We start from the raw sequence: 72,089 nt of genomic DNA on the forward strand, positions 1-72,089 counted from the left end.
TAATTCGTATAGTGAGTTCGTAAGAGAGTATTATACGATGGATCACGACGTAACCCTCATTGATTTGACCTATTTGCTTATTGTTGCTGAATCAGCGATGATTTGGCGCACTGGTCAAGAAAACTTGATTGGTCGATCAAACTCACGTACTTCATTGGACACTGGCTATATTGGAAGTCCAGAAAAGGCTGAGATTTTCCCTTGCTATGTACCAAAGGAGTCCATTTGCTTTCACTGCCAAGAGAAGGGGCATTGGAGACGAAGTTGTCCTGTTTACCTGAGAGATCTAAGAGATAGGAGAGCCATGACGTATGGCTATGTTTCAGGTAAAATCCATTAACTAACTCTATAAGTTCCTATTTTTGGTTCTTAATACATGTTGTGATAAGATTACATTTTGATGTATTGCAGGATCGGAGAAAAGAAAGGAAAATTAAGGAAAAAGCGTGTTGAATCTGATCACAAAGAAATGGATTTCGATCGCATGGATTCAAAGATCAGATTTTTGAGCTGCTACTTTAGAGTTAGGGTAGATTGCTAAGAAATATGTAATAGCGTAGTTTTCAGTTGAATTGCTATGTAAGGACAAATTTTTCTGTAATAAAATAATTTTTATTTTGTCTTATTTATTTATCCTTACGATGGCATGTATGAAAAAATGATGTTTTTTGAATGTTTCTATTCTTAGAAATGATGGATTTGATTCTTAATTAGGTTATTTGTGGAAATGTCGAGAATTTACCAAATAGGGAGAGTTTCTCATCTCCCAAGTCTCAATTGGACAAAAACTTGGAATCATGCAACTTGCATTGTGTGATGAATGAAAAACCTTTATATTTGGAAATTAGACTAATTCTTTGACAAAGTGTCAATTAAAGGACTAGGAGATCGAGTACACTAGGTCGTACGTTGATCAAGTCTACCACAAGAGTGACAAAGATATTCATCATGATTTACTAAAGTTTAGTAAATATGGTTATACTTATAAGATTTAGTATAATTATGTGTTGATTGAAAGAGTTTCAATCTATAGAAAAACGAATAAGAAGAATCTAGTAGGCAGAAAGATAAAACTTTCTCTATTATAAGAAGAAGGGAGAGTAACTTTTATTGTGTTTTATGATAGGTCTTAATGATTAAGAACCATGTCTCAATTGATCCTTTAAGTGAGGATCACCTAATAATATATAGGTTGGACGAATTCTATGGGAAGCCCATAAGAAATTCGTCCAAGGGATATCATTAAAGACGTCCATGGGCTGCTTAGGGCTTAAGCAATCAGATTAGCATTTCCTAAGTGCAAAACCCTAATAGCCCTAGTATATAAGGAACCCTTGGGTACCAAAAATGTGGCTAACACTTGGATTAGGTTGCCAGCCGTTTTTGGTGCCTCCTCTCTCTTCCCTTCTTCATCTTGTTGCTTAGTGGCGTTTGTGACTCCATTAGAGGTGCAACACTTGAGGCACTAAGCTTTCTGAAGCCAAGAAATTGATTGTTATTGCTATATAACAATCAAAGGTTAGATCTAAAACCTATTTTATGTTAATATGATTAATTGTATGCTCGATCAAGGGTTTATAGCTTTGGATATTCAATTGCATGTTTATTAGACAAACTAGATCCAAAATCTATTAGGGTTTGCATGTACACCATAGGAATGATGTATTACTCGAAACCCATTGAGAAAGGCCCTAGGCTGAATAAAGTGAGCAACCTTATGTCATTGAAGACCTAAAGGTGTCCAGATCTAGAACCATATCCTTGTGACAAGTCTAGATCTGAAGATGACACCCCTTTAGCACCAAAAGTGACCATTTACATCCAAGAAAAGATATCTAAGCAACTAAAGGTCAAGATAATGACTTTATACCTCAATATGGTCACCAATACAAGGTAGATCTTGGATCTACTACTTCCCTCTTTGCTCCTTTTTCTTCAGTCTCCAAAATCTTCACAATCACATCAAAAATCACTCTTAGAAGCTCTCTTTCTCTCTCAAGAAGGTGCAAGGCTCAAGCTAGGGTTTCTCTGGCTGAAGGAACGATGGAAGAGGCTGAAAATGAGCCTAAGTTGTTTAAATATGGTACAAACTATAGGGTTTTGAATTTTATTATGAGGCATCGAATATATCTTATTTGTGTGTAATATCGAAGTTAGTTTGTAATATTATTACAATGGATGGATACACTTAGAGGTTAAGACTTTGATTATGATACTATACTCATTTCTCTTATCCTCTTTATATTCACTGATAAGTATTACAACGAGCCAACCAGATTTTATTTAGATATTGTATTTAAATTTGTTCTTACTCTGATTTCGTTTCTATACTCGATTCAATTGTCACTAAAATTGGTATCAGATCAGGAATCATACTGTTTTGATATGATTTTCATCTGTTTCAAAAGCTTTTTGAATCTCGTCCTAGATTCAAAAGTTTCCGCACTTTTGATTATGGAAATCTCTGTAGATCTTCAGTTTTGATTTGATTCCGCATCTCAATTGACTAATCGAGTGTTTGTTATTCATTTTCTGGTTGATTCATCTTTTTATCTTCGAATTTCTCAAGATTTTCTCTGAATTTGTCCATACATCCATGGCGAACTTCAATATGAATACCATGACTTCTTACTCTCATCTGCTAGGATTTTCAACTAAGATTCCTATTCTAATTCCGGAATATTACGATCAATGGGCAGATCGTATGGAGGATTACTTAAATGGAATTAATAAAGAACTATGGAAGTGAATTACTGATGATGTTCATCCTCCTCCTTCTGTTCAGAGTTTTGGTACTTTTGCAACTAATCCAAGTGTTGTTGATCAAACTACAAGGCTGCTAAAAAACAAGAAAAGATATATGAGAGAACTCCATGGTGCCCTTCCTCCTATTGTATACAATTATGTTTGAAGCTGCAGAACCTCAAAAGAAATCTGGAACACATTGAAAGAAAAATATCAAGGCAGCGAGAAGACTAGAATCAATTCAATCAAGCAATGCCTGATTGAATTAAGAGAATTCAATCAAAAAGATGGATAATTGATTGAATTGTTCTATTACCTTCTGAATGAGCTTACCTATAAGTGCAATAGGTATGGCATCACTAGGTCGACTATGGAGTTGAATCACTAGGTCGACTATGGAGTTGAATCTTACTTACATAATGGGGATTTGAAAGGAGTAGAGGAATGTGAGTTTGATGCTAAAGACACAACAGAGCTTTGATTTCTATTCTCTAAATGATCTTTACAATGTGCTAAAATCTCACAAAGATGAAGTGAATGAAATAGCTAAAGAGTCAAGGATCAATCTGGTGGTCCATTAGCACTGGTGTTGAAGGTATCAGGAAGAGAAGCTGAGAAGAAAGTTACTTTGAAGAAAAGTTCTGATGATGAAGGTCTTATCGTCAACTCTGATAATGAGCCTGTAGCTTTTTACTCAAACAATAGAATAAATAAGTTTTATAAAAAGCCTTTCAATGTGAAGTCGGAAACTAAGGAAGTAAAAGGAAGCTACACTGGGAAGGTGAATGAAGAAAAGAAGTTTGAGATGAAAGAAGTGAAGGGAGAGGAGGTGAAGCAAGAGAAAAAGCTTAAGGGGGATTCATGAGTTGAATGTCACAATTTCTATGACGCTAATCATATGGTGATTGACTTTATGTTGTGCAAGAAAGAAGAAAAGAAGAATAGGGTTAAGGACGAAGCATATTATTCAGAAAGATTGGAAGAAGTAAGGGTTAAGACAAAGGGATTGTCACTAATAGCGAGAGGAGAAGATGAAGATGACGGAAATAACAAAATATGGTCTTCGGGCTTGGATGATGAAGAAATGAGAAATCCGACGCATGGATCCATGTTTGCGAGGTATGAGGAGGAAGAATAAGAGAAAATCATTGGTTGCTATTTTGTTTCGAAATCAGGGGACAATGCACCAATGACATCGAAGGTACCTTCTCTACTTCAATCTTTTAATATTCCTTCAGGTGCTTATAATTATGTGTTAACTGAGTTTGATGTTGCTATTAGTTATGTCAATAATATGGTTATCTCTACTAGCAATGATGCTAAAAAAAACTCTAGTACTCAATTACTAGAAACACAAAGGATGTTGGTGGCGAAGAAAGCTAAGATAGATCATCTAGAATTACAAATAAGAAGCATCATGTGTGATAGGGATAGTCTAAGTAGTGATAATAATTTTTTTTGAAACAAAGAAACATTTATTGTAACTCAGCTAAAAGATTATATGGTAAATTGACTGAATTGCATCATTCATCAGATATAAGTAAAGAAAAACATAGGAAGCTTCTACCATTTTTATCTTTTGAAAAAGAGAAAGTAGATGCAACTTGTTATAACTGTGAGATGACAATTTCTGAGTTTGATAAGGTTCCTGATAATAGATATCCATATGGAATTATGAAAATTGATGAATATCTTAATAAAGATGATCTTGTTGATATTGTTAATTAGACCCAAACCAAAAATAAACAAATAAAGATTTTGAGAAGTACTGAGAATTTGACTTCTAATTCCCAAAATAATTTTGCTGATATCGAAGATGACAATATTATTGAAATTGAAGAAGAGGAAGTTGTTGATTGTTCTCAGTTATCTATCATTAATGTCAAATCATTAGCTTAGGGTAAAGAAATATGTCATGATTCGAATGTTAAAGTTGACAAAGACCAACCCTCTACTTCAAAAGTTTTTGATCCTGACCATGTGACTATCGAAGATAGTCAAACTAATAGTGATGATGATGAAGATACATCAATTACTCCTTGTGTTTCGAAAGAAACAAACATTCCTCGAATTGTAGAAGATCAGGTTTATGAAGAGATTGAGAAATTCTACAAAATCATGAAAAAAAAGTTTCTCATTATCTTGAACCAAATTCTGTGGTTTAGCTAACCTTCAAGTGCACTAATGATCTCTTTCCAAACCAAGTTTTTGTCACAAAGGGAAATGGAGAAAGTGTTAAGCCTGAAATAAACAAAATTATTGAAGAAGACAATAAGAAAGCTTCCAAAGCAGGATTTTTCTCAAAACAGAGTACAATTGAGAACAATCTCACCAAAATTTCATATACTTTTCAAAGACAAAAGCCAAGTCGAACCTGGGTTGTTAAAATAGAAAAGCAAAAGTCTAAAAACAAACAACTGTAAAAGTTTATGAAAAACCAATTGAAAAAGTTCAAATTTTAAAAGAAAATGTTCAAAAGATTTCTCAAGAAAATGGAATTTCGATGAACAAAGCTCGAAATAAGGCATATTGGAAAAAGTATGTGTCTAAGAGGAAACAACAAAGTCTTTCATCCAAAAATGCCGAAAAGAAAACGTCTGAATTTCTTAAGCCAAAGTCTCAAAATCAATCTTTTGTTGACAAGAAATAGACTTCCAAACCAATAAGTGTACAAAAAGATTTTTGTAAAACAAAAGCACATGTTAAAACTTCTTATCATGATAGTTATGTGAAACATCAATAAATAAAGAATTTTGTTCAAAACTCACAAAATCAAAGGTTTCCACAACATAATTATCCATGAAATGGCTTTCAATCAAATGAGAAAAAGAATTATCATCGAGTTCCACATCAAAATCAATTTTCGAAACCACAAAAAGTTTTTCCAAAACATAAAATTGGGTATCAAAATCGGTTTCAAAATCGTTACAAACCTCCTATTTCAACAAGAATAACAACAAGTAACTATCAAAAGTTGAATGTCAAAGGGAGAAGAAATGAACCTTTCAAGTCAGATCAACAACATTTTCCAAATCCACATTCGAAACAAACAGTTAAAGCTTCATTTGTTAAGGGAAAAACGAATGTTAAGAATATCATTCATTGGTTGGAAGGAAAAGGAAAACACTTCCAATCTTTGAAATTCTCTCATGAACAGATTAAGGATGCATGTGAGAAATATCTAAATGAGTCATCAAATGGAAGTTCTTCATCAAAAGATTCAAATCCTTCTGTTAAAAAATGGAGAGAAATTTCGAAATAAAAAGTCAGCGAGACTCAACCTAAGAAGAATGAGGAGAAAGTTAATGTTGAATTTAAACATTTGAATGATTACATTTCTATACCCTTAAATAATGAAGTGGACTTAATTGATACTGCCAACTCAAAAGTTTGTAACTGGATAATAGGATCTTCATTTCATCAAGCATTTTTTTCTAATCACCAAGGACCTAAACAACCTTGGGTACCTAAATTCTTTAACTGATTACAGGTTTTGAGTGACGAGAAATATGATGATAAATGGTATATCGATAGTGGTTGATCTCATCACATGACTAGGAAGAAGGAAAACCTGAGAGATTATCGAAGTCTTGAAAATGCTGGTGTTGTGAAGTTTGGAAATAATAACAAGTGTAAAGTCAAAGGCTATGGAAAGGTGTGCAATGGAAAGTTTACAGTCAATAGAGTTGCTTATATCGAAGGTCTTCAACACAATTTGATCAGTGTTTTGCAACTTGTTGTGGGCACTGGCAATCAAGTTGTTTTTGAGGAATAAGGAAGTGTCATATCGTACAAAGAAACAAAAGAAGTTCTTCTTAAATTAAAGTGAAAAGGCAATATTTTTACACTTGACATCAAACCCATTGTTGGTGTTCCTTCACTTTGTCTACTTTCGAAATCTTTCTCTGATATCAACTGGTTGTGGCATCGAGATTGTCTCATTAGAACTTTAAGAATCTGAATAAATTGGTGGTAAAAGATCTTGTTTGATGTTACCCAGTTTTAAAATTTGACAATGATACTTTATGTGCAGCTTGAGAAAAAAGGAAAACAACATAGACAAGGACATCCAATTGTGATTGATTCGAAGATCATCGAACCTTTGGAACTTATTCATATTAACCTTTCTGGTCCTTCGAAAGTTGAAACACTCAACAAAAAGAGGTACATTTGGTTATAGTTAATGATTTTTCTAGGTTTACTTGGGTATATTTTCTTCGTTTAAAATCAGAAATAGCTCAAGTGATGATCAATTTCATCAAACACAACGAGTTAAGCCTAAAGATAAAGGTTTGCAAGATCAAGAGTGATAATGGATCAGAAATCAAGAACAAGATTCTTGATTCGTTTTTGGATGATAAAGGAATTTCGCACAATTTCTCATCTCCTTATACACCTCAACAAAACGGTGTTGTCGAAAGGAGAAATCGTTCACTTTGTGAAGCAGCAAGAACGATGTTGACTTATACGAATCTTCCTCAGTATCTTTAGGCTAAAGCTATTTCTACTGCTTGTTTTATGAAAAATTGGTCATTCATTCATAGACGGTTGATATCACCCCATATGAAATCATTAACAACAGGAAACCTAATTTTTCCATGTTTTTGGTTGAGGATGTTTCATTATGAATGTTAAGGAAAATCTTTCAAAATTTTAGTCTAAGGTTGATAAAGGAATATTCTTAGGCTATTCTCATAATTCTGGCATACAGGGTGCTCAACAAGAGAACTAGGAAAATTGAAGAAACCTTTAATCTTACATTCAATGATCACTATGTCAAAAGTGCCAAAAAATGTTTTGAACAAAAACCAATCATTAACGAATCAAATGATGAATCTGAAAGTATTAATTCGTTAGATTTTGATTATTATTTAATTTTTGGTACTCCTGATAGGTCTATTGATGCGGACGTTAATGCTAATGATAATCTAATTCCTGAAGCATCGAAACACTCTAAGGATTCGATAGTGATACAACCAATTGTTGATTTATACTCAACAACCAATTCTCCTATACGTGTTGATAGTGTAATAGTTCAACCCAATGCTCGAGTGGAGGGGGAGCACTTGAGTTCTACTAATGAAGTCGAGGGGGAGCAACATTTTGACAATGTGCAAAATCAAGAAATTGAAAATGTTGAGGGGGAGCATCATACAAATAATCCAATTGTCGAGGGGGAGCAAAATGGATCAATAACAATTTCTTCAAATGATGTTTTTCATGATTTGGTTTACAATTTGTCGAATGTAGGAGATGACTTGGAGAATGAAGAATAATTCGAAGATGTACCTTTAGACTTTGATCAGGCATATCCTCCAATGGACAAATGGACTCGGAGTCATCCAAAGGAACAAGTTCTGGGTGATCCTCATGATGACATGTTAACAAGAGCTCAACTTTGTGCAAAGAATGAGGTACTTAATGTTCTCCAGGAATTTTGCATTTTCAATGTTTTTATTTTAAAAATTGAACGTAAAACGGTCAAGGCTGCTATGGAACATCCTTATTGGGTTGTTTCTATTCAATCTGAGCTTGCTGAATTCAAAAGTAACAAGGTCTGGAGATTAGTTACCAGACCAAAAGATTTTTCAATTGTAGGCTTAAAATGGATCTTTAAAAATAAAACAAATAAAGATGGTAATATTGTTCGAAACAAAGATAGGCTTGTAGTTAAATGTTATTCGCAACGAAAAGGGATAGACTATGTGGAAAACTTCGCTCTTGTTGAACGACTCGAGGCAGTTCGAATATTTTTAGCCTATGCAGCACACAAGGATTTTGATGTCTAATAGATGGATGTCAAGTGTGTGTTTCTCAATGGTAAACTCGAAGAGACGATGTACGGTGAACAACCCCCAGGTTTTATAAATGAAGAATTCCCTGATCATTTTTATATTTTAGATAAAGCTGTTTATGGGTTAAAACAAGCACCAAGATCCTTGTACAAAACACTTACCAATTTCTTAAAGAAATCAGAATTTAAACAAGGATCGGTTGATCCCACTCTATATCAATAGAAAGTTGGGAATCATCTTATGCTTGTTCAAATTTATGTTGATGATATTATGTATGGTTCTACTTGTGACAACTAGAAACATTTTATGCAAACCAAGTCTAAGGGGTCTTATGTATAAGTGTATCCATAATGTATATCTATGTAACTTTGATTCAATAATGTTATTTGAAAGCCAACAGGGCACCATTGTATGATTAAAGATAATATACACTTGAAAATTCATGTTGAAATCAACCTTGAAAGATCAATGCGTACCAAACAAGAATCAGATGGTTTTAACACAAAAACATGTATCTATGCCATGAACTTGAATTCTCAATTTTTAAGGCCACCATCTTTGTGATTTCTATTACTCAAAACCGAAAACACCATGTCTAGAAAACACTAAGACCGGAATCAACACCATGCAATCCCACTAAGGCCGAAAATACAAACTAAGGATCCACTAAAGCCGAAAACACCATGGGAAAGGCTTAGGACCGAAATCAATTAGTTAAATTCAAGCCTAGGACCGAAATCACATGTGATTTCAGTCATACTAGGGTGTTTTAAAGGGTTTGTGGTTAAAGATAAGGAAGCAAGAAAATTTGACTTTAGGATTTGATATCTTAACCATTTCCAATAAAATAGTAGTATCCCACGTATTATCCACCAAATATCCATGCTTTAACCTCTAGTTAACCAAGTAAACATCCTGTTATCTCCTTTCTTTTATTAAGGACAAAATCATTCCCTCACATACCATAAATCCCATTTCACTTACTGTAAAACTCCATTTCCTCTCAAGAGGTCAAGTTACAAGCTTTAAAGGGGCTTATTTCTTCAAGCATTTTTCCTTGGTTTTGGTAAGTAAATTCAAGACTTCTTAGCATCCTTTACATTCTTATGTTTAGCTCATTCCATTTACACACTTTAATGTTGACACTTTTAAAAACTGCTTATATTCTCAGGAAACCAGTGAACATGTATTACCAAAACATTCTGAGGACGAGCGTCACTACATCATGATTTCTACTTTTAAATTATTTGTTACTTTACTTTTGAGAAAACAAAGTCTATAAGAAATGTAAACTTGTATTCTCAATGTATGAATGTTTGTGATGCTCTGATTCACTCATATTCAATTGTTATGATACTATACATGAAGTCACTCCATCCGCCCCAAACGTTTCTGTCGTTTTGGTTTGGGGGCGTGATAGATTGGTATCAGAGCATTGTTTATAGTGATCTAGTATATCAAACCATACAAGATATACAACTATAAATACAATGGGGATAAAACACTCTGACTAAAAGTATACTTTAAATATATAAGTATTTTATAAATGTGTACATACATACATGCACATTAGAAATAGTGTTATAATAAGAAGTAATTTGAAAAGTTGGACATCGGGATTAAACCTAGGCAGTTATGTAATCACATTTAGGATAAATATAGTCTGATCAACTATTTATTCTAGATATGACCAACATGGGGTTAGGAGTGGTCGTGGTGGACAACAAATCTAAAGTTACCAACCCTATATATATATATATATATATATATATATATATATATATATATATATATACACACACACACACACACACACCAAGAAGCTATAGAATCAAACATAAATAATTAAAATACTATATGAGTACTTTAGGGATACACACACTTAGACTTCTCATGCATTTCTCACATTCTTGCGCATACATCATGGTAGGATTCCATACACCAGGAGACGCCTATTTCCCTAACCATGGAAATGGAGGAAGGATTGAGGAGGATCCCGAGGAGATTGTGGAGGAGGGGTCGAAGGAAGAAGAGTTTGAAAAGGATTCGGAGGAAGAGGAAGAAGAAGAACCAGAAAAAGATTCTGATCCAAAATCGGAGGTTATCAACCCTCCTTATGTTTCCAGGGCTCCCGCAAACCGACATGGCTACCAGGGACCTACGCCCCACTAGGTGGAAAATCTGGAGAGATGGAGCCGACACCAGCACTAACGCCCTCCATTCGGCATGGAGTGAGGTTCTAATAACCTCAATCACTAGGGACCAACCGATAGGGCCCTCCCAGTCATGATTCAGCGAATCACGGACCTCAAAGATCATACTTAGGTGACGGCGAACCGAGTTATCGAGTTGGGGGTTGTTACGGATGTCATAGACACATGGACTCGAGACCTGGAGAGAGACTACTATCCCATGGATAGAACCATCAAGGACCTTACCACCGCCCGATCGGAGGTAAGGGAATATCAGGAAAGGCATTCGGCTCTCGAGGAGAGAATATTCGCACCCGAGCATCAGCTAGCAGAGCTACAGGGCGCCTCGAGTTCATCACAGGGCCATATGGAAATACCCCTCATGAGTAGGATTCAACTTACTCACAATTTGTTACGAACTAGGTTTATAGGTATGCATTGGTGCTACCCTTTTTCCTATATGTAGGACTGACTCTACGTCTAAGTGATTACACTATTTGGAGGGTCGTTATGCTGCCAAACTTTTAACTTTTGATGTACTATAGACCTCCTTAGAGGTCAAAGTTCCCCAAATTTATGTACCAGTACCTTATTTTCGATGAAACATATATATATATATATATATATATATATATATATATATATATATATCATCTTATGGGATGTTGTTATCTGATATGTCTTTTCTTTTCATTCTTATTTGGTATAGTAAGGTTTCAATTATAAAGTACAAGCAACCCTCAACTAGATTTAATATAAGAAAAGTGTTGCATTACTGTAATATCTGAACCATAACTAATATTAGAAACTTATCGTCATTCCACGTTGTGGCAGAAAATGCCACCCCGAAGATATAATAGGCGCAAGAACAATACATCGGCACCACCACCTCCATAAGTGGACTCTGCCATGTTTCAAGCGGCTATAACAGCCACGGTGAATACTGATATGGCACAAATAAGCAACAGCGGCGCAAACGGAAATGGTAACTGAAGTGGGAATGGGACAAGCAACTCCAACTAGGGGGATAACCAAGGGCACCCAACGGAATGCATATATAAAGACTTTACAAACTGCAAGCCCAAGCCCTTCAATGGAAGCGGGGGGTGTTATTTCTTTAACACAGTGGTTTGATAAAACGGAATCAATATTTGAAATATGTGCCTGCCCAGAGGAGAGCAAAGTAAAATTTGCAGCCTGTACTTTTTATGATAGGGCCCTTTCGTGGTGGAATGGGCATATCAAATCCCTAACACTCCCAGTGGTGAACTCAATGAGTTGGGAGGATCTCAAAATTTTGATGCTCGTAGAGTACTGCCTAAGGGGCGAGGTACAGAAGCTAGAACATGAACTTTGGATCTCACTATGAACGACTCTGACATCGAAGCTTACACCGCCAAATTCAATGACCTAGCAATCCTGTGCCCTGGAATGATCACTCCGGAGAGCAAGAAAGTAGAATGTTTCATATGACGGCTATCTCCCCATATTCAAGGGAATGTAATTGCTGCCAACCCAACAACTTTCGACAGTGCCAAGCGCCTTGCCCAAAGGCTCATTGATCATGGAGTTCGACAAGGCATAATGACTCCCATTCCCCAGCAGGCGAAAGAAGATGATAACAATAGGATGTTTGGGAACAAGAAGAAGGGCCAACCAACTCAGGAACCCTCCAAGAAGCAACATATCGTGGCATTTCATGCGGGTATCGCCCCTGCCGTACTATCACCCACCAAGAAATATATCGGTAACCTCCCAAAGTGCGACAAGTGTACATTTCACTACCACGGAGCCTGCCGAGAGTTGCAGTATACAAACTGTAACAAAAAGGGGCACACTGCCCAATACTGTAGAGCATCTTCATAATAGGCTGCCCAACCCACTAATGTTGGGGTGAGCCAAACATGCTATGGTTGTGGGGAAACGGGCCACTACAAGAGGAACTGTGCAAAGGCCAGCAACAAAAATACTAGGGTAACGGGAAGGGTCCTAATGATAGGACATGAGGAGGCGATGAAAGATCCAACAGTGGTCACCGGTACGTTCCTCCTCAATAACATTTATGCATTCATACTATTTGATACCGATCCAGAGAGAAGCTTTGTGAGTCATAAGTTTAAACATCTACTCAAATAAAACCCTCAAACTCTAAACGAAACATTCACTGTGGAAATAGCCAATGGAAAAACCGAAACAACAAATGATGTATTCATAGGATGCATACTAACTTTAAATAACCACTCCTTCCAAATCAACTTAATGCCAGTTACCATAAGGATTTTTGATGTTATCATTGACATGGATTGGCTAAGTCCTCACCCTGTCAACATTATATGTTACGAGAAGGCCGTTTGCCTTCACCTACCAAACAAAAGAAACTTGGTCATATACGGTGACAAACCTGGCACGAACCTCCACGTCATCTCATGTATCAAGGCACAAAAGTGTTTACATAAGAAGAACCAAGCCTTCTTAGCCCACGTCGTCAACAAGAAGAAAGGAGAAATGAACATTAATGATATCCAAGAGGTATGTAACCTCCCCGACGTATTTCCCGAAGACCTCCCAGGAGTGCCCCCCGAACGACAAGTTTGAATTCATAATCGACTTGATACTCGGAGCCACACCAATTTCCAAGCTGCCATATAGACTAACTCGTGCGGAGATGCAAGAAATTTCCAGTTAACTGAGCGAATTACTGGACAAGGGGTTCATAAGGCCAAGCTTCTCACCCTGGGGAGCTCTGGACTTATTCATAAAGAAGAAGGACGGATCGTTCCGCATGTGCATCGATTACCGCGAACTAAACAAGCTCACTATTAAAAACCGATATCCCCTTCCCCGGACCGACGACCTATTTGACCAACTATAAGGATCAAGTTACTTTTCCAAGATAGATCTAAGATCTAGGTACCACCAACTATGGGTTTGGGAAGAAGATATCCCCAAGACCGCCTTCCGAACTCGCAATGGTCACTATGAATTCGTAGTAATGCCCTTTGGTCTAACAAAGTCACCTGCGACATTATGGACCTAATGAACTGGGTGTGTCAACCTTACTTAGAAAAATTTGTGATTGTATTCATCGATGACATACTCATCTACTCACGGATTAAGGAAGAACACAGTCAATACCTGCAACAGGTTTTGGAGACATTAAGGGCGGAGAAGTTGTATGCAAAGTTCTCCAAATGCGAATACTCGATCCAAAAGGTGGAATTTCTAGGTTATGTGGTTAGCAAGGAAGGGATACACGTGGGCCCTTCCAAAATCAAGGCAATTGAAGGTTGGGCAACACCAAGAACCCCACCGGATATCAGGAAATTCTTAAGCCTCGTTGGTTACTACTGGATGTTCATACAGAATCTCTCCAAGATCGCTAAACCGCTCACCACCCTAACTCAGATAGGTGTCACCTTCACCTGGGAAGGGAAATAAGAGGATGCTTTATAAACCTTCAAACAAGCTCTATGCACTTCCCCGGTCTTGTCCCTCCCATAGGGGACGGAAGACTTTGTGGTCTATTGTGACGCATCCAATCAAGGATTAGGCTGCGTACTCATGCAGCGAGTCAAGGTCATAGCCTATGCGTCAATGTCACACCCCCAAACCAAGGATGGCGGAAACGTTCGGGGGTGGAGGACTTCATGTATAGCATCATAACCACAATTTCAATAGTAATTCAAGCAAACACAACCAACATATATATAATTGAAAAGTTACATCACTTGTATGAATTACATGTTTCAAAAATCAATTACAATATGTTGTCAAAATATGAAAAGTTTGACGCCTCAACGTCCCATCCTCAAAAGCACTTGGTAACCCGATTAATGTTTTCCTGTGAATACAAGTTGTTTGAAAAGTGTCAACCCAAGGGTTGGTGAGTTCATAAGCTTTTATTAATAATCTTATTAGAAGTCTTTCACATGTAAATGTCGCGTTGTTTCAGAAAAATCCGATATTTTCCTTGAAATCCGAAGAATGTAGCCTTACAACCAAAGACTAGAATGTATGAGAAGTCATCGTTTCTTAGTAGAAATGTTGTGAGTTTAAAATGAAATGGAAAGTAAATTTATTCTATCAACCTAAAACCTACTTTGGTTTTTATGCAACCCCGTAAACTTTATGAATTGTTGTCTCCCTAAGTGAGTCGCTATAATCATACTGTGACTATGTGAACCTGCCACAACGTTTCTCAGGCGTCGCGAAAATGAAATGACATTTGTCACCCGTAGACCTGCAGGTCCAACTGTAGCTAGCAGCAAGGTGTGGGGTGTCAATCCCAATATAGATCTATATACAAGTATCACGTTCTCCCTCAAGGAGATTCTGATTATAACTACCAGGAATTATATCCCGCACTCGGACGTACGGGGAGATAGAGAGATAGAGATCGAAAAAAATAGAGAAACTCACAATATAGGATAACAAGTTTACGATAATATTGTGTGTGAATATAAATATTTCTTGTATGAATGTACCTTTCTTGTACGAGTGCGTAGAGTGATGTATCATAAACTATACCTATTATAGTTTATCTAAAATGTATGTACTATGTATGAACCCTTTTTATGGAAATGTAACTAGTGTTGTGAATTTATCAAAACATAGATTAACTTTCGTGAAATGTGTGCGAATAGAAATCTTTCTTGTATGAATGTACCCTTCTTGTACGAGTGCGTAGAGTGATATATCATAAACTATACCTGTTATAGTTTATCTAAAATGTTTGTAATATGTATGAATTCTTTTATGAAAATATATTAGTATTGTGAATTTATCAAACTATACCTCTTATAGTCTAATAATACGTGTTCCAAAATGAATGAATAATATTTAATATTTAATATGAATGTCTTAATTCCAGTTCATAATGATAAACTAACATGGAAACACATTCAAATATTAGAACTTATGATTATACACTTTGCTCAACATAATACAAAGTGTTATGATATTTACATGCTGTTGGCTAACTTTAGCCATTCTGCCCTGTATTTGGAAAAATCATAGAAAAATCATACGAAGTCGAAAACTAGATCCGTAAATTTTGAGAGTTCACAAAATGTGTCTAGTTTGCTCATAAATTTGATCTCAATTTATAATGACCTCTAACTTGGGTGAAAAAGTCCAAAATCACAGACTGGTCCGGATTGTTGTTTGAAATGATAGGCAGTTTTGTAAAAATCACCATAAATTGTAGAAAAATCGTATGGAGATGTGCAAGTAGCCATTTTAAAGCTACAAACTCGAACTATTTGCACCTTGTACAGTTTTGAAAACAAAAATTTTTAAGATGCCCAAAACAGTCCGTGAATGGAGTTGAACTTTTCTGATGAAGGCTGTTAGAAAAATCTAGTTATATTCTTAGTGTTTTAACTTGTATTCCCCCCCTGAAAACTTGAGAAATCATGAAAATGTAGGGGTATGAACTCACCTTGAGTGATTTCAGTAGATGATTGTTGAAGAATGGAAGTGTTTAATTCAAGAACACTTGGAGATGCCTTGAAGGTTTTCGAGAATCTAACATCATAGTTAGGGAGTTTGTGTAAGCAACCAAAGATTTGAGTAGAATGAAGCGAAATAATAATAGGGAGGATGAATTTTTACTTACTAAGTGTGGAAGAACACTTCAATCCAGCCTTGGATCTCGAAAATTTGTGTAGAAGAGTTTGAGAGAAAAAGTGATGTTTGTTACTTAGTGGGATGAGAGAAATGAGAGAAAATGAGGAGTGTGGTTGATTGTTCCAGCTCAAAAACGTGGGAGTGAGTGAAATTTGAGTGTAAGGGAACATTGAAGTGACATAGGTAAGGTGGGGAGGTATGGCTGGTCATAGAGTGGGTGTGGGGTGGTTGCTTGTGACTGCGGATCAATGACACTGCTTTGAATGCGAAGTTGGATTTAGCTTTGCTATAAGTTTCAATCGATTTTGAAATTGAGTATTGTTCGCATTTGTATGAGTGTAGTCGATGAATCGATAAAGCAAGAACATATGAGTTTTGATTCGCAATTGGATTGATGATTGAGGGATGATTCGTGAAGAAAAAACGCGAAGTCAAGGACTATGAAACTGTTGTTTGCAAGAATTTAAAAACTCGATTGTGGAGTTGTTGATGCTCATTTTGCGAAAGTAAAACGATCGAGTGTTCGCATCTATGAATCAATTTGAAGTCAATTGGGTTAATATTCGCATATGGGTTCAACATATGAATTTTTGATTTCGCAAGTTTAGAGTTCATGAACTAAACTGTGTTCGCATTTTTGGAATGAAAATTTTGTGAATCGCATTTGATTTATTTGGTTAAAATGCGAAGGTGATTAATGCGAAGGGATGCGAAAGGTGTAAAAATGAAAATGCGAAGTATTTCACAGTAGAATGCGAATTGGGGAAGAAAACAGAAGATTTCAATTATTGTCCCTGGAGTTTCGCATTTTTGGAATGAAAATTTTGTGAATCGCATTTGATTTATTTGGTTAAAATGCGAAGGTGATTAATGCGAAGGGATGCGAAAGGTGTAAAAATGAAAATGCGAAGTATTTCACAGTAGAATGCGAATTGGGGAAGAAAACAGAAGATTTCAATTATTGTCCCTGGAGTTTCGCATTTTTGGAATGAAAATTTTGTGAATCGCATTTGATTTATTTGGTTAAAATGCGAAGGTGATTAATGCGAAGGGATGCGAAAGGTGTAAAAATGAAAATGCGAAGTATTTCACAGTAGAATGCGAATTGGGGAAGAAAACAGAAGATTTCAATTATTGTCCCTGGAGTTTCGCATTTTTGGAATGAAAATTTTGTGAATCGCATTTGATTTATTTGGTTAAAATGCGAAGGCTTAGGAAATTTTTTTAACACAAACTTTTCTCCTGTGATGTTTTCCCATTATCATAACAAGTTATACAATACGAACATAACACTTACCCTAATACACAAGGTTTAATAGAGTTGACCGGCTTGACTTGATGACTTGACTTGACTCAAGATTGACGATTGTCACATCTTCCCCCCGTTAGAGGGAATTTCGTCCCGAAATTTAAATTCGGCTGGGACTTCAAGGGTTTGGGAAAAGATGTGGATATTTTTTTTTCATTTGATCTTCACGTTCCCAGGTAAACTCAGGCCCTCGTTTCGCGTTCCAACGAACCTTCACTATGGGAATGCGACTTTGTTTTGTTCTCTTGATCTCTCGATCCATGATCTCGACGGGTTCCTCCACAAAGTGGAGATTCTCATTAACTTCGATTTCTTCGAGTGGTATTACGAGTGTCTCGTCAGACAGACACTTCTTTAAGTTGGACACGTGGAAGATAGGGTGCACATTACTAAGTTCTTGCGGTAGTCGGAGTTTGTACGCCACAGGACCAATCCTAGCAAGGATTTCGAACGGACCAACGTACCTTGGGTTTAGTTTCCCCCGTTTACCGAAACGTATCACCCCTTTCCAGGGGGAAACTTTTAGTAGTACCCGGTCTCCGACCTGGAATTCTAAAGGTTTGCGTCGCTTATCCGCGTAACTCTTTTGTCGATCACGAGATGCTTTTAGTCTTTCCCGAATTTGAATGATCTTTTCTGTGGTTTCCCTTATGATTTCCGGCCCCGTAAGGGTGCTATCAGGGACTTGACCTCTGGCTAGCTGAGTATCTCCAACTTCGGCCCAACACAGCGGTGACCTACACTTGCGGCCGTAGAGAGCTTCGAATGGAGCGACTCCAATGCTAGTGTGATAACTGTTATTATAAGAGAATTCGATAAGCGGTAGATGGGTATCCCATGCCTTACCAAAATCTATCACACAGGCTCTCAGCATGTCTTCCAACGTCTGGATGGTTCTCTCGCTTTGTCCGTCCGTTTGTGGATGGTAGGCCGTACTCATGTCTAACCTGGTTCCCAGTGACTTTTGCAGGGACTGCCAGAAACGCGAGGTGAATCTACTATCTCGATCTGAGATAATGGATGTTGGTACACCATGTAGTCGTACAATCTCCTTAATGTACGTCCTGGTCAACTTTTCCATCTTGTCTGTTTCCTTTATTGGCAGGAAGTGCGCGGACTTGGTCAATCTGTCCACAACCACCCATATGGTATCCATCCCACCTGATGTCTTAGGCAGTTTGGTTACGAAGTCCATGGTTATTCGCTCCCACTTCCACTCGGGTATATCTGGTTGCTGAAGTAGTCCTGATGGCTTCTGATATTCCACCTTGACCTTGGCGCAAGTGAGGCACTTGCTCACATAAGTAGCAATTTCAGCCTTCATGTCTGGCCACCAGTATAACCTTTTGAGGTCTAGATACATCTTATCTGACCCCGGATGAATGGAGTATCGAGTCTTGTGGGCCTCATCCATTACAACGTCTCGGTATCCACCGAACTTCGGTGTCCAGATTCGATTCATGAGATAACGAGCTCCATCCCCTCTGACTTCCAAGTTCTTATCCATCCCCCTTAGTGCTTCGCTTGCCACGTTTCCTGGTTTCAAGGCTTCAAATTGGGCGTCCTTGATCTGAGTGGCCAGTTGGGAGTGGATGGTCATGGCTAGGGATTTTACTCGGCGACCCGAGTATTCTTTCCTGCTTAAGGCATCGGCTACTACATTAGCCTTGCCTGGGTGGTAGCGAATTTCACATTCGTAGTCATTCAGTAATTCCACCCATCTTCTTTGGCGCATGTTTAGTTCTTTCTGATTGAGGATGTGTTGAAGACTTTTGTGATCAGTGAAGATGGTGCACTTGGTGCCGTAGAGGTAGTGCCTCCAAATCTTCAGGGCGAACACCACAGCTCCCAATTCAAGGTCGTGGGTTGTGTAATTAACTTCATGTGTTTTCAGTTGTCTTGATGCATAAGCGATGACTTTTCCCCTTTGCATGAGCACACAGCCGAGGCCTTGATTTGAAGCATCGCAATACACCACAAAATCATCAGTTCCTTCTGGAAGAGACAAGACTGGTGCGCTGCATAGGGCTTGCTTTAGTGTCTGGAAGGCGGCTTCATGTTTATCTTCCCATTCGAACACCACCCCTTTCTGAGTCAAGGTGGTGAGAGGCTTAGCGATTTTGGAGAAGTTTTGTATGAATCTTCGATAGTAGCCTGCGAGTCCTAAAAACTGTCGGATTTCTGTCGGCGTTGTAGGTGTTGACCAATCTTCGATTGCTTTGATCTTCGAGGGGTCCACGTGTATTCCTTCTTTGCTTACTACGTGGCCAAGGAATCCTACTTCTCGGAGCCAAAATTCACACTTTGCGAATTTAGCGTAAAGCTTTTCGGTCCTTAAAACCTCCAGAACTAGTCGTAGGTGATGACTGTGCTCTTCTTCGCTCCTCGAATAGACCAGGATATCGTCGATGAATACGATGACGAATTTATCCAAGAAGGGTCGACACACTCGATTCATCAAATCCATGAACACCGCGGGCGCGTTAGTTAACCCGAATGGCATCACTACAAACTCATAGTGCCCATAGCGAGTTCTGAATGCCGTCTTGGGGATATCCTCTTCTTGAACTCGCAGTTGATGATAGCCCGACCTCAGGTCGATTTTTGAAAAGTAGCTGGCTCCTTGGAGCTGGTCGAAGAGGTCATCGATTCGGGGTAGGGGATAACGGTTCTTGATAGTGAGTTTGTTTAGTTCTCGATAGTCTATGCACATGCGAAAAGACCCATCCTTCTTCTTTACAAATAAGACTGGTGCTCCCCAGGGCGAGAAGCTTGGCCTGATGAATCCTTTGCTCAATAGTTCATTCAACTGGCTGGATAGTTCTTGCATCTCTGCCGGTGCTAAGCGATATGGAGCCCTGGCGACGGGGGTAGCTCCTGGGATTAAGTCGATCCGAAATTCGACTTGTCTTGCGAGTGGTACACCAGGCAGATCGTCTGGGAAAACATCAGGGAAGTTGCATACTTCTGGAATTTCTTTGATGTCCTTCACCTCCTGTTTCTTATCTACGATGTGGGCTAAGAAAACATGGTATTGCTTTCGGAGGTACTTTTGGGTTTTAACACAAGAGATGATTTGTAGGTTCGCACTAGGTTTATTGCCATAAACGGTGAGAACGTTGCCATTCGGCAGATTGAGGCGGACGGCCCTTTCGTAACATAGAATGTCGGCACGATGAAGGCTTAACCAATCCATACCAATGATTATATCGAAGCTTTTTATGGTGACCGGCATAAGGTCGATTTTGAACAAATGGTTGTCTAGAGTGAGAGTACACCCTATGTAAATATCATTAGCGCGCTCAACCTTTCCATTTGCCATTTCTACGATGTAAGAATCTTCTAGTGGTTGAGAATTTTGCTTAAGTATATGTTTGAATTGGTGACTTATGAAACTTCTTTCTGCCCCACTATCGAAAAGTACGCATGCATAAGAGTTATTGAGGAGGAACGTACCAGTAACCACAGAGGGATCCTTGACTGCTTCTCCCTGCCCTAAAGTTAGGACTCTCCCTACACCCCCAGCATTAGGGGCTCGTGCCTTGGGGCAGTTCCTCCTGAAGTGTCCCGTTTCACCACACCCATAGCAGGCTTGGCTTGCTCCAGTGTTGGCGGTCGTAGCGACTTGTGTGGCGGGTTGGGTAGTCGCTCTACAGAATCGTGCAGTGTGCCCCTTTTTGTTACAGTTATTGCAGTGTAACTCACGACAAGCACCGTTATGGTGGTAGTTACACTTGTTGCACTTGGGAAGAGTTCCTGTATACTGTTTCGGTGGCGCTGGAGCGGCAGCAGTAGTGGCGGCGCGAACAGCAACAATTGGTTGCTTTTTGGCGGGGTCCTGAATTGGTTGTTTCCTTTTATTTCCCCAGAACTTCCTCTTGTTGTTCCCTCCTTTTGTTCGGTCGGTGGTGGTTATCACGGTACCACGGCTAGCCCTGTGATCTATGAGTTGTTGTGCCAATTCCTTGGCACTCTCAAAGGTAGTGGGTTTCGAGGCCAAGACACTATCTTGAATCTGGGATGATAGGCCCCAGAGATATCGTTCCACCTTCTTCTCTTCTGGAGTGACCATTGTTGGACAGAGGAGTGCTAGGTCGTTGAAGCGGGCAGTATAAGTTTCAAGATCAGTGCCTGTCATCCTGAGGTTCCAAAGTTCTTCTTCAAGCTTTTGTATTTCGCCCCTCGGGCAGTATTCCTTTAACATTAGGGCTTTCAAATCCTCCCAGCTGATTGCGTTAGCTACTGCAGGAGTAAGTGACTTAACTCGGCCATTCCACCAAGTAAGTGCTTTTCCAGTGAAAGTGAATGCCGCATACTTGACCTTGCTCGCTTCGGGACAAGCGCAGATTTCAAAAACTGCCTCGGTCCTTTCGAACCATTGCACCAGTGTGATGACGCCCCCGCTTCCATTGAAAGGATCGGGTTTGCCATTTGTGAAGTCTTTGTAAGTGCACTCCCTCGTACGCCCCGCGCTGTCCCCATGAATGGAATTGGTAGCTCCGGATCCAGAACCGCCGGAACCATGGGTTCCCATTTGCGACATTGCTGCCGCCACGGCTGCCGTCACTGCAGCCTGGAACATTGCAGGATCAAACTGCGGAGGTGGTGGTGGAGGCGGCACTGGGTTGTTGGAAGGCCTTGGTCTTTTCCTTGGTGGCATGGTTCTGTCATAAAAAAAATGACTAGTCGGTAAGACTTCAATAGTGATAACGAGTCGAGTGTTACTGGTTTCATCCCTCTTGTATTTTATCATAACTTTATTATTCGTAATTGTTTGTGTGATCAGGTTATGATGTATAGTGTCCAACATTCAATAAATAAAATACATGCCAAATTTCATTGATAACTTTTAGTACATAACGCTTAAAGAGAAAAGTTTGACCTCATAAGGGTCTACATTACATCGTTACAAAAGGTAGTTTTTGGCATTACAAAACCCCTTTGAATAGTGTGATCACATAGTCGCAGGGTCGACCTACATACAAGGAGTAGCACCAACGCGTACTCATAAAATTCTACTACCTAGACGGGAGAATAGCAACGAGCTCTAATCACTGCGACCCTTCTTTGACGGAGGCTGCGATGATGTCGATGCGCCCTGCAGTTCCGCCAATTTGCGTTCGGCTGTAACCATTCTCTCTTCGAGTGCCATGTATCTTTCCCGATACTCTCTTGTTTCTGCTTGAGCCGCGAGAAGGTCTCTAATGAGTTGGTCTCGGTGGTGGGAGTCTCGTTCCAGGTTTCTGGTGCGACCCGTAGTAGACTGTACAATGGCACTTAACTCCCGGACCTGATCTGTCGTTGTCCTACCACGATCATCCATTCTTGCCATTCGTTGTATCGTGACGGGGAGAGCCCTATCAGCCGGTCCACCATGAGTGAGATCATAGTAACCTCGTTGGTAGCCATATGGTGACCGTTGGCGTTGTTGTCGGCTCCATCTTTCGATCATTGTTACCCAAGGGGGTTCGGGTCCATTGTAACCAAAACGGTGCGCGGGTACCCTCGCGATGTAGGGAGGGTTGAATACTTCTGGTGGTTCCTCCGCTTCGTTCCCAACCATGACTACCTCATCACCTTCCTCTTCTTCCTCTTCTTCCTCTTCTTCCTCTTCTTCTTGGTTGTCTTCCTCTTCTTCTTCTTGTTCGTCTTCCTCCTCGGGCCCTTCCTCGGGATCCTCTTCGGGATCTTCCTCGGGATCCTCTTCGGGATCTTCCTCGGGTTCCTCTTCGGGATTCTCCTCGGGCTCATCTTCAATCCATCCCGCGTTTCCCTGATTGGGAAAGTAGGGGTCCCCGGGTATGTGAAATCCTGCCATGTCGTCTGCACGAGAAACGGGGTTAAGAAGTATGTATAGGAAAATAATAATTTGGCGCTATAGAAACGTACAAATACTCCTATAGTATTTTTAAATGTTTATATTTGGTTCTTAGCGTGTTCTTTATGGAGTGTTATTAGGTTTTCAGATTTGTCGCTCATTACGACTATTCCTTAATGTGCGTAAGTCACTTCTTGGACGGATATAGTTGATCAGGCTATATCCTTCCCAGAACTGATTACACATGCTAAGGCGTATTAATAATGTTCGACTCCTCCTCTTTCAATTTATGTTCTCCTAAGTTATGACACCATGCTATTATAGAATGCATGCAAGTATACTTTAAAACAAGAAATTATTTGTTTTCAAAAGTACAACTCTTTAATTCACTTTAAGAATCAGAGACTTTTAGTCCCAAATGTGTTTATAGTTTGTATATCTTATGTGGTTGATATACTGAATTCACTATAAACCGTGCTCTGATACCAATCTGTCACACCCCCAAACCAAGGATGGCGGAAACGTTCGGGGGTGGAGGACTTCATGTATAGCATCATAACCACAATTTCAATAGTAATTCAAGCAAACACAACCAACATATATATAATTGAAAAGTTACATCACTTGTATGAATTACATGTTTCAAAAATCAATTACAATATGTTGTCAAAATATGAAAAGTTTGACGCCTCAACGTCCCATCCTCAAAAGCACTTGGTAACCCGATTAATGTTTTCCTGTGAATACAAGTTGTTTGAAAAGTGTCAACCCAAGGGTTGGTGAGTTCATAAGCTTTTATTAATAATCTTATTAGAAGTCTTTCACATGTAAATGTCGCGTTGTTTCAGAAAAATCCGATATTTTCCTTGAAATCCGAAGAATGTAGCCTTACAACCAAAGACTAGAATGTATGAGAAGTCATCGTTTCTTAGTAGAAATGTTGTGAGTTTAAAATGAAATGGAAAGTAAATTTATTCTATCAACCTAAAACCTACTTTGGTTTTTATGCAACCCCGTAAACTTTATGAATTGTTGTCTCCCTAAGTGAGTCGCTATAATCATACTGTGACTATGTGAACCTGCCACAACGTTTCTCAGGCGTCGCGAAAATGAAATGACATTTGTCACCCGTAGACCTGCAGGTCCAACTGTAGCTAGCAGCAAGGTGTGGGGTGTCAATCCCAATATAGATCTATATACAAGTATCACGTTCTCCCTCAAGGAGATTCTGATTATAACTACCAGGAATTATATCCCGCACTCGGACGTACGGGGAGATAGAGAGATAGAGATCGAAAAAAATAGAGAAACTCACAATATAGGATAACAAGTTTACGATAATATTGTGTGTGAATATAAATATTTCTTGTATGAATGTACCTTTCTTGTACGAGTGCGTAGAGTGATGTATCATAAACTATACCTATTATAGTTTATCTAAAATGTATGTACTATGTATGAACCCTTTTTATGGAAATGTAACTAGTGTTGTGAATTTATCAAAACATAGATTAACTTTCGTGAAATGTGTGCGAATAGAAATCTTTCTTGTATGAATGTACCCTTCTTGTACGAGTGCGTAGAGTGATATATCATAAACTATACCTGTTATAGTTTATCTAAAATGTTTGTAATATGTATGAATTCTTTTATGAAAATATATTAGTATTGTGAATTTATCAAACTATACCTCTTATAGTCTAATAATACGTGTTCCAAAATGAATGAATAATATTTAATATTTAATATGAATGTCTTAATTCCAGTTCATAATGATAAACTAACATGGAAACACATTCAAATATTAGAACTTATGATTATACACTTTGCTCAACATAATACAAAGTGTTATGATATTTACATGCTGTTGGCTAACTTTAGCCATTCTGCCCTGTATTTGGAAAAATCATAGAAAAATCATACGAAGTCGAAAACTAGATCCGTAAATTTTGAGAGTTCACAAAATGTGTCTAGTTTGCTCATAAATTTGATCTCAATTTATAATGACCTCTAACTTGGGTGAAAAAGTCCAAAATCACAGACTGGTCCGGATTGTTGTTTGAAATGATAGGCAGTTTTGTAAAAATCACCATAAATTGTAGAAAAATCGTATGGAGATGTGCAAGTAGCCATTTTAAAGCTACAAACTCGAACTATTTGCACCTTGTACAGTTTTGAAAACAAAAATTTTTAAGATGCCCAAAACAGTCCGTGAATGGAGTTGAACTTTTCTGATGAAGGCTGTTAGAAAAATCTAGTTATATTCTTAGTGTTTTAACTTGTATTCCCCCCCTGAAAACTTGAGAAATCATGAAAATGTAGGGGTATGAACTCACCTTGAGTGATTTCAGTAGATGATTGTTGAAGAATGGAAGTGTTTAATTCAAGAACACTTGGAGATGCCTTGAAGGTTTTCGAGAATCTAACATCATAGTTAGGGAGTTTGTGTAAGCAACCAAAGATTTGAGTAGAATGAAGCGAAATAATAATAGGGAGGATGAATTTTTACTTACTAAGTGTGGAAGAACACTTCAATCCAGCCTTGGATCTCGAAAATTTGTGTAGAAGAGTTTGAGAGAAAAAGTGATGTTTGTTACTTAGTGGGATGAGAGAAATGAGAGAAAATGAGGAGTGTGGTTGATTGTTCCAGCTCAAAAACGTGGGAGTGAGTGAAATTTGAGTGTAAGGGAACATTGAAGTGACATAGGTAAGGTGGGGAGGTATGGCTGGTCATAGAGTGGGTGTGGGGTGGTTGCTTGTGACTGCGGATCAATGACACTGCTTTGAATGCGAAGTTGGATTTAGCTTTGCTATAAGTTTCAATCGATTTTGAAATTGAGTATTGTTCGCATTTGTATGAGTGTAGTCGATGAATCGATAAAGCAAGAACATATGAGTTTTGATTCGCAATTGGATTGATGATTGAGGGATGATTCGTGAAGAAAAAACGCGAAGTCAAGGACTATGAAACTGTTGTTTGCAAGAATTTAAAAACTCGATTGTGGAGTTGTTGATGCTCATTTTGCGAAAGTAAAACGATCGAGTGTTCGCATCTATGAATCAATTTGAAGTCAATTGGGTTAATATTCGCATATGGGTTCAACATATGAATTTTTGATTTCGCAAGTTTAGAGTTCATGAACTAAACTGTGTTCGCATTTTTGGAATGAAAATTTTGTGAATCGCATTTGATTTATTTGGTTAAAATGCGAAGGTGATTAATGCGAAGGGATGCGAAAGGTGTAAAAATGAAAATGCGAAGTATTTCACAGTAGAATGCGAATTGGGGAAGAAAACAGAAGATTTCAATTATTGTCCCTGGAGTTTCGCATTTTTGGAATGAAAATTTTGTGAATCGCATTTGATTTATTTGGTTAAAATGCGAAGGTGATTAATGCGAAGGGATGCGAAAGGTGTAAAAATGAAAATGCGAAGTATTTCACAGTAGAATGCGAATTGGGGAAGAAAACAGAAGATTTCAATTATTGTCCCTGGAGTTTCGCATTTTTGGAATGAAAATTTTGTGAATCGCATTTGATTTATTTGGTTAAAATGCGAAGGTGATTAATGCGAAGGGATGCGAAAGGTGTAAAAATGAAAATGCGAAGTATTTCACAGTAGAATGCGAATTGGGGAAGAAAACAGAAGATTTCAATTATTGTCCCTGGAGTTTCGCATTTTTGGAATGAAAATTTTGTGAATCGCATTTGATTTATTTGGTTAAAATGCGAAGGCTTAGGAAATTTTTTTAACACAAACTTTTCTCCTGTGATGTTTTCCCATTATCATAACAAGTTATACAATACGAACATAACACTTACCCTAATACACAAGGTTTAATAGAGTTGACCGGCTTGACTTGATGACTTGACTTGACTCAAGATTGACGATTGTCACAGTCAAGGCAACTAAAGACTCATGAGGTGAAATACAACACACACGACCTCAAGCTAGGAGTGGTAATGTTTGCTCTAAAGATCTGGATGCATTACCTGTACGATACAAAGTGCACCATTTTCACAGATCACAAAAATCCTCTAGCACATCCTAAACCAGAATAAGCTCAACATGAGGTATCGGTGATGGGTAGAGCTACTGAATGACTACGAATGCGAGATTCGATACCATCCGAGAAAAGCCAACGTAGTAGTAGATGCCCTGAGCCGAAAGGAATACTCGAGACGCTGAGTAAAGTCACTAACCATGAACATCCACTCCACCTATCTTCTCAGATCAAAGAGGCTCAACTGGAAGCCTTGAAAACCGAAAACATCATAAACAAGGCCTTACGAGGGATGGATAAGAACCTTACAGTCAAAGACGAAGGATCCAACTACCTCATGGATCGAATTTGGACACCAAAGTTTGGTGGTTACAGAGATGTTGTCATGAATGAACCACACAAGATAAGGTACTTCGTCCATCTAGATTTCGACAAAATGTATCTGGATCTCAAGAAACTTTATTGGTGGCCGAACATGAAAGTCGAAATCACTACCTACGTGGGCATGGGCCTGACTTGTGCCAACGTCAAGGTAGAATACCAGAAGCCCTCAGGTCTACTACAACAACCAGACATACCTGAGTGGATGTGGGAGAGGACAACCATGGATTTTATAACCAATTTGCCCAAGACAGCAGGTGGACTTGACACCGTCTGGCTGATCAATGATAGGTTAACAAAATCCGCCCACTTCCTGCCAATCAAGGAGACTAACAAGATGGAGTAGCTGACCATGACATACATAAAGGAAATCATATGACTTCATTGTGTTCCAATATCTATTATCTCTGACAGAGATAGTAGATTCAACTCACGGTTTTGGCAGTTGTTGCAAAAGTCCCTGGGAACCAAACTTGATATGAGTACAGCCTATCATCCCGAGACTGATAGTAAAAGAGAGGACCATACAGACACTAGAAGACATGCTAAGACCTTGGGTGATGGACTTTGGCAAAGCATGGGATACCCACATTCCACTCTTCAAATTCTCATACAACAATAACTATATCACTTGCATTAAGGTCGCACAATTTGAAGCCCTATATGGACGTAAATGCAGATCACCTCTGTGTTGGGATTAGGTGGGCGACACACAGCTAGAAAGAGGACAAGTACCTAACAACACTCTCACCAGTCCCGAGATCATCAGGGAGACCACTGAAAAGATCGTCCAAATTCGAGAAAGACTAAAGGCATCCAGGGACCGACAAAAGAGCTACATGGATAAACGACAAAAACCCTTGGAATTCCAAGTTGGTGCCCTTGTGATGTTAAAGGTCACGTGTATGCCTTCTCCGCTTACACGTGACCTAAGAAAGCTACTTTTTCGAATCCAGAATTCGCACTTGGAGAATTTAGCGTATAGCTTTTCATTCCTTAGAGCTTCCATCACTAATATCAAGTGTTGTCTGTGATCTTCCTTGCTTCTCGAATAGACAAGTATATCATCGATGAATACAATTACAAACTTGTCTAGGAAAGGACGACACACCTAATTCATCAGGTCCATAAATATCGCTGGTCCGTTGGTTAGACCGAAGGGCATTCCTACGAACTCGTAGTGACCATATCAAGTCTGAAATGCTGTCTTAGGAACACCAGTCTTGTGGAGTTGCAACTGATGGTACCCTGATCTTAGGTCTATTTTAGAGAAGTAGTTGGCTCCTTGAAGTTGGCCGAATAGGTCGTCGGTCTGAGGAAGAGGATAACGGTTTTTGATAGTGAGTTTTTTCAATTCGCGATATTCAATGCACATTCGAAAAGATCCATCCTTCTTTTTCACGAATAAGACCGGGGCTCCCCAGGGTGAAGAAATTGGTCTGATGAATCCTTTGTTGAGGAGTTCATTGAGTTGGCTGGATAACTCTTGCATTTCTGCTGGTGCTAGGCGGTAAGGGGATTTAGCTACAAGGGTAGCTCAAGGAATTAAGTCGACGCGAAATTCAACTTGGAGCTCGGGAGGGATTCCCGGGAGCTCTACGGGAAAGACATTGGGAAAGTTGTAGACTTCAAAGATGCTCTCGAGGTCCTTAACTTCCTGCTTCTCATTAACAACATAGTCTAGGAATGCATGACACTCCTTTCGTAGGAATTTTTGGGCTTTGATGCACAAGATGATACGGAGGTTTGACCTGAGCTTATCACCATAAATCGTGAGGGTTTCACCAGAGGGAAGATTGAGACGTATAGCTTTTTTGTAACAAAGGATATCAGCACGATTGGGGCTTAACCAATCCATGTCGATGATGACATCAAAGCTTTTTATGGAAACTTGCATAAGGTCGATGGGAAAGGAATGATCGTTTAGGATAAGGGTATAGCTTACGAATATATCATTAGTGCTCTCTTTCTCACCGTTAGCCATCTTAAAGGTAAATGTTTCGATTAAAGGTTGGGGTTTATGTTTGAGGAGATGCTTAAATGCATGACTAAAAAAACTTCTCTCCGCACTAGAATCGAAAAGAATACATGCATAAGAGTTATCGAGGGGGAACGTACCCATAACGACGGTAGGGTCAGCGACTACCTCTTCTTGCCCCAAAGTCAGTACTCTCCCCGTGTTGCCAGTTGTTGCTGCCTTAGGGCAGTTTCTCCTGTAATGACCGACCTCCCCACAACCATAACAGGCTTAACCAACACCTGCTTTAGAGGCCTGATTGGTTGGTTGGACTGGAGTTTTGCAGAAAGGAGCTATGTGTCCCTTTTTTCCACACCTGTTATAGAGCATTTCATGACATGGTCCAGGGTTATGATGATAGTTGCACTTGATGCACCAATGGAGGGTACCAGTATATTCGCTGGTAGGTGATTGAGTTGGGGGAACAACACCAAGAGTAGTATTAGCATGAACTGCCACCGTATGTTGTTTCTTGGAGAGCTCCTGCGAAGACTGAACCTTTCGCTATTTCCAGAACTTTCTTTTCTCACCACTCCCTTTTATGGTTCAGGAGCAGCTTTCACTTTATCAAGATCAAATCCATGATCTATGAGAGTCTGCACCAGGCACTTGGCGCTATCAAAAGTGATTGGCCTGGCAGTCAAGATATTTCCTTGAGTTTGGGGCGTCAATCCCCAAATGTATCTCTCTATCTTCTTGCTTTCCCGGGTGACCATTCCCGGGAAAAGAAGTGCTAGGTCTTCAAACCTAGAAGTGTAGGCAGCAATGTCGGAACCCTTCATCTTCAAGTTCCATAGCTCGTGCTCCAGTTTTTGTATCTCTCCCCGTGAGCAATACTCAGTAGGCATGAGCTCCTTCAAGCTCTCCCAACCCATAGCATTCGCTACTGGCAGGGTTAGGGATTTGACCCGACTATTCCACTAGGTTAATGCTCTGTTTGTGAAGGTGCAGGTAACGAACTTCACCTTAGTCACTTCCAAGCATGCGAAGATCTTGAAGATTGATTTGATCTTCTCGATCCATCGAGTTAGGGCAATGATGCCTCCATTGTCATCAAAGGTGGGTTTTGTGTTCATAAAGTCCTTGTAAGAACACTCCTTCAGATGTCCCTGACCACCTTCCAGATTGAGGGGATGGGCACCACTTCCTAACCCGCTAGAGCCACAAGAATTTATCTGTGACATCGCGGCAACCACAACAGCAGTAACAGCTTCCTGAAACATGGCAAGATCGAAATGAGGAGGTGGTGGAGCTGGATCGGTTGGAGGGTTGTTGTTCTTTCTGTTGGATCTTTTCTTTGGAGGCATGTCTTTCTATAGTAGAAAGAAGAAGATGGTAAGTCCGTTAGACTTTCGAATCAAGAGATATAAAACAATGTATATCTCTATCTGATAGGTAAACTGTGCTACTAAGCGATAAATAAGGAAAAGTTACCAATACAAGTAAACTATCGCTAAGAAAGAATGAGTAGCAACACTTGGAATGAATCTTTAAAATGTATTTGGCTCTGACTAAAATACTCCGATAGTATTTTAAGTTATCTGTTTTGTTGTATCAATATCTTGTGGTAGGAATACTTGGTAAGTTTTAGGCCTGTTGCAACACCACAGTCACTCCCAAGCACATGCTGGTCATGTCTCGAATGAATATAGTTGATCAGGCTATATTGACCCTAGACATGATTACATAACTGGCCAGGTTTAACCGCAGCGTCCAACATCCAAATACTTTTGTTCTGTTCTACTTATGATATTGTTTCTGGTATGTAGGTATACTTGTATACTTCTTGTAAAATACGTATATTTTGAAAGCATACTTTAAGTTCATAGCACTTCAGCCCCTTAGTGTTTATAGTTGTATACAATGTAAGGTTCGGTATACTTAGTTCACTATAAAAAATAGCTCTGATTCCAATCTGTCAAACCCCAAACCGTCAGAACAAACGGCGGAAACGTCCAGGGGCGGGTGACGTCATGCGTAGTATCACAACAATCGTATCATAGTAATCAAAGTAAATGCAACCATTACATTACAATATGAATATTTACATATGTTTGAAAACATAGTTTTGTATACACCAAAAGTAGCAAAAGATAAAGACGAGACTCCAAAATGCTCCGTTTTCTCCAAAAGCTGGAAAGGTACTTGTCTATCGTTATCTTGAGAATACAAGCGGTTTTGAAAACGTATCAGCATAAAGCTGGTGAATTCATAAGCATGTTTTTGTATTGGAAACTAGTCACTGAATTTGTACAAATGATTTCTTTTCATTATAAATAAATATCGTTTGTATCTAAACCCTGGTTACCACCAATAAGTAAAGTACGTTCTGTTGAAAACCCTGGCTACCGCCATTAAGTATGGTACGTTCTATTCGAAAACCCTGGCTACCACCAGTATGTAGAGTAATTTTATTTCTTAGAATAAAACCAAACGTTGTGTCCCTGGAATACCCTCCAGTGTAGTAAGTAGGTAGTCTTATTAATAAAAATAAAACTATTGAAGAAGGAAAATCCCGTAAACAAAGGTTAGTTGATACTATTGTGAGTTCGTATAACCATGCTAATATGACTGATGACCACCATAACGTTTCTTCAGGCGTCAGATGTTACAAAATTTGTCACCCCATGCATGTCTGCCTAACTGTAGCTAACAGTTCAGGTGTAGGATTGTCGGTCCCGAATAGATCTATTCACAAATCTCACGCTCTCCCTCCAGGAGACCCTGTTTATACTAAAAGTAGAGGATTTACTAGTACCCCGAAGGGCACTATGAAGAAGGTCTCATGATCCTGTATTAACTAGTTTACGTGTTGATCTGTTGTTCTCGTTTTCGAAATCGTTTGTATACGGTGTACAGTATAAATAATTATACGCAAAATAATTATTTAGTAAGATACTCTTGTTATCTGAATGTAACACGGATAAACTAAATCTGCCATAGTTTATGTGTTTGAATCTGTAAAACTGGTAATGAATTCCCCAAACTATACCTATTATAGTTTGAGTGGCATGTTATGTTCATGTACTGTTCTCAAAACTATGCAATTATGTTTAGAAAATGTCCCTTATGCTCTGCATATTACAAAAGGGATAAATTATCTAAAAGTTTGATGTAAACCGTTGTAATTGCATTAGTTTTTAAGTTGTGAAAACATTTATGTTTGGATTGTATTCCCCCTGAAGACGTTATAAAACTCTCGCTCTCTCTCTCTCTCTCACACACACACACACACAAACATGCCCTTCTACAAACTAAAGCAACAGATTTGATTGCAAATTGATGATATCTTTGATTCCAAATCACGGACCCACCACAACAAGCATAAACACAAGCTCCCCTTGTTGTTTCTAAGTTACAAAACTCATTCTTTTCCTAAGAATTTGTTTTTTAACCTTTCTTTTTAGGGGTTTCATTATATTTTTCTAGATGTTCAAGAACATAGAAGAAGAAGAAGAAGAAGAAGAAGAAGAAGAAGAAGAAGAATATCTAAACAACTTCTTTTCGGGTTTTAATGAGACTGTGTTAAAGATAAAGATCTAAGCAGTGGAAAAGAGTTGAAAAAAATGATGGGAACGACAAATGGTAGTAGAACACCAGCTACACCACAACAAGATTTTTCAGTCATCAATGGCGGTCAAGATCCAGGTACCCGGTCCGGACTCGGAAGCATTGTTGGGTCGGATTGTGGAGGGATTGAGTTTACAAGAGAAGAAGTTGAAGCAATATTAAATATGAAGATCGAAACTAAAGATAAATTCAATCTCAAGGTTCTTTCTTGTTCTTGTTCTTCTTGTATGAAGTGTGTGTTTTTTTCTCATTAGTATCAATTAAGGCTGTAAACAAACCGAACAAACACAAACGGAGGCTTGTTCATGTTCATTTGTTTACGTTAGCCGAACAAATAAACGAATACAAACGAATAAATGAATGAGTTCTTTTTTCATGTTTGTTCGTTTAAAAAATTACAAATTTAATGTTTGTTCGTTTATGTTCATGAACATGTTAAACGAACATAAATGAATAATGATAAACAAACACAAACATAAATGAACATCTAATATAATAATGTAATCAAACATAATTAATCATATATGAATATAAAAAGAACTTTTATGAACGAACATAAACGAAGAACATAAACAAATTTTTATGAACATAACTGAACGAAAAGGAGCATTGCTCATGTTTGTTCGTGTAACTAAATAAACAAGAATTTATGTTCCTGTTCGTTCATTATTTAAATAAACAAACATAAATGAACTTCCTGCCGAACCGTTCACGAAAGGAGCGGGATAATGATCGAGTATATAACCAAGCTCGGGATGTGTGTAAGATGGTTTAAAGAATTTGAAGGGGAGCTTTCAAAAGAGCACGAAAACCCCAAAAAGAAGTTTAAATCAGCAAAAAAAAAAAAAAAAAAAAAAAAAAAAAATTCAATGATATGGGTATTACATTTAACCTTAATCTTTCTGTTTTTCATATTTAATTTACCTAATTTGATTCAACTTATCTAACTGGTTTCAGATATGCTAATGAACGCAAAAGAAGAACTAAGGTCCATAATTATCGAATTACAAACACATTACACCGTTTTACAAGGCAAATTCATGAAAGAAGAAACTCACAAATTGGTTTGATACAAATCAACATCACAAAATCATTTTAGGTATGATTTTTTTAGGGGCTACGATTTCAAAAGAAGGGGAGCTATCCATCCCATGTTCTTAGGTTTCCTATGGGGTAAAACACAAAGCATCATAAACACATTTATTTGTGGAGTTCTTGATAAAAAAAAAAAAAAAAAAAAAAAAAAACAAACCCCAAAATATTTCAGGGGTGTCGTTTTATCTCATGCTTATAGAGAAAAAACAATCCCCATGTATGGTCCTAAGCATAGAAGCGATTCCAGAACTACCATAACTTAGAGCTTTTGTTGGTTCATTGCAAGAGAGAGAGAGAGAGAGAGAGAGAGAGAGAGAGAGAGAGAGAGAGAGAGAGAGAGAGAGAGAGAGAGAGAGAGAGAGAGAGAGAGAGAGAGAGAGAGAGAGAGAGAGAGATCCTTTCATATTAAATAATTATTTTTTTAAATAAGAAAAAACTTCATTAATAATCCTTGTGGCAATGAAATGACGAAAATGTCCATTAGTTAACAGTAGAAAACTAATAGAGTGAGGCTTAAGGACCAAACATCAAAAGTTTTGAAACTACATGGACCATCCGTGAGATTTTTAAAACTTAGGGACTAAAACTTCAAATTTTGGGATACCATAAGGAGCATTTATGAAGTTCTTTTCTTTTATTTAATACTAGTAGTTTTGGAGCATTATGAAAATTATGAAAAGCAAATATACGAAGTTATGAAATTACAAGAGGTCAAAAAAACACACTTAACCAAATACATAGTCTACATATTCACTAATTCATTGATCTTTTGTGACACATTCAAGAATACTTTTAAGGCGTTTGTTATATGTGAATGGTTTCTCCAACGGTACTAGGTGCCCTGCATCCTTTATCCAGTCCAAAGTTGTTTTTTCACCCAACCGTCTGATACATATTAAAACATAGTCACCGTATATATAAGATTTATAACTTCAATTCCTAGCTAGAAATTATTTTTAACCAACTTTAAACATATAACACGCTAAGTGATCATACATAATTGAATTTGATTAAACTATTAAAGATATTAAAGATAGAGGACTTACATTTTCATCGTGTTAGCAAGGTCGAGATCAAAAATCTTGTCGTCATCACCCCACAACATATGTATCCCCTGCAAAAAATTGAACTCAAACACAAATTATATAATTGATGATGTTTAATGCCCAATAATTTCAGATTATATTAACGGTCTAAAAGTTTTAATTACTTGCGAATAGTCGGTATCCGATGTTACATCGGTGTCGGGAACAACCAAGCAATCTAAGAGTTCGTTTCTTTCTTTTCGATTGCTAAACATTGTCTACAAATGTCAAAAAGATAACATCGATCGTTACATAATTTATAACATGATAGAGAGATTGGAGTACATGTAGGTAAGTTATTAGATACCTCAAGAATGTTCCGATAAAAGAAATCGGGAAGCCATGGGAGTTTATGAAACCCAACAGAAAACATCCTCTTCAACCCCTCTACAGTTGTGGGCATCAAAAGATCCGACCAACTTGACAAACCAAGTCTCTTATACGAGTCAAGGCTAATGGATTTGGTTAACTCTGTAACAGTGGCAGACATAACCACAGAATTGACCAGATTTGGGTACAACTGAGCTATCTTGAATCCAACCATCCCTCCATAACTTAACCCAACTAGTGTCACTTTCTCCACTCTTAGTTTCTTCAACCCTTTAGCCACAAACTCAGCTTGAAAACTTGCAGACCTCTCGTTTTTATCGGTGATTGAGCCACCAAAGAACAAGAAGTCAGGCACGTAGACTGAGTATTCACGTGTTAATGCCAAAACTTGTGAGAACCATGTGAAAATACCATCCATGGCGAAAGAGTGGAGGAGTAATACGGCTGGTTTGGTGGGTGGTACGTAAACGATTTTCCCATCATATTTGGTTACGATTTCTTTTGGAACCCATATATTCATTAAGGTCCCTGGCTCTATTTCTATGGTCTGTGGTGTTAATCCAGCAAGCTTTACGATTCCATGAATCAAAGGTGTTAGAACGACAAACACATTTCCCATTTGTTTACTTCTTCGAATCTATGAGAGGCAAATGTGAAATGTGAGATTGTGACATTTATGATTTGCAATTTGTAACTTACGCTTTCCTCTTGATTACAATTGAATTTGGTAGGGAAAGGAATTAAATCGCCACCCACATAATAAACACCTGCCTACCCCACCCCGTTTCACGTGATAAGTACGTGATTAATTTTTAAATATTTTATAACGATTTTGTTTATCCAAATCTAACTATTTGACTTGAAATCAGAGAATCTGAATTAAATTTAACATCAATATCATTTTTGTCAACCATGATAAACTAATTATCAACTCATGGCTTAAGTTACAATGATTGCCTTAGAAAATAATGAAACACCATCTATCATATTAATTTAATTTATTGGTTCTGTAACTTAGGGATGACAATTTGGCCTGAAAACCCGAACCGAACCGAAACGAATTAGACCCGAATAAGCAATTCGATTTGGTTTTCGGATATCTATATAAAGCTTATTTGATTTTCGGGTTATTCGGTCCGGGTTACCATTCGGTCCAAAAGGACTGAACCGAATATGAAAAATCACATTTTCCCCCTTGCAGGATTGCTTATTTGGTCTTGTGTTCTATCGATCGTTACCCAAAATACGCACGTTATGTTTAATGGTAAACTTATATACTTATAGATAGATATTTGGGTGTTTTGGATGTTTAATGTTTAATGTTTCATATGTTGCTTAATAACTATATCTTAAGATTGTGGTGGTTGGATTTTACATTATATATATCAAGAATAGTTAATATGTGGTATTCGTGTTTATCATAATTCATAAGTTACTAAATTCATACAAAATACAATATCTATAATCACATTGTAAATGTTATTTGGGTTATTCGGTTCCGTAATCATCTTGTACATGTTATTTGGGTTATTCGTGTCGAAACCGAACCGAACCGAACCGGTATTGCTTATTTGGTTCGGTTTTCGGTTCATACAATTACCTTTATTTGGTTTTCGGTTCATTCAGGTTCAGGTCGGTTCGGTTTTGTTCCGACCCGAATAACATCCCTATTGTAATCTGTGTATTATATGGATTTTAAAATAAATAAATATGAAGATCTAAAATTATGAAGTTTAAATTTATAAAAAAATATTATTGATTTATTTAAATGTAATGTTTAATTTGTTATTTCTAAATTTTTTATTTGGTTTTTAAATCTAAATAAATAAACAAATAAAATAATTGGATTCAATTTAGAAATTTAGAAATTAAAAATAAAGTATCATTAATAGAATTGATATGTATTTAGTGTACATTTATTACATTTGAATATTACGTGCATTTTAATAAAATGAGAAAAACCTTAAAATGACATGTAGAAAAAAAAATGTGGAATTTGTTAAAGAAAATAATAATAATATATATCAAATGCAATAAGAGCATGATATTTAACAAACAAATCTTTATTTATTATATTAGACTCGTATAAAATATAATACAAATTCGTTAAATGTTATGTTAGACAACTGTGGGTTGGAAAGGATGTATACATATTTGTTATATAAAAAAATTGATCCATTTTATATATATATATATATATATATATATATATATATATATATATATATATATATATATATATATATATATATATATAGAGATATATATATATATATATTTTCTACTCTAATAAATAAAGATTTTTTTTTTCAAATATCACTATTTCATTAATTTGGATATATATTATTTTATAGTATTTTTTTAATAAATGTTTTTCTATTTGTCATTTTCTCACTTTATTTATTTTGTTAATTAACGCATAACATTTACACATCAGTATAATTACCTTAACTGAAAATAGTCAATAAATTACAATATTACTCCTCATATTGTAATTAATATTTTTCCTTTTAAACTCAAATTTAAAAATTAAAAATTAAATAAAATTTTGTTTAAACCTTTATATTTAATTTTTGTTTTATCCAACCCATATAATATATATGGGTCTTGCAGCTAATATATTTTTAAATGATATAACTCATTAGTAGTTAAATATGTAAATACAAAGGAATGAAGGGTAATTACAATTTCTTAAATATATTTTTGACTTTTAAGTCTGAATAATGACGATTAGAAATAAGCAAATAAGCTGAGAAAATTCTCAAAAAGGTTGAAAAGCCGCTCAAAATTGAAAATTTTGATAAACCTGAGTTTTAAGACTGTTCGTTGTGGTAGGAGTTTAAGTAATAATTTTTATTGAAAGTACATTGCTATACATATAAAAACCCCATTAATTGTAGCATTGGATTTTTCAATTTACTTGTTTTTCATAAAATTGCATTGTACTTTGCATTATGGTATTGTACTTAACAAATATACTATTTATTGCATTATAGCATTGTACTTTCAAAGTACGATGCTTAAATCTTTAAAAAACTAATTAATAATAAATTAAGATATTGAAATTAAAGTAAGATGCTATATCAAAAAAAGTAAATGAAATTATATCATTATTGCTTGCATTTAGCATGCTATTTTCATTTCTTCTATTATATTTCTGTAATTACAATAAAGTACATTGTATGAATCAGTAGAAAGAGTAAAGTACGTTGATGTTCTTTGTCATTTGACCTTTTTCCCTAATCACTATTCAATTTTCAACTTTATTTAGATTTAACTATCAACAAATTATGAAACCATTATTTTTTTGTAAAAAAAGAAGCAATGTCCAATGCCTCCTTTTAAAAAAAATGGAAATTACATTGTTATTTCTTGCATTAAGCCTATAATTGTACTTCCATTGATGAATTTTACATTGCAACAAACATATACAATGAGATCCACATAGACATACAAACATGACCATATTTATACACCAAATATACACACACAACTACCACGTAATTACACATAGATACACACTGTTTCGGCTTGTATTGATTATCTTCATAGCCACTCACACATAATAGTAATCTACTTTTTAGCCAGAATGGTAACATACTTATGATTTTTTTTTACCTAAAGAGTAACTAACTTTGCTTTTAGGGAAAATAGAAATGTACTTACAATACCTAACACATGGTAGCAATACATTTATAACTTGTTACCCTCGATAGCATTGTACTTTCAGAGTTTAGAATAAGAAATGAAAGTAGGATGTTATATTAGACAATGAAATGAAAATACATTGCTATTTCTTGCATTCCGATTCGACTAAATGCGAGAAGATGCTTCATTGCATCTGTTATGACCCAGCGGTTTGGTAAGGTCTATCGAAGGAGGTTTAGGTAGGGAATTGGTTGGGATAATGATAAGGGGTAGTTTAGGATATATCTAAATAGAATTAGTTTGGATAAGTAGAGGATAATAGTTATCTATTTAGTTTTTGTTACTGTCAATTAGCAGGACACTATTTAACATGCTCCATAGTTTGTTTGGTTTTTTATGCATTAATAAAAATATCGTGAGGTTTTTTCTTGGAGTTCCCTGTAGCTCGAATTGAAGGTAAGGAACTAGCGCATTGACCCAAGTTCCTATTTTTTGGTATCAGAGACTTCACAGGTCCGGATGACATAAAAGCTTGAAGGTAAAGGCACTAATGTCGAACGAACGGTGGCACTAGAAAAAACCGTCAACCATGTGCTTGATTCGATTGAAGCACATCGGGTAGAGGTGGCAGTACAAATGCAAGAACTCACCAAGGCGGTTTTGGATCTTACTCTGGCAATCAAGAAACCATGAAAGAAGGACAAAAAGACTAACTATAGTCCGTCTTCCAGTTCAGAGGATGACAAGAGGGATGAGGAAGAAAGTTCTGGTGATTCTGATAAGAGTATACGATCCAACGTTTCCAGGCGTTCCAAAAAGAGGCATGGGAGGCGGGACCCGGTACTCGATTACCGAAAATTGAAGGCCCCAGTTTTCAGTGGGGAAGATGTTCATGGGTGGATTTACAAGGCAGAGAGATACTTCGAAATTCAGAAGCTTAATAAGAATGATCAGTTACGCGCGGTGGCTATTTGTTTGGAAGGAGCTCCGTTAACTTGGTTCAGGTGGAATGATTCCAAATGACCATTTCGCTCATGGGGAAGATTCAAATGCAAATTATTGGATCGTATTCAGGCATCTCACGAAGGCAATGTCCAGGAGCAATTCTTGGAAGTCTGGGAATACGTGGACCGGTTTGAAGGTTTCGTGGGACAACGTGAGCAGGTACTGGAGTCAATTCTGGAGAGTACATTCATTAAAGGACTGAAGGGAGATGTAAGGGCAATAATACAAATAGTTGAACCAGAATCGTTGACTTAGGCTATCTGTATGGCTATCAAGATAGACGAAAATCAGACCACGAGATTAAGCTGTAGCAGGGTTGGTTCAGGAACTTCAAAGTAGGGAACAAAGCTCATAGAAAAAAAACAACACCACTGCACCAACAGCTTTGGTTAAATAGGGAGTTAGTGGCCCGGGTGCGTTTAAACATCTTACTCAAACGGAGCTGGCGGAGAAACGAGCACAGGGTTTCTGTTTCAGGTGTGATGGCAAGTTTGCTCCAGGGCATAAGTGCCCTAGCAAGACATTGCAGGTCCTTATTATGGACGAGGAAGTTGACGAGAAATCTGACTTGGAGCATGCCCACTTTGATATGGCGGAGGTTTCTCTCAATACGGTCAGTGGGTTGACACCTCCCAAGACGATGAAGGTAAAAGGTGATATCGGAGGACTCATGGTGATTGTTTTAATAGATAGTGGGGCTACGCATAATTTCATATCAACGCGAGTCATACGCCTCTTGGGGGTGGTTGTAGTAGGAAAGGGAACAGTAGGGGTCAAGCTAGGTAATGGGTTGATGCTGAGAAGTCCAGGAACATGTAAGGGTGTAGTTCTCAACCCACCAGAAGTACAGGTGGTGGGAGATTTCATTCCATTCGATGTGAGGGGATCTGATATCATATTGGGTATACAGTGGCTGAAAACTCTAGGAGACATGATCGTTAATTGGAAGGAACTATGCATGTAATTATGGGATGGAGGTCGACTTGTGACGATTACAGGTGACCCAACCCTATCAAAATTCTTGGCTTCATGTAAGATTTTTTGTAAAATGTTGCAGCAAGAGGTGGAAGGTTTCTTGGTACAATTGGTTGCCAAGGTTGATACTAACGAACCACCTGAGGTATAGACTACAATTCAAGCGATTCTTGACGACTACTCTGATGTGTTTAAGATGCCTAGTGGTCTACCGCCAAGCCGTAGCCATGAGCACAACATAACTCTCTAAGAAGGAACTCCACCCGTCAGTGTGCGGTCGTATTGTTATCCGCATGTCCAGAAGAATGAAATTGAAAAACTTGTGGGGGAGATGCTTAGTGCTGGAATTATTTAGGCTAGTACTAGCCCGTTTTCGAGTCCTGTGTTACTCGTGAAGAAAAAGGACGGGAGTTGGCAGTTTTGTGTGGATTATCGTGCACTAAACAAAGTCACGGTGTTAGATAAATTTCCGATTTCGGTGATTGATGAGTTGTTGGATGAGTTACACGGGGCTACTGTATTTTCGAAAATTGATTTGAAGGCCGGTTATTACTAGATTCGTATGAAGGCGAGGGATATTCTGCAAACAACTTTTAGGACCCATGAAGGTAATTACGAATTTTTAGTCATGCCATTCGGGTTGACTAATGCGCCTGCTACTTTTCAGTCTCTAATGAATACAATCTTTCATCCGTTCCTACGACACTTCGTTTTGTTTTTTTTACGACATACTAATTTACAGTAGAACGGAACCTGAACATGCGCTGCACCTTGGAAGGGTTTTGGACACGTTGAGAGCTCACCAGTTGTATGCTAATAAAAAAAAATGTTTTGTCTTTCTGGATAGGGTCAAATATCTGGTTCATATAGTGTCAAAGGAAGGGGTGACGGCTGACCCGGCTAAGGTTGCGGCCATGTTGACGTGGCCTTTACCTAAAACGCTTCGTGAGCTGTGGGGATTTTTGGGTTTGACGGGCTATTAACGTAAGTTCTTTAAAAATTATGGGAAGATTGTTTGGCCGTTAACGGAGCAACTTAAGAAGGACAACTTTAAGTGGACGGAAGAGGCCACATAAGCATTCCGAAAGTTACAAAAGGTAATGATTGAAGTCCTAGTCCTTGCATTACCTGATTTTGATAACGAGTTCGTGGTGGAAACCGACGCATCGGGTTACGGTTTGGGAGTGGTGTTGTCACAAGAAGGGAGACCATTGGCTTATTTTAGCCATATTCTAGGAACGAGGGCCCGATTGAAATCCGTATACGAGCGAGAACTTATGGAGATTGTACTTGCATTACAGAAGTGGCGTCCATATTTGTTAGGAAGGTGTTTTAAGGTGCGAACAGACAAAAGGAGTCTGAAATATTTGTTAGAGCAAAGGACTGTAACTGAAGATCACCAAAGGTGGTTATCAAAGTTGTTGGGCAATAAATTTGTGGTGGAGTATCGGCCAGGGAAGGAGAACAATGTGGCGGTTGCTTTGTCCAGACGGGTTGAACCTCCACAATCGTTGACTTTGGCAGCTACGATTCTCATTGATTGGGAGGGGTTATGGAAGGAGGTTAGAGAAAACAAAGAATTGTGCGCTATCTGACAACGACTCTTAAATGGTGAAACCATGGCAGGTTATATGTTGGTGCGAAATCATTTGTTGTTTAAGGGGCGACTGGTGATACCAAGTGACTCGGCTTGGATACCAGTTATTTCATGCTAGCGCAGTGGGAGGGCCATCGGGGGTTCAAAAGTCTTATCAGCGGCTCGCGAGGGAGGTCTTTTGGAGAGGAATGAAAGGAGATGCCACGAGGAGGGTGGTAGAATTTGACATGTGTCAACGGCAGAAGTACTTGACCATGACGCCAGGTGGGTTGTTACAACCTTTAGAATTACCGAACAAGGTGTGGTCTGAACTGACAATGGATTTCATCGATGGGCTTCCACGATCGGAAGGGTACACGGCAATTTTTGTTGTAGTTGATCGTTTGAGCAAGTATGCTCACTTTGTACCCCTAAAGCATCCCTATACAGCAGTTACCCTGGCTAATGTGTTTCTTAAGGAAGTCGTTAGACTTCATGGAGTTCCCGAGTGTATTGTCTCGGATCGAGGCAAAAAAAAAATTTAAGTTAATTCTGGAAAGAATTGTTCAAACTGTAGGGTACCGTATTGAAGCGAAGCACGGCTTATCACCTACAAACAGATGGTCAGATGAAAGTAGTGAATCGTTGTTTGTAGACTTATCTGCGATGTTTCGTGACAGATTCGCCTCGGAAATGGGTGACGTGGCTACCTTGCGCGGAGTACTGGTATAACACTTCTTTTTCACACTTCCACTAAGACAACACCCTTTAGAGTTTTGTATGGGCGGGATCCTCCACATTTGTTGTTTTATGGCCAAAACTGGTCTCGAGTAGGGTCCGTGGATCAATATTTGGAAGAACGAGATCGGATTCTCCAAGAATTGCGGGGATATTTGATGAAAGTGCAACAGACTATGAAGTTACAAGCAGATAGACATAGGAGGGAATTGCATTTTGATGTGGGTGATCAAGTGTATTATAAGCTTAAACCTTATCGACAACAGATGGTAGCAAAAAGACGAAATGAAAAGTTGGCATCTCGGTATTTTGGTCCTTTCCGTGTATTAGAGAGAATAGGGCAAGTGGCATATCGGTTGGAATTGCTTGAGACATCTCGCATTCACAATGTGTTTCATGTTTCTCAGTTAAGGATAGTTTTTGGGGAACAAATAGTTACGCCATATCTGCCAGCTACTTTAATAGAGGACATGGAAGTTTTATTGCAACCTGGTCAGGTGGAGGGGGTACGTGAAGGGGCGGTTGGGAAAGATGTGTTGATACGTTGGAAGGATTTACCGGAGTATGAGGCTACATGGGAGCATTTGGCGACTCTGGATAAGCAGTTCCCTGACTTCAACCTTGAGGACAAGGTTTTAGTTTGGGAGGGGAGTAATGTTATGACCCAACGGTTTGGTAAGGTCTATCGCAGGAGGTTTAGGTAGGGAATTGGTTGGGATAATGATAAGAGGTAGTTTAGGATATATCTAAATAGAATTAGTTTGGATAAGTAGAGGATAATAGTTATCTGTTTAGTTTTTGTTGTTGTCAATTAGCAGGACACTATTTAAGGTTCTCCATAGTTTGTTTAGTTTTTTACGCATTAATAAAAATATCGTGAGGTTTTTTCTTGGAGTTCCCCTGTAGCTCGAATTGTAGGTAAGGAACTAGGGCATTGACCCAAGTTCCTATTAGCATCATCAAATATAACATCTTGCTTTCATTTTTATATTTTTAATCATTTAAAAAATACTTTAATGTCTAATAAATAAATCTACTATGCTTGAATGGGTACATTGATGTTAACCCATTCTACTTTTGAAAGTACAATGCCGAAATTAGGATAATGTTAGTATTTTATTTTATTTTTAAATTTACTTTTATTTCTATTTCTGTAATTTAATTTTAATTTTTTCTTATTAAAAGAATTATACTTTGAAAGTACATCGCTATATGTTGGCATCAGAACACAATGCCAATGGCGCAACTGTTGGGTCCTACTTGACACTATTTACTTCACCCTGAAATTGAAAAAAAGTTCAAATACCAAAAATGTAACACCAATATGATTAACAAACTCATAACCCTAAATAAATATAACAAACCTTATCCCAGAAAAGATTTTAACAAATTTTAAAAGGGTGATTTTTACTAATCTTGCAAACATGAATCATGTGAGCAGTTGAGCTCAGGGAAAATAAGACATAATTCCACTAATAGCAAACCAGTTGGGTCCTATTGTTTGATACATTGGCATCTTTTCTCGAACTTCAAGAATCTTACTTCTTGGAAGCTTGGTAAATATGTGACTCCACCCATAATAAATATGTGTTTCATTTTGTTTTTTTGTTTACATTATAATTTTCGATATTTATAGGAACAAACAAAACACTTTCTCCATTTTATGGTTGCTTTTAAGCAAATCTTTATGGGGTGTTTTGTTGAGCTGGGATATGGTGCTACCTCTTTGTTTTAGACTTTTAGTAGGTATAATATCAATAAATCCATTTTCAGTTCTTGTTGAAGTATTTTAATCTTAAAAAGTTTGTATCATTGAGCATCATTATACATGGTAGAGGCTAATGCAAGAAGGTATGCAAATGATTATAATGGGTCTACATGATTGTTAAACAATACATTGTTATACGCTTTAGAAGAGCATGAAAGAAAATGATTTATGATTTAGATTTTTTAAAAGAAAAATATCAATCTGATGTAGTAATAGAGCCAACAACCTTAATGGCCATAATTAACATGTAAACAGTAAATTATAAAGACCATAAAAAATTAAAACCAATATGATAACACACAAATAAGGCTTTTTTGAATTTATTAACAAGCAATTAATTAATAAATATGCAGAGTATTTACCTGATGAAAAAAATGTAAAGATCCAAAAAATACCCGTTACTCAGGTTTCAAAACATAGATTTTGGATGATTTCAACCTCCTTCCACGCTTTCTCAACACTCCAGAAATCAGAAAAACTACTGGATAAATAATCTTATTCAAAGTGTGAGAGAAGTAATGTTTTCCAACATTTTTTACTCTCATGTTTTGGTCACAAGTCATTTTTTTCACAGAGATGTATGGGTCATTTTATCCATTAATGGATTAAATATATAGAACCTTTTATAATTTTTACAACTAAGTAGATACCCCGTCTGTATTACAAGTGTATTTTTCATAAAAAAATATTGTGTTCTCTAGTAATGTAGTAATTTTTTGATAATGATTTAAGATGGTAACGAACTTCTAATTTTGTTCATATTTAGTCACTGATTTTTTTTTGTGCTTGATTTACCCTTAAATTATTTGAAAATTTCACATTTTAATCTTATAACCGGTCATAAGGGTAAAATGTGATCAATTTCAAATAAATTAGGGGTAAATCAACCACAAAAAAGTTTAATGACTAAATGTGAACAAAATTGAAATTTTCTTACCCTTTCAAGCCATTATCTTGTAAATGATTCTAAATCTTATTAAGAATTAGCACAAGCTAAATATGAATGTCACAAATGTGAGGATGTTGTAAGAATCGCGTGATATACCTTTATTGCGTAAGGTACTAGAAATAACACTTAGAAATACAATAAGAGCACCTTTAATCACATAGAATTGAAGAAACGAATATTTTTGTGGTCTTAAAATATACTTTGGACATATGCAAAGATTTTGACTCCAGAGAGTGGAGACGGTCGTTACAAATCATGCGAGGACGAGAGAACATATGATAAATAAGTGTGAAGATAATGTAATGTTAAATTTAAATGAGATTTTTCTCTTTACAAAGACACGAGCTTTGATTAGAGAGTGTAGATGCATAAGATCAAGATCGTGGAGTAGTATATGAGTAGTCTAGGTGCTAGTTGCCTTTACATTGATTGTGTATTTTTCCCTAGTTTTCATTGTTTTTACATTGAATTTGTTTTGTTGATATTTTTATTCCAAGTTATTACTTGTATCCATCTTTTCTATTTGTATCTTGGTTCTGTACGTACCTTCTCACTATGATCCTTTTGATTTTTGATCTATTTTTCGTTTTATTGCTCATATATGTGTATTTTTGCCTTTGTGAAGCTCTACTGATTATTTCTTTTTTGTGGGTTGACGTTTCAATTATACGTGAATAAAGAAACTCTAGTTAAAATTTTATCTAATTGACTAGGATTAAAGCAATGAGTTAGAACATGGTTATGTGATATGCATTCTATTTTGTAGTACTCCATACAAACACAATACAAAATAAATCGTAGTGATTGAAATCAAAGTTATTAATCTAAGTAATTGCTACCAATAAGCAAAATAAAACAAAGGCATTATTACAAAAATAGATAATGACTTGAAAGGGTAATAAACTTTCAACTTAGTTCATATTTAGTCACAAAACTTCTTTTTGTACTTGATTTACCTATGAATTATTTGAAAACCTTAGAGATGGTCCATGTGGTTTCAAAACTTTTAATGTTTGGTCCTTAAGCTTCACTCCGCCAGCTTTCTACCATTAACTGAATGACATTTTCGTCATTTCACGGACCCACCACAACAAGCATAAGCACAAGCTCGCCTTATTGTTTATCAGTTGCAAAACTCTTTTTGCTTTTCAGCGAATTTGTTTTTTACCCTTTCTTTTTAGGGGTTTTATTATATTTCTGTGGGTGTTCAAGAACATAGAAGAAAAAGATTAAAACAACTTCTTTTTCGGGTTTTGATGAGACCATGTTAAAGATAAAGATCTAAGCGGCGAAAAAGGGTTGAAAAAATGTTGGGAACGAGTAATGGTAGTAGAACATCAGCTACACCACGACAAGATTTTTCGGTTGTCAATGGCTGTCAAGATCTGGTACCCAGTCCGGACTCAGAAGCATTGTAGGGTCGGATTATGGAGGGATTGAGTTCACAAGAGAAGAAGTTGAAGTAATATTAAATATGAAGATCGGAAATAAAGATAAATTCAATCTCAATGTTCTTTTTTGTTCTTGTTTTCTTGTATGAAGTGTGTGTTTTTTCTCATTAGTATTAATTAGGGATGTAAACGGACCGGACAAACACAAACAGGGGTTTGTTCATGTCTTTTCAATCAAGTTAGCTGAACAAATAAACGAACACGAACGGAAAAATGAACGAATTTTATTGTTCATGTCCGTTCGTTTAAAAAATTACATTTTTCATGTTCGTTCGTTTATGTTCAAGAAAATTTTAAGTGAACATAAAAGAACGAACATAAATGAAAAAAGATAAACAAACACAATTTAACATATATAAACATAAATGAACATATAATATAGTAATGTAATCAAACACATTTATATTAATCATATATGAACATAAAATGAACTTATATGAATGGACATAAACGGATGTTCATGAACACAATTAAACGAACGAGAGCATTATTCATGTTCATTCATTTAACTAAACGAATAAGAATTTGTGTTCATGTTCATTCGTTTGTTTACGTTTATTAAATAAACAAACACAAATCAACTTCCCGCCGAATTGGTCATAAACATTTCGTTGAATGTTCGGTTCGTTTATAGCCCTAGTATCAATATTATTTTTGTGGATTTTCAAGGAGATGAGCGGGATAATGATGGAGTATATAAAGAAACTCAGGATGTGTGTAAGATGGTTTCAAGAATTTGAAGGGGACCTATCTAAAGAGCATGAAACCCCCAAAAGATGTTTGAATCGGGAGAAAAGAAATTTAGAAATATAGGTACTAGATTTAACCTTAATCAGTCTGTTTTTCATACTTAAGTTTACCTAATTTGATTCATCTTTTATCTAACTAGTTTCCGGATATGCTAACGTACGCGAAGGACGAACTAAATTTCATAATCTTGGAATTACAAACAAATTACGCCATTTTACAAGGCAAATTCATGAAAGAAGAAACCAACAAATTGGTTTGATCCAAATCTACATCATAAAATTATTTCAGGTATGATTTTTTGGGGACTACGATTTTAAAAGAAGGGAACTACCCATTCCATGTTCTTCGGTATCCTGTGGGGTATGACGCACAACATCATAAACTCATTTATTTGTGGAGTTCTTGATAAAAAAAAATCAAACCCCAAAATATTTCACGGGATACGTTTTGTCTCACGCTTATAGAGTAAAAACAATCCGTGTGTTTGGTCCTAAGTATAGAAGCGATGCCAGAACTACTTTAACTTAGAGCTTCAGTTGGTTCTTTGCATCAGAGAGAGAGAGAGAGAGAGAGAGAGAGAGAGAGAGAGAGAGAGAGAGAGAGAGAGAGAGAGAGAGAGAGAGAGAGAGAGAGAGAGACCCTTTTATATTAAATAATTATATATATTTTTTAAATAAGGGAAAACTTCATAAATAATCTTTGTTGCAGTGAAATCACGAAAATGTTCTCTAGTTAATAGTAGAAAGCTAAGAGAATGAGGCTTAAGTACCAAACAACAAAAGTTTTGAAACCAAATGGACCATCCGTGAGGTTTTTAAAACTTAGGAACTAAACTTCAGATTTCGGAATACCATAGGAACCATTTATGAAGTTTTTTTCTTTTATTTAGGTTTTCGATCATTATGAAAATTATGAAAAGGAAATATATGAAGTTATGAAATTACAAGAGGTCAAAAAAACACACTTAAACAAATACATAGTCTACATATTCACTAATTCATTGATCTTTTGTGACACATTCAAGAATACTTTTAAGGCGTTTGTTATATGTGAATGGTTTCTCCAATGGTACTAGGTGCCCTGCATCCTTTATCCAGTCCAAAGTTGCTTTTTCACCCAAGCGTCTGACACATATTAAAACATAGTCACCGTATAAGATTTATAACAACTTCAATTCCTAGCTAGAATTTATTTTAACCAACTTTAAACATATAACACACTAAGTGATCATACATAACTGAATTTCATTAAACTATTAAAGATAGAGGACTTACATTTTCATCGTGTTAGCAAGGTCGAGATCAAAAATCTTGTCGTCATCACCCCACAACATATGTATCGCCTGCAAGAAATTTAATTCAAACACAAATTATATAATTGATGATGTTTAATGCGCAATAATTTCATATTATATTAACCGGCTAAAAGTTTTAATTACCTGCAAATAGCACGTATCCGATGTTACATCGGTGTCGGGAACAACCAAGCAATCCAAGAGTTCGTTTCTTTCTTTTCGATTGCTAAACATTGTCTACAGATGTCAAAAAGATAACATCGATCATTACATAATTTATACCATGATAGAGAGATTGGAGTACATGTAGTTAAGTTATGAGATACCTCAAGAATGTTCCGATAAATGAAATCGGGAAGCCATGGGAGTTTATGAAACCCAACAGAAAACATCTTCTTTAACCCCTCTACGGTTGTGGGCATCAAAAGGTCCGACCAACTTGACAAACCAAGTCTCTTATACGAGTCAAGGCTAATGGATTCGGTTAACTCTATAACAGTGGAAGACATAACCATAGACTTGACCAGATTTGGGTACAACTGAGCTATCTTGAATCCAACCATCCCTCCATAACTTAACCCAACTAGTGTCACTTTCTCCACTCTTAGTTTCTTCAACCCTTTAGCCACAAACTCTGCTTGAAAACTTGCAGACCTCTCGTTTCTGTCGGTGATTGAGCCACCAAAGAACAAGAAGTCAGGCACGTAGACTGAGTATTCACGTGTAAATACCAAAACTTGTAAGAACCATGTGAAAATACCATCCATGGCGAAAGAATGGAGGAGTAATACGGCTGGTTTGGTGGGTGGTAAGTAAACAATTTTCCCATCATCTTTGGTGACGATTTCTTTTGGAACCCATATATTCATTAAGGTCCCTGGCTCTATTTCTATGGTTTGTTGTGTTAATCCTGCTAGCTTTACGATTCCATGAATCAAAGGTGTTAGAACGACAAACACATTTCCCATTTGTTTACTTCTCCGAATCTATGAGAGGCAAATGTGAAATGTGAGATTTTGATATTTATGATTTGCAGGTTGTAACTTACGAAGCCCACTTAATTGTAAATGATTTACGCAGGGAATGGAAATAAATCGCAACCAGTTCATAACTCCTACCCACCCCACTCCCGTTCCCCGTGATAAGTACGTGCTTGATTTTTAAAGATTTTATAACGATTTTGTTTATCCAAATCCTTATATATTTACTTGAAAAATTAGAAAATCAGAATTGAAAATGACATCAACATCAGTTTTGTCAAAAGGTAATACAAAATTTCGATTTTGACACCGTATTTTTTTGTAAACTTTGATACTGTGTTTTCAAATTTGTTAAAATTCTGACAACTTGACCGGTTAACCAGATTACGTGCTGGCGTGGTATGATGATGTGGTATTCTGACGTGTCAAAATTGAAAAAAAAATTCTTACAAAAAACACTAAGTTTTCATTTTTTTTTTTCGATTTTAACATTAATTTTAATTTTTTTTTCAACTTTATCACTATGTTTTTTTGTTTCAAATCGAACATCATTTTTTTAAATTTTGTTTAATATTGACAATTTTCTATTTGAAACCATATAAATATTTTTTAATACATTTAAACCGTATAAATATATATTTTTTTTCATTTAAAAACCATAGTTTTGTATAAATACATTTTTTTTACACTCGAACCATATTTTTATGTATAAATATGTATTAGTTATATACAAATTGTATTTTATATTAAATATGTAACTTTAAAATGTGTTTGGAAGTTTGAAGGCGTGTAGTCGATCAAAACTCGGATATCAAGTTTGCATCCCATCAAATTTTAACATCTTATTAGAAACTTATGGTTAGTTTGATTTTCATGATATAACTAATGCTTTGAATGTAAGAAAAAAAACACCTTGTATTTAAAAAAAATGTGGTTTTTAAACAAAAAAAAATAAGTTTATACGATTTAAAATGTAATAAAAAAAAATATGTTTATACGGTTTCAAATGAAAAATAAACAAAATTGAACAAAATTTGATAAATGATGTTCGATTGGAACAAAAAAAACATTGTTTCAAAATTGAAATAAAAAATTAAACTTAGTGCCAAAAAAAAATGAAAACTTAGTGTTTTTTGTGAAAAAAAAATCAATTTTGACACGTCCGCATATCATGTCAGTATGTCACGTCAGCATGTAATCTGGTTAATCGGTCAAGTGGTCAGAATTGTAACAAATTGGAAAACACAGTATCAAAATTGACACAAAAAAAAAACGATGTCAAAATCAAATTTATATGTAAAAAAAATGTTTTTTTATGCTATTTACCCTTTTGTCAACCATTGATAAACTCATTATCAAATCATGGCTTAAATTAGAATGATTGCATTATAAAATGTTGAAACACTAAATAATATATCAATTTACTCTTTTATATATATATATATATATATATATATATATATATATATATATATATATATATATATATATATATATATATATATATATATATATAAAGAAAATGATATCTGATCTTTATTTTAATTTATATATGAATAGGGAAATCTCAAATATATGGTTATGAAAAAATCATAAGAATCGGCAAAAGTTTGTGCATTGAGACTTTTTATCGGTTAAAACTAATAGCAAATTAATTTGAGATTATTTCGTTAACTAACATAAAATATTTGGATGTATCTACAAATAAAAATATTAGGACTTTTCTGTAAACAAGTGTAACATCCCGAAATATCAAGAGTAGAGTTGAAGGGCTAAAAGAGTAAATTGGGAAAGAGTGACTTGGCGAGTCCATGTGCGGACTCGGCGAGTAGAGTCGCGACCTGGTCGCGTGTTAAGTGGCCGACTCGGCGAGTCAGTGTAATGGACTCGGCGAGTAGGCGCTGAGTGGAGAAAACCTTAATTCTCGAGGTTGAGCCTTATATAAAGATCAATATGTTTTCCTCCTAGCCTCTTTATCACCCCTTGAGCCCCAGAAAACCCTAAATCACGGAGAAGCACCATTGTTGAGTGGATTGGAGCTTGGAGAAGTAATGGTTGAAGGAATTTTGGGAAGATTGAAGGCTTGGAGCAAGGGGATTTGCTTGGATTCGAATTTCATTGTAGTTGGGGCATCACTTAGAGGTAATATCTCGTTATTGACCTATTGTTATGTTGTTTCTTCATTTTGGGGTTTGTGAGAAATTGTCTATGGATGAAATGGGAAGTCTAGAGGTTAGATCTGAGGTTGCTACCTCAGATCTGGAAGGGAGAAGAATCAGAGAGCATGAAAGTCCCTGTGTTGGAGTGTTTAGTGAAGCTTACATGTCCCAAACCCTAGCCCCAATGTGAAAACGGCTTAGATCTCTTTGGATTCACGTAAAGTTTGCCACTTTACGTGATGGATGGGTTGTAGGAGGCTAGATCTATGTTTTGGATCAATTGCATGGCCTGGAGTGCTTTTGAATGGATTCAGAACGGTGGTACTCAGCGAGTCATATGGGTTGACTCGACGAGTTGCTTGAAGATGGCCTGGAACTCGACGAGTTGGAAGAACAACTCGGCGAGTAGGTTGAAGATAGCCTTGGACTCGACGAGTTTTGTCGAAGAGACCCAATTATTCTCTGGTTGAGCCGAGAATCGGTGAGTCGAGGGATGACTCGGTGAGTCGAGTGCGAGTGGACTCAGAGTTGTTGGACTCGGCGAGTCTCGGGGTGACTCGGCGAGTTAGGTCGCAGATTGAATGAAGTTCTGATTATGGGAACTCAACGAGTCACAGGGTTGACTCGGCGAGTAGGGTCAGTCAGGGGTTGACTTAGACTGAGGACTTTGATTTCGACCAAGGGTTGGCCGTTGACTTTTAGGGTTTGGTCAGCGATGTGGCCTTTGGGCCAATAGAGAGGTAAAATAGTCTTTTAACCATAAGAGGGTGTTATGAGAGGATTTATTCTAGTCTTACGTGTTATGAGAGAGAGTTATATTCATGAGAGTATTTGCCTTACGTGTTAGGCGGTGGCGAGTTCGAGATTCAAGTGTGGGGATATCTACTTCCTGCTTTCCAGGTGAGTCTTCTCACTATACTTTACCTTGAGTAGGTAACCAGAGTTATGTGATTAGAGTATTTGTATGCTATATGTACGTGATGTGTTGTACTGCATTATTTCTATGTGATTTATGCTGTGCATGTTTATAGAGTTGGAACCGGAAGGTTCCCAGAGTTAGAACCTGAGGGTTCACAGAGTTTGGGTGCACGGACCCACAGAGTTATAGCCTTGAGTGGCTAATATGTGTTATGTGTGGTATTTTGGGGAACTCACTAAGCTTCGTGCTTACAGTGTTTTGTTTGATGTTTTTCAGGTTTCTTTCAGTATCACGGGACGGCACCGGCTTGATTGTACACACCAGAGAAAGAGTCATATTTTGGAGGATCCTGGTTTTCTATGCAAGTGAAAATGGAGTTATGTTTTGTAAATCGACTATGAATAAGATTTTAAACAAGTGTTTCTAAGAGTAAAATGATTATTTTAAATGAAAATTTTGTCTTGAAATTTACAGTGTTACAAGTTGGTATCAGAGCCTTGGTTTTAGGGATTCGGATGCGCCTTCGGGTAAATCTGGACTCAAACTGAGGAAGAAAGAAAAGTTTTAAGGAAATAATTTTCTAAAAATGAATAAGGGTTCAAAGAGGAAGCAAGAAAGAGCAGTGTGTACAATCAGCCAGAGCCCGAACGGTGATTTCCCAAAATACCCTTATTTTGTGTTATGAGATATTTATGATGCACTTTATGAGATATTATTGCATGCTAGAGACAGGCTAGGTATTTCATATGTTAGGACTAGAGTGGCCTGATTTGTGAGGCCTTAGCCTAGGACTCGTTGTTATATGTGTTATGCTTTTGAGTATGTGATGAGTGAGAGTATCCAGTTAGAACCCATGAGGGGTAGAGTTACAGAGTTTGGTGGTACTTTCGAGGATGAGCTGAGAAGGTGGAGTTATCACAGAGAGGGAGTCCTATGTATTCTTCGATGCTCGAATGCTGCTTGCTTTGTGCTGTGGAACTCTCGATGATGGGAGTCAGCTACCAAGTGAATATGACGATATTCAGGAGGTAGATGGTTGGCATCATTAGGATCTCTTCAGCAGCTGATAGCAAAGAAGGGGGAGGACAATGGAAGAGCCTAGGGAGTAACCCTACCCAGATGAGTGCGCTTGCAGAGTAGAGAATTTCGCTGGGGAGCGAGCACGCGCGATGGGATTAGTGAAAGGGCAGGTCGAGCAGCTACTTAGAAGCTCTGGGATGGTCCGTGTGGAAAGTATGGGTAGATGTGGCAAGTAGTATGGGCCCGTACTACTGAAAGCAGAGGACCCATACTTGATACAGGGAGTATTCTGAAGGTTCTAAGGAGCGGATTGAGGAGTGATGTTATGGTTCGGGTACCATACATCAGAGCAGATTGAGGAAGTGATGTTATGGTTCGAGTACCATACATCAGAGCAGATTGAGGAGTGATGTTATGGTTCGGGTACCATACATCAGAGCAGATTGAGGAAGTGATGTTATGGTTCGATTACCATACATCAGAGCAGATTGAGGAGTGATGTTATGGTTCGGGTACCATACATCAGAGCAGATTGAGGAGTGATGTTATGGTTCGAGTACCATACATCGGAGCGGATTGAGGAGTGATGTTATGGTCCGGGTACCATACATCGGAGCGGATTGGGGAGTGATGTTATGGTTAGGGTACCATACACCGGGGCATATTGAGAAGAGATGTCATGGAATGAGTACCATGCGTCGTAGTGAAGGATGTTTGTGGTTCTCCAGTTATTCGGTCATGAGTAAGTTCGATGAGGCGTCCCTTGAGAGGGAGATCGAGAGCCCCTCAGAGTATTTTAGTAAGGAGTCAGTGAGAAGGGAGAATTTCGATCTGAGTTGGGCAATCAGTCGATAAAGGAGATGTCACCTCCTATGATCGGGGAAGTAGTGATTATGTACGTGTGAAAGAAAAAATGAGGAGCATGATGTTTTAGTTTTGGGTTTAAGGGTAAACCCTGCAGGTCGTCATTGACGATGATTTCCCACCAGAGTATCAGGTAGCATGTGTGCCGCGAGGCAGTGATCTATCATGAGCAGATAGTCAGTTGGGACTAAGATAGTCGAGGGCCACGCTATACCTAATTGAGTTTAGTCGGGTGTACGGTAATGGTATCAGTGGGGAGTTCAGTCGAGTTCAGCGGTGCCGAGAGTTTTCTATCCATGGGGTGTTGAATTTGGGAGTGGGTTCCTGTTCTTGGGATGATCCCGGTGTTGGAGCGTTGGTTAATGAGTTGAGGTGAGGGGTACGATGGTTTTATGGTTCAGTCTATGAGCCAGGGATGTTATCGAGCAGTTGAGTTGTTTGATACTAAATTGGTACGAGATTTGGAACGGCTAGAGGCAGACGTGACGAGAAGTTCTTGAGGAGTTCACCAGAGGTTCAGAGTATATGAGGTCGATTCATTTCCTTAAAAGGGGATTATCGGGCGTTGTGTAGCACTTTCCGGGGGCAGGTGCGATTTTGCTGGAGAATATAGTTATGGGTTAGTTGCGTGCTATTTGGTGATGGTTCGAACCCTAAGTGGCGGAGAACCGGGTGCCGTATGTAAGAAAGCAGAGATTTGTCAAGAGCAGGTATAAGTGGAGTATATAGATATGCGGTAAGAAATCATGAGACCAGAGATGTCGGTAATCGAGGAAAGGGGTCAGAGTGAGTTAATGCGGGAAGTACTTGTTTGAAAAGGATGAATGTCTCCACGACAGGTGTTTATTAGTCAGGAATCTGGTATTGGTCGGTGTTGGGGCAAGTAGATAAAGAATGATTGGGCAGCCAACTCCCGGGTCGGTATGCGTATCCTTGTTTGGATTTTGAGCGGCGAGAAAAAGGGTTTCGGAGAATTATCAACGTATTTCGTAGCGTTAGCATTTCTTCGTATTGCAATTGAGAAATTGAATACACCGAAGTTGCAACTTGGGAAAAATAAAGATCTAGTTATGGGGTTCAGAGGGAATGTATTATTGCATCTATATGGTGCTTGGGGCAGGAGATTTGTGGTTGTGGCAGGATCTTGTGATCTTCGGTGGGGGTGTTCCGAGGTATCCGGGTATTGATATCTTTATTTCGAAGTTATTCGTGAATCTTGAGTTGAGACGACTTGTGGTATATCAGGTATCTATGGATCTAGTGATAGCCCTTCGAGTATGGGCATCCAGGGAGATTACTTGGGAGAGTGGATCTTCGCAAGGGTGGGCATCTGTTATGATGATTGCCTCCAGAGTCTGTGATGAATATTTGAGACGAGTATGGGTAGCCGCCTATGGTAGTCTGTGGAGCACGAGCTAGTGGAGTCAGAGGGTGTTGTGATACTGCGGGGAGCCGTAGTACTCACTAGTCAGAGGGTGTTGTGATACTGCGGAGAGCCGTAGTACTCACTAGTCAGAGGGTGTTGTGATACTGCGGAGAGCCGTAGTACTCACTAGTTAGAGGGTGTTGTGATACTGCGGAGAGCCGTAGTACTCACTAGTCAGAGGGTGTTGTGATACTGCAGGGAGCCGTAGTACTCACTAGTCAGAGGGTGTTGTGATACCGCGGGGAGCCGTAGTGCTCACTAGATGGCAAGAGAGTGTGATGATGGAATGTTCTCCGATCAGTGTATGATGTGGAAGAGTTTTGGGCTTGAGTAGCCCTAGTATTGAGTTTTTGGAGCCTGGATGTTGGACCGGGGGCGAGACTGGGGTCCCCGTCTCTGTCGGGGAATGTGGTGAGATGGCAAGGGATATGCGCAGCAGAAACCAGAGATCAGAGTGGAGACGATCCTCGGTTGGATTGTACTTTCTTGCATAAGGAAAAGAGAATTTCGTGACTTGCATGTCACGGGGCCGGGATAGTGGTCACGGGGAGGAAGTTAGTGGGATATTTGGATCATGATTTGGGTGACCTTTGGAGGCTCAGCTGTGGAGTCAAAAGCTGACCTTGTGCCCAGTCTTGAAGAGGGATATGTGATGAGCTAGAGCTTATCCTGATGATGTCGGAGGACACCTCAGAGGGAGTGAACGATTCAGACGCTCAAAGACATGCTTCGGGCATGTGTATTAGATTTCGGAGGGTGTTGCGGCATGTATTTATCCTTGGTTGAGTTATCCTATTTCAACAGCCATCATTAGTGTATTGGTATGCCACCCTTTGTGCTGTTGTATGGGAGGAAGTGTCAGACCCTCATTTGCTGAGGAAAGTGTCGATTCGCGGAAGTGGAAGTTGTAGTGAGAATGGATGATTTGGAGTCTGATGGTCGAACATTGTGTCTGTGACAGTGGTATGGAATGACATCATGATGGGATGTCTGCTGAGGATGCGGAAGGGATTCCGCGGGTGTAGAGCCAAGAGTCTCAGGATGGATGTAGGGATGGAGTCTGGGACTCCTAGCTTGATTCTGATCAAGGGTCGTGTGCGTAGTGGTGGTGTCTCCTGGGGACGTTAGAGATGTCATCAGTGCGACGGGTTCTCCTAACCCGAGAGTGCGAAGGTCGGTGCAGCTTGGGTGCTTGAGTGCAAGAAGAGGACTCATGAGATTTGCTCTGGGATTGAAGAGTGGGCCTTTCTGTTGTCACGGATTGGATAGGATGGGATTTGGATTGGGGATCCGATGGTTCATGGCTTCCAACCCTTATGGGTCAAGTGACTGTTGAGATTTGGATCAGTGATGCTTCATGGGTAATTCTCGGATCGTTGAGTGTGGTTATCTGAGGGTACATCCGTTGCCCGGTTCGAGACAGTGGTCAGGACACCGTAAGGAAAGGGAAAGTGTGTTCGAGTTTCGATGGGTATGCCTTGTAAGAGCGGGTCCGATTAAGGCCAGGTGGCACGTTGTGGGAGTATTTCTGGAGTTGAGTTGTTGTAGGCTTCGAGGGCGAAGCCTAATTTAAGTGGGGGAGAATTGTAACATCTCGAAATATCAAGAGTAGAGTTGAAGGGCTAAAAGAGTAAATTGGGAAAGAGTGACTCGGCGAGTCCATGTGCGGACTCGGCGAGTAGAGTCGCGACCTGGTCGCGTGTTAAGTGGCCGACTCGGCGAGTCAGTGTAATGGACTCGGCGAGTAGGCGCTGAGTGGAGAAAACCCTAATTCTCGGGGTTGAGCCTTATATAAAGATCACTATGTTTTCCTCCCAGCCTCTTTATGACCCCTTGACCCCAGAAAACCTTAAATCACGGAGAAGCACCATTGTTGAGTGGATTGGAGCTTGGAGAAGTAATGGTTGAAGGAATTTTGGGAAGATTGAAGGCTTGGAGCAAGGGGATTTGCTTGGATTCGAATTTCATTGCAGTTGGGGCATCACCTAGAGGTAATATCTCGTTATTGACCTGTTGTTATGTTGTTTCTTCATTTTGGGGTTTGTGAGAAATTGTCTATGGATGAAATGGGAAGTCTAGAGGTTAGATCTGAGGTTGCTACCTCAGATCTGGAAGGGAGAAGAATCAGAGAGCATGAAAGTCCCTGTGTTGGAGTGTTTAGTGAAGCTTACATGTCCCAAACCCTAGCCCCAATGTGCAAACGGCTTAGATCTCTTTGGATTCACGTAAAGTTTGCCACTTTACGTGATGGATGGGTTGTAGGAGGCTAGATCTATGTTTTGGATCAATTGCATGGCCTGGAGTGCTTCTGAATGGATTCAGAACGGTGGTACTCGGCGAGTCACATGGGTCGACTCGACGAGTTGCTTGAAGATGGCCTGGAACTCGACGAGTTGGAAGAACAACTCGGCGAGTAGGTTGAAAATACCTTGGACTCGACGAGTCTTGTCGAAGAGCCCCAAATATTCTCTGGTTGAGCCGAGAATCGGTGAGTCGAGGGATGACTCGGTGAGTCGAGTGCGAGTGGACTCAGAGTTGTTGGACTCGGCGAGTCTCGGGGTGACTCGGCGAGTTAGGTCGCAGATTGAATGAAGTTCTGATTATGGGAACTCGACGAGTCAGAGGGTTGACTCGGCGTGTAGGGTCAGTCAGGGGTTGACTTAGACTGAGGACTTTGATTTCGACCAAGGGTTGGCCGTTGACTTTTAGGGTTTGGTCAGCGATGTGGCCTTTGGGCCAAGAGAGAGGTAAAATAGTCTTTTAACCATAAGAGGGTGTTATGAGAGGATTTATTCTAGTCTTACGTGTTATGAGAGAGAGTTATATTCATGAGAGTATTTGCCTTACGTGTTAGGCGGTGGCGAGTTCGAGATTCAAGTGTGGGGATATCTGCTTCCTGCTTTCCAGGTGAGTCTTCCCACTATACTTTACCTTGAGTAGGTAACCAGAGTTATGTGATTAGAGTATTTGTATGCTATATGTACGTGATGTGTTGTACTGCATTATTTCTATGTGATTTATGCTGTGCATGTTTATAGAGTTGGAACCGGAAGGTTCCCAGAGTTAGAACCTGAGGGTTCACAGAGTTTGAGTGCACGGACCCACAGAGTTATAGCCTCGAGTGGCTAATATGTGTTATGTGTGGTATTTTGGGGAACTCACTAAGCTTCGTGCTTACAGTGTTTTGTTTGATGTTTTTCAGGTTTCTTTCAGTATCACGGGACGGCACCGACTTGATTGTACACACCAGAGAAAGAGTCATATTTTGGAGGATCCTGGTTTTCTATGCAAGTGAAAATGGAGTTATGTTTTGTAAATCGACTATGAATAAGATTTTAAACAAGTGTTTCTAATGTTTCTAAGAGTAAAATGATTATTTTAAATGAAAAATTTGTCTTGAAATTTACGGTGTTACAACAAGAACATTATTATTATTATTATTATTATTATTATTATTATTATTATTATTATTATTATTAAAATATAAATAATTATATTGTTTTTTTAATTTGTTATTATTAAGATTGTTAATAATACATATAAATATGTTTAGATGAAAAAAGAATATTAAAAACATATTTTAAGGAAGAAGGTGAAAGAGATGATGATAATTTGTGTTTTTATATATTCTCACTTTATATATGATCATTTTATATTTATTATTATTATTTTCAATTCATAAATAATTTTACAAAGACAACTTCTTTTAAAATTTAAAGTCTGAATTTAAAAGAATAATAACAAATATGAAATGATTATATATAAAATAAGAATATACAAACAAACATTTATGATTTTAATTTTTAAAACATTATCATCCTCTCCACCTTCATCCTTAAAAAATATCTTCAATATTCTTTTTTCATTTAAACGTATTTATATGAATAATAAAAATATTAATAATAATAAAGTTTAATAAATAATATATTTATTTACATTTTTAATAATAATAATAATAATAATAATAATAATAATAATAATAATAATAATAATAATAATAAATTTTTTGTTTGCAGAAACATCTCAATATTTTGGATCAATTTACAAAATAATCTCAAATTAATTTTTTGTTGGTTCTAACCGGTAAAAATGGTCAAAATGCAAACGTTTACCGGTTTTTAGGATTTTTTTCGTAAATAAAAATTTAATTATCGACTAACACATAAATTGAGCTAAAATTTTAGGATCTCATTAGAGATTTATCTATATGATTATATAAGCTTTTAAATAGGAATGCATGGTAATTATAATTTCTTAAATATGTTTGCCTTGAAGTCTAAATATAACAACAACGTGTCTAAAGATATAACGTATGTTTTCACAAAAGTCTTGCAAAGAAGTTGAAACGTGTCAAGAATGAGGATGACAATAAGCACAGAAAATTCTCAAAAAGTTAGACAAATAACAAAGGAAAAGTATAAAAGGGCCATCAAGGTTGAAAAGCAAATCAATATTAGAAAAAGTATAAAAGGGCCCATCAAGGTTGAAAAGCAAATCAATATTAGAAAGTGTGATTAGGCATGCAAAAATCGGATTTTTTTCTGAATCGGACAGGTTCAGAAAACCGGTTCGGTTCCGGTCAAAGTAGTCAAAACCGGTTCACACTCAAACTGGTTCAGCCCCAAAAATATCCGAATATATGTAAACTGGTTCAACAAAAACCGGTTCAAAAACGGTTCAAACACGGTTCGACGCAAATAAGTTGTTTTTTTTTTTTTGGGCTTTTTTTTTTGTTTTTGGGCTAATAAGTTCAAAACCGGATCAAAAAATCGGTTCAACACTGGTTCAAAACCGGATAAAAAAACCGGTTCTTATTAAACCGGTTCAAAACCGGTCCTAACGATCAAAATAGCGAATTGGTCCAGTCCGGCGGTTCAGTTCATGGGGGGTTTGGTTAAAGGCTGAACCGGTTCGGTGGTAAACCGGTTTCCGGTTCACTGACCGGTTCAGTTTGTGAACCGGTTTTTTGGGGCAAGTCTAGATAAGATCATAAAGATCAACCGGTATACGGATCAAGGTGCATTTCGTGGTATAGCTGGCCATGAGCGTGGTTCGTATATGCTAACCTGAACCATCATCATCATCTGTGCTCGTGGTCTCCGGTGGTGGGCATCACAAATGAAAACGATCAATGTGGTTGAATTGCTCATTTGAAGGAAAGATAAATGTATTTTTGTTGGGGAAGAAGACATAATTTCCACGTCTTGATAACTTTGACATTTGAGATACAATCTATTAGCAGAAAACATTCCTAACCAGAAATCCTTTAGCATAGATAGTTTCTAAAATCAGAAAATTAAACCTTGGATTTATATTTACTAATTAATTAAGTAATTTGATTTATTTAAGTTATTAATCTTATTATTATTATTATTATTATTATTATTATTATTATTATTATTATTATTATTATTAGTACTTAAAAAATATGTTTTTAATGTATTTTTGAATTAAATTTAAAATGAAATGGTATGTCTAGTGATAGGTATATTATGGTTAATGGTAGTGAATATAATAAATAATCTAAACCGTATAAATGTTAGCCGAAAAGGTATATTATTAGAATTGATTGAAAGCTCACGTTAAATGGCTTCTTAAATTGCCTGTAATATTTGGTTTGTCATCCCATGACTAAATATTTGGTTTGTCAGATCATATTAGGACGTGGCGCTTCCATCAATATCTGATGCAAACAAGAATTTTTATTTATTTATTTATTTATTTATTATTATTTTTTTAATACCTGTAACCCATGTTGTTAACAACCTAGCGGAGGCAGCATAGCCACTGTGTTTCACAAAATCGAAATGCTACTTATGTTTCATTGCGAATGCATGATATCGTCCAAATGGGCCAAGAGCAAAATATATATATATATATATATATATATATATATATATATATATATATATATATATATATATATATATATATATATATATATATATATATACTAGGGAAGTCTTAAGTTCGTCCTAAGGACGGCCCAACATCGTCATGCATTATATAGGAGGGCAACGTTTAAATGAAGACATTTTTATTGATAGTGCTTAAATATATATAAAAGAGTAACATTCAAATATAAGTATGTATATACAAATTCCATTGAAGGAAATCTAAGCAAAGACAGATAAGATTTTGTGCAACCATTACATAACCATGAGAAACAAAGGTATACTCAATAATGAGTTGTATGTACTTAATAATTAAAATGGAACCAAAAAATCTAGAGTCCATACCATATTGAATCAAAAAATCAAATCAAAAACTAATTCTATACATTTAATTATTCATCATTTTAATTTCATATTGAAACATAATTGTGCTAGTTCATTGGTACTCCCAAGATATATATATATATATATATATATATATATATATATATATATATATATATATATATATATATATATATATATATATATATATATATATATATATATATATATATATATATATATATATATATATATATAAGGCAAATTTCAATGACCAGGTAGTCTCCAGACAATCCGTTGAGGAAATCTACATCTCATGAGTTGAAACAAACCTCAAGAATCTTATCAACTTCCTAAAATGTTATGAAGTTGTTTAATCAGAAATTGTTTTTGCTCTCATAGGATATTACAGTTCGGGAATCTCCAACATTACTTTAAATGCCTCAGAGGTTATAACTATAATAATCTGTAACATTAAAATATATAATGATATTAATAGGTCAGAACATCACATTGCTAATAATGCAGGCTCCGGTGAAGATATAGAACAACATTCTTGACATGATCAAGAGCACTATCTTATATTTTGCAACAATACAATGAGATCAAAACATCATCACAAGCAAGAGTTTAGTGTTGGATGCATCTTTAAACCAACTTTCAGAAACATCATATCCCTATTTAGTTCCTTTAAATAAAAAGGAAACAATACCCAACACAAAATTAATGATAGATATGAAAAGCAAGTTACCTTTAAATATGAAGATGTATAGAGATAAGATGACATCGGTTCACCCTAAACAAGATAGAGTATTATAGGGTCTAACACTTTGCCTAAAACATAAACAGTCATCAATAAAACATTTGCAATCCTTAGAATTAGTTTCAATTTACTAATAAAAACAATGCCCCATTGGGACATTTCAAATTAATAGTTAAGACTAAGTGTTGTGCATAGCAATGTTAGAAATATGATATCAAACAACACTTTCATATGAATTAGAGGGCATAAAAGTTAATTCTAGAAGTTGAATTACCATATATCCATAATTGAGAAGCTGTACTAAAAAGCAAATCTTGTTTTAAAGATTTCAACCCAGCAGACACCACAATGTTTTGCATTTCCCTTCCTAGTTGTCCCAATTTGCTGTCAATAATTGCAGATTGAAACTTCAGCTTTCAATTGTCATCTCGGATCATAAAATAAGATTCACCAACACACACATTCAAGCTCTATGGATATGTATAAAGAAATGAGTATCGTAATCTGAAACATACTCGGTGATAAATTATATAAAATAAAAAACTATTTCCACTTCCAACCTGTAATAGTTGTAATTTTCCTCTTCTTTCTTGGACTAATCTTTTCCTCTCTATAAAAAAGACATGAGATCTAGTTCATTTTGATGACACGTCAACTAAACTCCATCCCACATAGAAAGGATCAAGCATAAGGCAACAAGGACAGATATAAAAACAAGATTTCCACATTCATATGGATTTCAAGGCGGCTCCATTTTGATGTGGCACCCAATTTATTGATCGTAGCTTTTCTCTTTCCTTTTTATTGAACACATAATCTACCCCCACTAAATAAACTTTATCTTTTATAATTCTAACAAATTGAAACAAACTGAAGTAAAATACAAAGATCCAACAGTTCCATTTCCTATTCCAAATAAATAATCCAAGAAAGTTATAACCCAAGCAAGTTAGGATTAAGACAAATGGGATCATGAAATTTTAATATAAAACATAAATGACAATAAGAACATCAAAATACACAATAAATTGAAATCAAATAAATTTATTATCAGCTAGCAACATGAAATTTAAATAAGTAGATGTCAATTACCAAGTTAAACCACATGGGTTCTTCCGGAGCCAACCGGTGGGTTGATGAATGTCAAATTCACGTCTACAAGAAAAATGGAAAAATTGAGACGCGTAGCGGACGCGATTGATACTTCTATGCACTTGTCGTTATCCATTATGGTTTAACTGTTTTGCCCTTTTAAGGTGACCTGGTAGCAGAGACGAGAAAGGGATGGAAAGCCCCCAACTATTTGAACTACACACAGAATTCAATGCCTCAATGGGAACTATCGGTAACCCTAAACAACGATCACCAAAAAATTGAAGAGGAAATAAGAAAATGGTCCTAGGATTATAAGAAACATAGACTGATGAATGAACAATAACATGTCTATAGAGAAGATAGGAGTGAATAGTCTAATACAGATGCTATAAACGTGGCGTGAAGATCTGAAATTAACGCATAGAATTGACGACTCATCATCTGTAGCCCATAGATTTTCATGTGTGTCATATCGTGTGACCATCATATTGCGGAAAATTATGTCTAGCAAGTCCTAAATATTACTACCCTGTCAAAATTGTAAGCCCAAATTATACTGGACGGAAAATGAGTATACTACTTACCGTTCTAATCATCATGAACCCTAAATTATACCATGTGCTTCACTACTAGAAAAAAGGCCTTTTACGATGCTCATTGCGCGTCGTAAAACGCTCAGACGACGCGCAAATGCATGTCAAGGAAGGTCCTGTCATAAAGAGAGACGACGCGCATTTACGACGCACGGTTATGACACGCAATGCGTATCAAGGAAGGCCCTGTCATAAAGGAAGACGACACGCATTTGCGTGTCGTAACCTTACGACGCGCGTGTTTATGATACACAATGCGTATCAAGGAAGCCCCTGTCAAGAAAGGCCATGTCATAAATAAAGATGACACACATTTTTGCGTATCATAATTTTAAATGTTTAAAAAAAATATTATTTATAGATTTACTAATTTTTCATATTAAATAATACATTAGAAATCTCATAATAATAAATAAAATACCATAAATAACAAAGATAATTCATTTCACTAATATGTCAAATACAAATAATTATTCCAATAGTGAGTAAATGTTATAAAAAAATGAGCTCATTTATATACAATTGCATTATCTAGCTTACTATGTGCCAACAACTTCTATCTTTTTCCTTCTCTGCATAAACTTCATTAGCAGCATCCTAAAGAACTTCTATCTTTTTCATCAGCAACATCCTCAAAAACTTCTATCTTTTTCCTTCTCTGCATAAACTTCTATCTCACACTCAATGTAGTTTTAAACATCAGGTTTAAAAAATCAAGTTTGTGAATCTCTTTTGCAGCACATCAGATGTGCTTTTTCCTTGAAATTATGCTGCTACTTGAGATAATATAGAAAGGAAATGTGATTTGGATAAGAGAGAGAGAGAGAGAGAGAGAGAGAGAGAGAGAGAGATAGATAGATAGATAGATAGAGAGAGAAACAAGATATGAATAAAATAGTTACTTACACAGAAATGTTAACCAGCATTATAATTTATACGAATGCAATTCTCTTGAAACAGGGGTCTGCATCCAAACTCACAGTAGCACGTCGAACCCTATCCTGTGACATTATAGAAATATGATAAATTTCAGTAAAATGAGCAAATTATAACAAGTTATACGAGGGCATATACCTAGAAACTTGTCGACGTTGAACTCCTTGGTCAATCCAGAAAGAACCCCCGAAAGATCCCTTTATCACTTGAGGCATTTAATAATAGAAGTTGTAATTGTACACATTGAAAGATGAAGGACATGTTTGTAATTACTGAGACTTAATTAATTTGAATCTCTTTCCTCTTATAAATAAAATATCTATAACGAGTCTAATTGCACCTGATGAAAAGCCAAGGGAAAAAGAGTCTTTAAAGCAAAGAATTCATGAGAGGTCCTAAGTAGCAGGGGCAAAAGGTTATTTAATCCAATTACTTCATGCCATCTTTATGGAACCCACTCATGCAGCTTCGAATTCAGATGAGGTGCTAACTAAACTATGTTCGGTAACCCACTCATGCACATCAACCTGAAAACAGTATTGAAAAAAATCTGTTAAGCTAAAAATAACAGGGAATTAATGAATAATAGCAACACAGTTTTCCTTTTTTACCAATGTGAGTATGCAGACTTCAGTTTTTACCAATATGGTTAGAATCAATATGCATTAGCCATATTGGAGCACAATGATTGATGGAGCACAACTGATTTGTATGTCTTGATTATGATTGAACTGAGAAAACAGGAAAACTTAATGTGAAAAAAAAAACTTTTAGTCTACATTACAAATTGAAATGAACTTCATCAAAAGTGTGCATTAAGGAGAAAAGAAAAGTATACCTGTAATTATAGTTTTTCACTTGTCAAATATTGTCTAGTTTAACAGCCTTGAATCCAACCTCATCACTTGTCAAATACAACCATTGCCTTTAAATTTTAAAATAAACATCATAACATAGTTACATTGCATGTCTTTCTTTGTATAATAATGTATTAGACTCAAATTTTAATTTAATTTACTCTAGACCTGATTCCCATACACTCTGGAAAGCTGTTATAAGCTGCTCTTTCCTGTTTTTACCTGAAAAAGAAAAACAAAAGTACATGAATTATAGTAATCATTGTATATGAAATGAAATATAAAGAATGAACGTCAGTTGCCTACTCCTGTTTTTAGATAATCTTCTGCAATATAAACAACATCACTCCCGATAGATATCTTATCCGCACCAGATCTGAAATATTCTGAAGCCACCTCCATACTAGAATAGTACCTATATTATTAATATTTTAAACGCTTATTAAATTCTTCACAACAACATATTACATATTACATATTTACAATTAACACTTAACAGTACCTTCCATTTGCATCAGTGAAATCTTTGATACCACCACCAACTGTAAGTGGTACAAAAACATTCTCTGATGTGTATTCAAAAAGCTAACCTGCAACATGTTACAACTCAGTAATAGAATGACTCATTCCATTCCATTCTATCCTAATACCTAATATGTAATATGTAATATGTAATATGTAAGAATGAAAAGATAGTAATTAAGTACCTCATCACCCCATCTAAGTAATACTGTCCAGCAAGTTCAACTGGCTTCCCTAGGTTCCTCACCTATCACACCATTTATTTATTCAACAAAAACTTCTTAAAAAAATCCAGATTGCTATTGTGGTGCTGCTGTGGGACTACAATCGATGTATATGAAAACTTTTCCTTTGTCGGGGGCTGAACAACTTAGTCATCTTAATTCAGACTGCTATCAACAAAGTTCAAACATAACAAAAGCTGATTCCAACCTATATAATTAATATCTAATGGAATAAAAGAATCACCCCAACTTAAAAAAAGGAAGGCTTCTGATTGGATTTGGGTTCTCACTGTGACATCATCAGTACATCCTTCCTCTTCCTCCAGTTGTGTTGCTCTAACAATCAGAACCAACATCAAGTTTAGGCAGCTTGTGCAGCCACTGCTTCCTACATCATAAATAAAAAAATAAACACTTTAATAGAAAAACAAAGCATATGTAACAAGAAGAACAAGGAAGAAATGAATCACATTTTAATGACAAACACACTTCGCATTCAATAAGAAAAAAAACAGGCATCCTTGGAGAAGGTATGTCTAGCCTAGTAGAGTGCATGATGCTTTTCCAGGAATGGTGATTAACTGAAAGGCCATTGGAAAGCAGATCAAACTGAATCCAGGCTATGGAAAAGTCATAATTACACAAGTAAATCACACATTTGGTCCCAGTCCTTTACCAAACTTGTGATTTTGCCACCAAATTTGTAATTCGCTCTAAAAAAAAGTATTGTCAACTCTGTTTTGCACAACAACCAAACACTCTCTGAGTAAGTTTTAAGATCTAATACGTGCATGTGTGAAATACAATAGAGACAGCCTAAGACATCTTGATAGATAAGTGTAATACATTTGCTACGATAATTATTTAATAGAATTTTCAAATTCTGACTTGAAATAATTGTGTTTCACAGAAATCTAGATGCTATAACCGGTTCAACATATATTTACCTTCTTTTGTGGAGTTCGACATGCATAATATTTTGGAGAAAGATGTAGCTGGAAGGACTACACACTAATGCAACCTGAATGAGAAATTGATAGCCATGAGCATTATGAATGTCTTGTTATGTGACAAGTGATTTACATCTCTCTTCGATTCAAGATTCATCTCAATTTTACTCAAATACCCCCACCACTCCATCTTGTTAGTAATCTAACAAGAAATGATTGCAGATAGTTAACTTTTAACAGGTTTCTGTTAACAAGATTCTGTTAGGTTTCCGATTTCATCACAGGGGTTGGGCGTTCTATGTCAGCAGTACCACTCATGGTTTCACTGTCCATGCTGGCAGTCCAACTCCTCATATTCCTTCGTTCATGTTTTCAAAAGTCAACCATGTTGAAAATCGATCAAAATAACATATTAACAGAGGGTAGTTTTTTCTTTTCAGCAGTTACTGTTTCAAGTACATAAGGCCTTTGTACCTTAACAGCAATCAAATCCCCAAACTGTATCCTGAACTACCAGAACTGCCCGAACTCTCACAGTTCCAAGAAATGGTGCCCAAACTGTATCCTGAAACACATAACATGGTGGATGAGAAGCTTCAGTTAGAAATTGGTTGTTTTTCACCTGATGTAGATGTAGAATGGGAGAATAATTTGCTGACCGGAATGGAGAAATATCTGACCACATATGACCTGTCATGGGAGCAGTATATTGAGGGGAGCCTAGAGGTTGACAAGAACAATGCCATTGAAGTAGGAGGTCTGAAATATAACCTGAGATCAGCTAAGTTATATATATATTTTTTAATTATGTAACAAGCCAACAAATTTGATATTGAAATGAAGCTTAAGTTCATGACTAATTTACCTTTCAAAGTTATATAAATGTGAGTGAATTTGATATTAATGTCTCGAACTTGATATTACTGTCTCCAATCTATCTAGAAATTTACCTAACTATCTCCACCTGGCACCAGACCCTGAAAAATAACAGTTCAGGGTACCAACCTCTGTCATTTATTTTGCAGTTTGTATATCCCTAAAGATGCAGCAAGCAATCCGTGTACTATCACATTTGTTGCAACCAATTTTATAATTTAAAAAAATCAGACTCAAAACAAGAAATAATTATATATTTTGAATTTTATAATAATTACCTGCATATCTTCTAATTGGTGAGGTGAAATGTGTATAAACTAATAAAGAGGTGCAACAAGCCCATAATGGTGAAACTTCGAGGGGCTAAGATCCCCACTACAGAAGTAAACAACCTTAAGTGGAAATTAGTTTATTTTGTTCTCTTTATTTAAAAAAATAAGATTAAGCCAATTATGATTTAAGAATAGTAGAATACCAACCTGTGTCATACATCTAGTTGCTAGGATACAGATCAATTTATTGAAGTATGGATCATCACCCTGCTTTTTATTTTTTATTTTTTTATAAGATAAAATTTAATAAAAAATTAGTTAGAGACTTTTATAATGATCAGTGAATAAAATTGGAAAGTCAAACTAACCACAGCCCAGTCAAGTGAGTCAGCAAGTGATTTGGATGATGACACATCAAGGTCAAGCCAACAAAAGCAAAAATGTGTAATAAAGGTTCAAGCATTTCTTTTGTTGGACTAGGATGTCGCTTGTAAACAATATTTATTTACTTAATCAAAATATAATATATCCATCAATGTGATTAGCTTAAATAGTTAGCAACTCTACAGTAACTGATCACAGTTGTGACCGTATTGTTGGATTCTCATATTGAGATAGTAAAGGGAATCAAATCAGTTTAGAAATTGTAAGTAAATGAGATTCAATTCCTATTACATAAATTAAATTCCAACTCCTAAACACTAAATTGATTTTTTTATCATTATCAAAACACAATTGGCTGATTACTACTCATGTGTATGTATAATATTAGTAAATTGAATCTAATAGGAATACATAAATTTTTATTTACTTGTGAGGTTGTCACTGTGGCAGGTTGCTTTGAACCTTGTTCATTAATCTTTGGACAATCCCCTTTTGGTTCAAACATTTAGTCAAACACCTAGTGTGCATAAAAAAATCAGGTACGTATATCATAAAATATTAACAATTCCATGAAAATATATGAGAGAGGGTAAAAAGGCACAAAAAATCATCCAAAAAGAAGGACCAGTGGGACATGAAACAGGTAACTATGGTTGAAAAAGGAAGAATTACCTTTGAAATAGGCCTACTACGCAGATGAAATAGGCAACAGTGGTGGTATAGTGGTGGTTCTGGGCTGTTGCGAAGGCAGTGTGGTGGTGGCTCAGGGCTGGTGTTGTGGTGCGATGTTGTAACGGTGGAGTCTGAAAGAAAACACAAATTGTGATGGAAGCTATTGTTGTTGGTGATGTCCGATTCATCAAAAGAAAATCATTCTTCGATCAATCTTCTATTTTGTGAAAGAAGATA

At 37.0% G+C, this 72,089-nt stretch overlaps 2 protein-coding genes across 2 annotated transcripts; both read right to left on the bottom strand.

The window, feature by feature from the left end:
* Positions 1-35,214: 35,214 nt before the first annotated feature.
* LOC145047229 (uncharacterized) lies at positions 35,215-36,686 on the bottom strand. Its single transcript, XM_078995473.1, has 4 exons — positions 35,946-36,686; positions 35,764-35,856; positions 35,600-35,667; positions 35,215-35,438 (listed from the first exon to the last, which is right to left on the bottom strand). The coding sequence occupies exons 1-4, from the start codon at positions 36,585-36,587 to the stop codon at positions 35,312-35,314; spliced, it is 930 nt and encodes a 309-aa protein (XP_078851599.1). The 5' UTR covers positions 36,588-36,686; the 3' UTR covers positions 35,215-35,311.
* Positions 36,687-49,737: 13,051 nt separating this feature from the next.
* LOC144997739 (uncharacterized) lies at positions 49,738-51,200 on the bottom strand. The gene is made up of 4 exons (XM_078957608.1): positions 50,449-51,200; positions 50,267-50,359; positions 50,103-50,170; positions 49,738-49,952 (listed from the first exon to the last, which is right to left on the bottom strand). Exons 1-4 carry the CDS (start codon positions 51,088-51,090, stop codon positions 49,826-49,828), a joined length of 930 nt encoding a protein of 309 aa, XP_078813734.1. The 5' UTR covers positions 51,091-51,200; the 3' UTR covers positions 49,738-49,825.
* Positions 51,201-72,089: the final 20,889 nt, after the last annotated feature.

The sequence above is a fragment of the Lactuca saligna genome, chromosome 5 (genome assembly GCF_052625555.1).
Source record: "Lactuca saligna cultivar CGN05327 chromosome 5, ASM5262555v1, whole genome shotgun sequence".
NCBI classification, from domain to species: Eukaryota; Viridiplantae; Streptophyta; class Magnoliopsida; order Asterales; family Asteraceae; genus Lactuca; species Lactuca saligna.

Excerpts from the sequence above, each read along its gene's own strand:
- LOC145047229 (XM_078995473.1), bottom strand. The coding sequence starts at position 36,587 with ATGGGAAATGTGTTTGTCGTTCTAACACCTTTGATTCATGGAATCGTA. Across the intron at positions 35,668-35,763 it reads CGGATACCGACTATTCGCAA|GGGATACATATGTTGTGGGG; the intron begins GTAATTAAAACT and ends AATTTTTTGCAG. Across the intron at positions 35,439-35,599 it reads CTTGCTAACACGATGAAAAT|ACGGTTGGGTGAAAAAACAA; the intron begins GTAAGTCCTCTA and ends AATATGTATCAG.
- LOC144997739 (XM_078957608.1), bottom strand. The coding sequence starts at position 51,090 with ATGGGAAATGTGTTTGTCGTTCTAACACCTTTGATTCATGGAATCGTA. Across the intron at positions 50,360-50,448 it reads TTTATCGGAACATTCTTGAG|ACAATGTTTAGCAATCGAAA; the intron begins GTATCTCATAAC and ends TGACATCTGTAG. Across the intron at positions 49,953-50,102 it reads CTTGCTAACACGATGAAAAT|ACGCTTGGGTGAAAAAGCAA; the intron begins GTAAGTCCTCTA and ends AATATGTGTCAG.